Below are 72,027 nucleotides of genomic sequence, written 5' to 3'. Positions count from 1 at the left end.
AATTATTTGCTCAGATACATAGTATGTAGACTAGGTATATTAGGTAAGTGAACATCTGTCTAGGGATCTCAGTCTGGCTAAGTTCTACAATTCATTTTATATGTCTTCTTTCTTGATATATATGTTGGCTTCCCTGCAATTGTGGCTAGGACTCCCTAGAATAGAGAATTTCCTTGATGATGTGAAAAGCTATGAATTTTATCCATGCTTGTAGTTACAAAATAGTTATGTGGAGTATATACAAGTAAATGATGCATTTATAATGAGAATATGCAAGGAACTCCAAGGCTATCTGGAGCAGAGATTCAGTCCAAAAGCAATGGCGATCATTATCAATTTGGTAGTTATTTCATTCAATTCTCATCTTTTTCTTATTTGTGTCTTGCAGTGTTTGATGGATTTCCTCTGAAGCTACCTAGATACACTAATGACATGATTATACTCATTGAGATTTTGAGGCACGTGATTTAGGTGAACATGTTGAGCACTAGTTTGAGGAAGAAGGGGTATGAATTCCCCATTAAAGTTGGGGCCTATAGCTGTGAGTCTTCATTTGATGCTAAGAACATACTCAAGGCATTCAAGAACAAATGTAGACTTGAAGAATATGAAGTGGTAAGGCCCATGTTTGATCCTAAAGGATATGCTAGTGATGTGCTTCAAATTGGAAGTGTAATCAAACACATAACTACCATAGAAGATTATTGGGTAGATTGTAAAGATGAGTTGGAGAGCCGAGATCAAGCTTTTGATAGATTGATAGTTTATCAAATAAAGACATATGGCATTAACTTAGATGTGGAATGGCTAGAAGATGATGGAAAAAATATGTATAGCAATGCATATTTGACTAAACTAAGGAATACCCCTATCACTTCTAATCCCTATGTGGATATAGAGGAAGATTTTGATGTTATGATGGCTTGGATCATCAAGAGGATTGGGAAATGGGTTGAGTGGACAAAAAAAAAGGGCCAGAGTTAGAGTAAGAGTACTCAAGCCTCTCTAGCCACTGCTACTCCTACTTCTTCTCAAAGTGCTACACCCAGTGTTACAACTATGGCTGCTCAAGGACCTACTCAATTTGTAGGAGGAGTTGATCAAGGATTGAAGAGCTAAAAGATGGTGTTATTTCTCTAGTCTCACTTCCTCATGCTGCTCTAGTCTCATCTCCTAATGTTGCTCTAGTCTCACTTCCTCACATTACTCCAACTCCATCTCCTCATCATATCCCTAGTCCATCTAAAAGCACTCCTCTTTTGAAGCCAACTAGTTCCCCTATTTAGATAGTAGAGATTGGGGATAAAAAGAGCTGTAGCAGTGAGTTCACTAAATTTGATGAAGCTATGAAGAAAACTCAAGAGGAAGAGAGAGCCTTGAGTTCATATAGGCTTCTTTTTCAAGATCTAAAGAATCCTTTTTCTACAAATACAGTGGTAGTGACTCCATTGAAGAAGAAAATGTTTAATATCGAGTCACTTGGGGCTGCTTGTTAAGTGATTAATACAAAGTCCTGGCTGGAAGACACCTTAGAAAGGAAGAGAAAGAGAAAAGAGGAGACTATCCCTACAAAAGATACTGTGTCTCAAGAAGTTTGCTCTGGGTTTGCAATAGTGAAAGCTAAGAAGTAGAAGACTCTATCAATACTTGGGCAAGATCTAGAAATAGGACACTTAACCATGGAGATAGCAAAGACAAACAAAGAAGAGAGAATTGAAGACATGACACTTGAAGATTTCACTCTACATTCAATTGATCTTGGAGAGGCTATACATGATACAAAGGTGGACCTATGGAGATCAAGTAATGAGGTAATAGAAGAACAACTGGAAAGCCTCAAATTGTCAAAAATCAAGATGAAGGCCAAGATAGAAGAATTGAAAAAAATTATTAGGTAGTTAGTTGTTCCATTGGCTACCATTATTGGTGTGCCTACTACTAATAACCCTATAGTAGAAGTGCAAGCTTTTGTCTCACAGCTTATCACCATATTGAAAAAGAATGGATTAAGAAACTCAATGCAGATGGAGTTTCTCTAATCGAACAAATTGGAAATGTTATCCTTTGATTGGAAATTGAGAAGGATAATATCATATCTAATCACAACACTTTGGTTGCAGATAAGGAAAGATGTGATGAGTGCATTTTCCTCCTAAAAATGATCATCCAGATGAAGGCAAAGGAGGTAGTTGAATCAAATTTTTTGAAGAAAGGAATTGAGCCTATATTTGAATGGATTTAGGGTATGCAATTCAAGCTAGAGATGATTCAAGAAGCTAAAGAAAGACTCAAGGAAATAGGAGATAAAGTGAAGAGAACTCAAGATAGGGCATTTGAATTGATGAAAGGATTATGCATGGATCCACAAACTAGTGGTCAAGGGAAAGCTCTTATTGGAGTGGAAGTAATGAAGAACAACTTCTCCATGTACTTGAGTAACCTGTCAAGAATGGCATCAAGTAGTTAAAATAGAGTGACAGAGCTACAGATGCTTGGTGGATGCATACACATGGCTACTAAAGAATTGACAAGTCAGCTAAATGCAGTAAAGGAGCTAGCTCAAGAGCATTTGAAGTGGCTCTTAAGATTCACTAATGTACATGTGCCTAGTCATGAAGAATTGATTCTAATTATAGTTGCTGCTAAAGCATATAGAGCAAAAACTAAAAAAGGAAAGAAGTCCAAGTGATTCAGCTGATGCCCCCTTTTCATTTTCTATTGTAAATTTTGTAATGCGACAAACTAGCATCTCGCCCTTTTTCATCCTCAGAAGATGAACTGATTAAAATTCTTATTGTAACAGTCATCTCTTAAACTCTATATGTATGAAGTTGAATGATTCATGAGAGGTCAAAATTTTTTTTGGTGTGAAATACTTCTTGTTGTAGAGACAATCGAGAGTATTTTATATTGATTATTTTCTGTTTTAGTTGGCTTTAAGTTTGTATCTTTCTCTTATGGTTTGAATTGGAATGAGGAAGAAATAGAGTTTTGCTTCCCCTATTCGTTATACAATGAATGAACGTGATAAGTATTGTCATTTTTCATTCTGAGAGGAATTTTAAATATTATCAATTTGGTAAATAAGTATAGATTTGAGTTCTTGTAGCTTAGCTCATGAGAAGTTTTGTGAATTCATAAGATGTGTGGATGCATAAAACCAAATAGATTATTAAAAACTTCTATTCACCTGAGTTAGATCTTGCCTAAGTCTAGCTTGGTTATAACTCTATTGTTCTCAGGTTAAGAGAACACCCCCAATTAGATGATAGTAATAAACATAATTCATTGAAAATATATCATAGGGAGTTGTACCTATTAATTCAGAGAAAAGCCCATTCATCTACAGGGGGCTTTTCAACTGTTGTAACTAGATATTGTTTGAAAACTTTGAGTATTTAAGGGTCAAATCCAAAGAAAAAATCTATTTACCAACAAGCTGCACAAAGAGAATGATCTTCTAAGAGGCTACCTACATGGAGTTGTAGGTCCATTGGATCAAGATCACCTAGAGGCCTCTCACTATGGCAAAGCAAAGGAGAGATAATGAGAGTGTCCAAATTGATTAATTTTTGGGAGCATGTTAGCAATGGCGTGATAATTTTGAGTAGAAAGGTGTAGAGATAATATAGGCTAATTGGAACATGTTGCATAAGGTTCACTCTAGTGCAGAGAAAATGGTATCTATAGTAGATCAAGATTTTGGGCTTATGGATGAGGTACATACCTAGGGAAAAGACCTTCAAGCATTGTCAACAATAAAAGGTCAAAGATATCATACACTCATGAAAGTGTATACAATAGATGAGATTGATAAACTTGAGGATTGAATTGAAAAGATAGCTTCCAAAAATAAGGTCATTGAAGAACTTCATAAAAATATTTAGAAGTTAAAAGACTAGTCTCAAGAGAAAATTTTAGATGTAGATAGGTATTATGATGCTATTTCCCTTGAGATTTTTGAAGAAAAGTTGAAGATGAAGCTCAAGTCAATGCAAGTAGTGGTTTTCAAAGAAGATATTAGGCAAGCATTCAAGACTAAAGAGGTATAGTTCAAACGTGATAGTAGAATTGATGACTTTGCAAAAAAATGAATAGATATTAGCAATTATAGGCAAACAATCAGACATAAATGTGAGGATTTAGATTTTATATAAGCTTCCCAAGTAATGGATATTATAGAGATTTTCAAGAGCAAACATCTAGACATTGCTTTTGTATAAAGGGGAAGAAAACCCAAAAGCTAGAAATTTAGTTATGACACTTGTGAAAATTTTGAATTTTTTGAACTTGCCACTAAGGTGTGCTACTCCAAAGTTGTGTTGTAAATTTTGAAGAAGTTAGAGGTGCATTGATAGTTAAATGCTAGTTCCAAATTTAGAGCTTTCCATCCACTAGAAATGCATTCTGATGATAGTTTAACTCTTAGAAAATATTTAGAGAAGACCAAGCTTCCATTTTTAGAGCTTCTAGTTACTCCCTGATCCTCTTACAAATTCCTTCTTCTTATCTACTATTTCTTTCTTTGTTTTAAGATATGTAAAGGTTCACACACCCATTAGTTGATATAAATAAGGGTGTAGTCTTACTTAGCACTATTTAGAGAATCAATTTGTACATAATTATATTTTTTATTAGTTTTAAGTATATATTTGCATGAAGAGATATCTCACTCTCAACACAAATTGAGGAGATGATTTTTTATAAATTCATGAAAGTAACATGTATTCTAGGCTATTATTTTGATGTAATAATATATGCTATTGGTTCTCTCATTTTGAGTGGAGTTATTCTTTCTAGAGTGTGTTATTTTTGTGGATTCTTCTTCATGATAATAATAGAGCCAAATGTTTTGTTGTGTTGATTTAATTGTGTGATATTTTATTTTTGGTGTTTTCCACATGTTGACAAATTCTACTGATGTATCAAGTTGGAGAGGAGATCACCCTATTGTTCCTACATAGCTTCTTGTCTTGCATGAGCACACTTTCCATGGCCTTATGATATGATAAGAAGTGAAACATCTTTTGTCTTTTACTAAGTTTCCATTGACGATTGCATCAATGGATTTTAGGAAAATTTTCTCGCATTTTGATTGGTTTCCTACCTAATCTTTTCAGTGATTTAACTTGCAGATGTGTTGTTACCATGGTTTATGTCCATTAGGAATTTCCCTTTCATGCTATTTGCTTTCATTTCTCATTACCTTATCTTTGTTATTTTTTTTTTCTAATGCTTGGTTAAATTAGGAATTCATATAGTTGCACTGTTAGATTGCATTCATCTAAAAATATAAAATAGAAAAAAAAATCTCTTTTGTGGTTAATTTGAAATAGCAAGAAAATTGAACATCTTATCCAAAATTGGTTAGAACCAGGAAAGGCCTCCTTGTAAACAAACATATTTATCTTCAACTAAGTGGATTCTGGTAGGTCATAAGATCACTTAAAACCTTGGAGTTGATCCTAGATAAAATTTTCAAGTGAGGATTTTGAAAGGATTCCCATCAATAGACACCATAACATGTTGCAGGGTATGTATTCTCATGACTATGATGTTGTTAAGGTTCTCTTCATTTTAATATTTTCTTATGGATTACATTATGGTTAAATTTTTTGATAGGTGGCTAATGAAGATATGAAATTGTTGTCATTTATGGTAACACATGATGTACATGTTTACAAGAAACCTCAGAAATAAAGATACTTAGCTTTTGGTACTCAAAAATTGTCTAAGTATGAATTTGGTGTACATCAATGTATTATTTTGTTTATAACTTGTTTCTAACATCATATTATGACTAGAAAATTTAGATGGAGATAGTATACATGTTTTTTGATGATGTGTATAACCTTAGAAGTTAGTACAGACTATACAGAAAAGATATATTCATGTTTTAAGGAAAAAAAAACAACAAAATTGAAGGAAGGGAATTCTTTTTTTTACAAAATAATTACTTGTCCAATTAGGGCCAATATCCTAGATGTTTACTTTAAGTTGGAAAAGTGTATTATGGTCTTAGCTTACCTAGCAAAAATTTGTGTAAAGGTGTGGTATTCATGCAAAGGACATTTTGTGATGAAAGATGTAGTTTTTATGTTGAGCAGTTGTATGAAATTTTTTGTGAAAGTGATATATGAAAAGTTTTGTAAAAGCTATTTTGTGATCCAAAATCGAGTTGAAGATCAAAGATTAATCAAGAAAGAAGTTAAAATACCTATATTCAAGAAGTCTAATTACTTGTTTGGGTAGTGAGCTCTTCTTGTAATTAGAAGTGCATGTTTGGGCAGTGGGTTCTATTGGTCTAATTTTTTGCATGACAAAATTTCCTTTGTCCGAGTATAAAAAATCAAATTGTATCCATTAATGGTGAATAGGGTTTCTCATTTAATCATCCATTTGTTAGCCTTTGAATTTTTTTTGTTAAAACCCCTATGGCTCATTCCTTTTAAAACTTGCCGGCACCAAATCTTTTTGAAAAAATAACTTTGGTGAATATTCTATTTTCTTTTAATTTTTATGTGACCTCAAATAGTCTTTCCTCCTATGTTCCTCACCGTTTGATTTTTAAAAGATTTACAGTTCTCTTTATCTTGCTATGGAAATATGTACAGAGGATATGTATAGTGAGGTAGCGAGTACTGATAAATTTAGAAAACAGAACTATAAAATGAAGGTGTGGTGGTCAGAGATTTGGTTACAGCCAAAATTTTAGTCATGTGCCCTTTATCAGTATTATCAGAACAAGTAGGAACCCAGTAGAAGGTAGGAAAAAGAAATGAAATTTCTAGGTGACCATAAAATTTTCCAAGTGGCATGATGAGTAATAACTATTATTTAATAAGGGTTCTAGTGACTTGACTTGCCTTTATTTTATGGCACCGAGTTTTGTTGAGACACCAAAGCTCACTACTTCGCTATTGGAAAATCTAGGCATCTCGTTGTTAGCAACAAAGCAAGTTGCTATGAGATGGCACATGGTGGGACCTAAAGAAATGTGGAAGGCTGATTAGGATTAAAGTATGTTTTTGTTATGCTAGCAATGTAGGATTTCTCACATCATCAATATCCTGGACCCACACCCATTTATAAAACACATGATGTATTCTGATCATCAAATCAAGATGGGATCTATGGCTATCTCTATCTTGCTACGGAAAGATACACAATTTTTACTCTATGTGACATAGAAAATATGGGACCCACCACATAAAAAGAATTACATGTAGTTTCCATGCCATCTAATCAAGTTCAAATCTATGACTGTCGCTACATCGCCATGAAGAATTCATGATGTTTATGTATAGCAAGGTAGAAAATGGGGGCCCCACCTATTTTCTCTTAAGTGTTGTATTGAAATGTCTTCCACACAATCAATACAAGATCAATGGTAGTCAGTAATTCACTATAGTGAGATTCTTGAGAGTTATGTATAGCGAGGTAGTGACTTGATGACACGTGTCCCCAGTCTTCAATGGGTCCAAACTAAAATGCTAGGAGTGAAGGAAAGATATTGGTGGACATGCTTCATTGGTTTGACTTATAGCATGTTAAGAGGAAAGAAAAGTTAGCTTCATTTTTATCCTTGAATCGTAGGATTTTTATAAATCAATAGTGCAAATTCAAAAGGAAAGATGATGCCACATTATTGTTTGCCACTCTGTGCATTTATGAATCTTGAAAGCTTCACGTGTGAAGGAAAGTAGAGTATAATATAGAATATTTTCTCAGGTCTGTCCTACATGAATAAAGATTGCAAAGTTTTTTGAAAAGAAGCCATTACTAAGAAAGTTACGAGCTAAACAAGAATGTGTAAGCAAATTCCAAATGTTCACAAAGACATTATAGAGTTACAGAGAGAAATAAGAAAAGAGTTAGGTAAGTGTTTACACTATAGTCTCTGTAGTATCTTAATTCTACAAATTACAATTCAAAATGCCTCCAAAGAAGGGATTCTTTGGTCAGGTGAATTACTTGTACAGGAATGTCCATGATGATTTACTTGAGTTGCTTCCCATTTCTACCACTAAAATTGTGCAATTTAAAAAGCTTACAACATTAAACCCTAGGTTGAGGATAGCAGATGGATTATACGACAAGGGTAATTGGGTCAGGGATGCCAGTACCACTCAAAATAGTCTAGAATTGTTTAGAAAATGGTTTTCAAAGAGGAACATTTTTGCTCCACATGCCAATATCTAGAACTTTGATCTAGGGAAATTGGTGGTTCCTAGTGTGTTCATGGACTATGATCTTATTGAAACCGTGGCCAAAAATTATGACCAAGCTATTAGCATTGCAAGAAGAACTAATGGCCAAGTCTTAATTACAGTAAACCCAAATGAGATTATGAATTTTTTTGGCTTAGGGCCTAGCACTAATTACCATGTGCCCATTGATTTGGAAGGACTAGAAAAGGAGTACATGTCCAAAAATGACATCATTAGACAAGGTGCAATGAAGGTACATATAGGTAAAATTGGAAATCTACCAGTGATAACAACAACCTCCAAGGAACCCTTCAAAAGGGCATATTTAAATTCCAGGGCTATAGAGATATATAGGACCTTGTGCAGAGTTTTTGGGAGAGATGAAGAAGAATTTATGCCTATGGATTTTATGTATATGGTTGTTTAGATCTCATCTTTTGGTGTGAACATCATTTTTGATTTTGCTTCTTATTTGGCTGAGGAAATTCACAATGGGTTAATTGGGATTGCCAAGAGCAAGATAGAAAAAAACTTTGGTCATTACTCATTGTTGATGCATATGTTTTTGTTCAAGGGAGTTTTGTATTTTGGTAAAGAAATGAAATTAAATAGCGAGGAGAATGGGGAAGCATTGCCAGTCTAGTTGTGGAGTGCAGATATGATGTGGGATACAGAGACTGCTAGTTTTGTTAGGTTTGATAAGTATTTCATTTCCAAGTTGAGATGCCTCTTATTGAGTGACAATCCCAGAATCCCCAAAGCATTGATGAGTCTCATAAGGCCTATGGATACCCCCCATAATTTAAAAGTTTCACATAATTGGAAGGTATTATTCCTTACTCTATTTCTGCTATTTTCAAAATTTATGGTTTTAATGGGAGCCCTCATGTATTGCCCTACCAGGTGCCTTTGAAGGTAGGAGTAGCTAGGTTTTTTATGGCAATTGGGAGGAGTAGAGGAAACATTTTTGCTGAAAAGATCAACAGGGTCAATTTTCCCCACTTGCACAATAACCCATCATTTTGTAATCACAAAATGGGATCAGAGCTCTTTGCACAAAATTTTGGATCCCTATAAGATGGCTATTTTTTACCCACATTTCTATGATTCAGAGGGGTTTTTCAACATGGCCTTGAGGCATAGAATTAAGCTTGGAAAAATTGAACATGAATTTTACTTTCTAGAAGATATAATAAGGAATGAGTACTCTTTGCAAGAGTAGGAGACAAGGAAAGAAAAGTGGAGAGTCTTCTCTAAAATTTTGGATTTCATTCATTAGTTTGACCTAGATTATAGTCCTTTGGATGATGTAATAAAAAATGTAGATAAGATAAGAAAACTTATGAATACTTTTCCTGAAATAATAGAGGTAATGAATGAAAAGAAACAATTTTTTATTATATTTTACATAGATAAGGATAGGAAAGCAATGAGAAGATTGGGTTTTACTCCCAATATAGGGGCAGGTCAATCAACTATCCAGAAAAGGCCAGGGTACACTCTTTTTCAGAATAAAGGGGCCTCTGTAGACAAAGGAAAACAAATAATGGCCTCCACTAGTGCTATTGTGGAGGAGAGGCCTTTTGAAACCTCTCTAAAGAGGAGAAAAATAATAAGGGAAGAGGATCTTAATGTTGAGGAATACTCACCCTCATAGACCCCCTTGAGATTTGAAGAGGAGCAACTCACTGAAGAGAAAATTGAGCAATTGGGATCACAAGGGGAGGTCTTGGTTACACAAGTAGAAATAAATGAAGGAGAATGTCAAGAGCCTCCAATTCCAAGTTTTGAATTAAAAATTGTAGATAAAAAAGGAAGGGAATTGGGCTCTATTTTGGAACAAGCTAGTCGACAATTTTTGTTTGATGAAAGTTTTTTCAAATCTATGGCTTTTCATCAATTTGCATGGAGGGAAAATATGAATTTTTTTGAGGAAAGCTACCAAAAATTGATAGCAAAGCATCCATAAATGGATGAAGCCTTTATACGGAATCAAATAAAGGAACAAATGATGCAAGAGTTCCAGAACATAATCCCTGAAGATGGGAGGCAATTGGTAAAGGCTTCTAATATATTATTGTTGCCTAATTGGGATATGGCAGATGCTTTGATTCTTAATTCTATTTCTAATAAATTGGAATTAAAAGACCCAAATAAAAAGGAGTTTACAGGGACTTAATTTCATGAAGATCAAGCTGCTCTAGTCATATGGTCATTAAGGAGAGGGTCTAGGACTGTTTCATCACAGCTAGATGAATCTGGGTTAACAGGAAACATCATTGTGAGGAGGGTGGCTAAGACTTCTCATGTATAGGTAGCTCAATGGAATGTGGATTCATCCCAATTTGTTTTGGCCACTACTAAGAAGGAAGAAAAAGCCATGTTTGAATTACAGAGCAACTTTAAAACAATTTTAATGGCCTACAATAAAGAGTTTAAAAAGAGGATTGAGCTTGAAAACAAGCTAATGGGGAGGTCAATAGCACTGAGAATAACATACCCTCATCCCCCAATTGAACCTTTTAAATCCACTCCCCTAATAGAATTACTAGATACACCCCAAATGCTAGAGTATTACATTGCTAAGGACTTTGAAGAAGAAAGGAACAAACTGTGGGCCTTACATGCATAGTTGAATGTGAAATATGAAGATAAATTAAGAAACGCTCTCACATATTTGGGGGATAAAATTGAATGGACACTAGTTTATGATCAGTTGGCTATGGTGATCAATATCTTGGATGAAATGAAAGCAAGTGATGAGGCTTTGAAGCCTATCATGAATAAGTGGGTAACACTAGTACATTTGACCCCAATTTTTGACCATCTATTAAAATGTTTTAGATTGGTCGAAATATGCAAGGAAAAATATCTTTTTTTAAAAATCCATGCTCGTGTTGGTCGAAGTTTTGACCAACACGGGCTTCATATGTTAAATTTTTTTAAAAAGTGGGAAAAACTCATTGTTGCTGAGGACAAAAATGGAGGAAGGGTTTCACAGGCTAGAGGAGGCAAAAGGTGAAGGTTTTTGAGAAAGGGGCATCTATGTATAGGGGGTGCATGGAGATGGGTGTGGCAGCAATGGTGTTAATGAAATCCTTGCGATCAATGTTGTCATCTGCTAATGAGGAGGCCAAGTTAGGGCTGAAGATGAGAGTGTCGGTGTTGGTTAATGAGGATGGAGTGTTTTGATAATGCAGGATCTGTTAATTGCTGGTTTCAACATCACTAGTGCAACAATAGAATGGGAAATGGTAAAACTCATTCATAATCTAGATAAAATGGAAAAAGTCCAAGGGGAGTTAGAGGAGGTTGTAGGTCATAGTAGAAGAGTGGAGGAATCTGATATTGATCATCTACCTTACCTTCATGCAATGGTGAAAGAAGTGCTTTGACTGTATCCTCCTGGTCCTCTTTTGATCCCTCATAAAGCATCAAGATCTTGTGAAATAGGGGGTTTGTGATCCCCAAAGACACACAAGTATGAATTAATGTGTGGGCGATTGCGAGGGATCCTGTTGTGTTGGAAGGAGCCTTCCAAATTTATGCGAGAGAGGTTTTTGGAGGGAGAGGGAGCTACTGTGGACTTTAAGGGACAAGATTTTGAGTTTATACCATTTGGAGTAGGGAGAAGAATATTCCTAGGGATTCCTTTGGCTGATAAGATGCTTCATTTAATTTTGGCTTCGCTAGTTCACTCCTTCGACTGGAGTCTTCCTAATGGAATGACCACAAAGGAACTAGACATGAACTATATATTTAGAGTGGTATTATCGAAGAGTCAGAATTTGGAAGCAATCCCACTACACCTGCAACATCACTTGTATTAATTCTTCAATATTAAGGTAATTTCTTCAATACGTTGGATCACAAAGTCTAATATGATAATGCTGTTTAGAATGGAGGTGTCATAATAGATTTAGTAAGTTGACTGACTTTCCCTACAATAATTTTATTAGTGTCTAAGACTCTGAAGTATCAAGAAAAGTGACATCTGTGTACACAACATAGTGAACGAGGGCTACCATTTCTTTCTTAGGTGTCACACCTCTATATCAAGAGAGACATACCCATACAACGTAGACCCTTCCCGCACTCTACATGGCACTACTTCTGTGCATATCAATGAATTTGAATGCAATATTATAAATAATTTCTGCATGCAACTTCTTACCATTATATACTTATTTTTGTTTAAATTAATATGATCATAAACGAGTTTGAAATTTGTATTAGAAAGACTTTGATATTTTTATATGGTTTTTGTAATGTAATATGGGTCTTATTCAATGTTATACCACTTCTCTAAGTGTGTTTCATATTGTTTCAAGGAAATTCAAGGAAATTTGGATTTATTTGTAGCTACGGGTTCTTGTGCTTTGTCTTGATAATAAAACATGTAATTGGCACTGGATGGACATTCTAGATTATCTACTTTGAAATGTAAATTTGTTGACATATGGGGTGAAAACCTCTAATGTATCCTTGGCATGCACTGATAATAAATGGCATATTGTTATCCTGATGTCCAAGCCCACAAGTTATGTGGAGTAACAATGGTTGAATATTGAAGTCTCTGAGAGAACCTTGGAGACATTACGACTTATTTATTGGATCTTTATTACTAACTCCTGCTTAAGATCCATGTGGAAGGGTTTGGGTTTATCACTAGTCCATAAATATTGTCATGCATAAATGTTAAAATGCCAGTATCATTACTATTAACGAAATATATTTCCACCAGGTTTATAAAACTCTTTATAGAGTCATTTACCAAAAGCTCTCTATTAATAGGCTCTGAAAATACTCTATTAATAGACTTTAAAAATACTACATTTTCAATAATAAGCATTTATAACTGATATAGTACAAGGCTAAAAAATCCATTTATTTAGATTCTTTTTTTTTTTAACGCTGCTAACTCTTCAGAGCCTTTTATTAATCTAGCTCAATTGCAAATGTTTTTCTCTAGAGCACAAACATTTACGTGCTTTAATTCAATGGAGAGTGTTGTATGGGGGCATTTTTGAATTTATTCAGGTCAATTACAAATCAACAGCTCTGTGTCAGTCTCCAGCTGCAGCATCTACAGGAAAGATGGCTTTGATTTCATTCATGTCATCTGCTATCAATTTTACCGAGAGAGAAGATATTATCATCCAGGTTCTTCATCTTGGTGGTTCTAGGAATGGGCACAACATCATTTCCCTGGTCTTGAACCCATGCAAGAGCAACTTGGCTTGGGCTGCACCCTTTTCTTAAATTGATCTTACTTAGCTTTAGTAATAGATCTTGGTTCCGCTCAAGATTCTCACCTTAAAACCTCGGATTCCCCTGTTTAACAGATCAATTATTATGATATGAAACAATCAACAATGACAAAATCAAATCAAATTAATTTTCACCTTTATTGTCAGTCTTGTCATGTAGATTTTTGTTTAGATTTTACTTTGTTGTTCAGTCTCAATGTTTGGACTCAACATCAGATCATCTTTAAAATGGTACAATTATTAAATGGAAAAAAAAAATCCTATCGTTTACCTTACGAAGTAATTATCTGTCACACTTTGAAGAAGTTTTCCTTTTGTGCTAAAGAAACCCATGCGTAAAGGACTGTATGGAACAATCCCAATCCCCAACTCCCTATGAATGGAATAAAATGAAATAAAATAAATATAAGTAAGCTTGTATTCCTTATCTAAGTTCAAATGGAACAAAGTTCAAAAAAAAATCTTATTAAAAACTTCAACTTTTGGTATATACTGTGAACCCAATTCACAAATATTTATTATCAGTTCTCTACTATCTATAAAGTAAACATCGAATCATTGACTATTGAGGTATTATATCATCACAACATTTACCTAGAGGTGGGAATAATTTGGGCCTCAGAATCCCTACTCCAGAGAGACCATTCAAGTTGCACAATAGTGATTGGATGCACTTCATGGGCCCTACGGATTTTTGAAGCAGAGGCTTCAAACAGACCCACATATTTTATATTTCCCTCTTCTACCAACTTCTTCAGTTCACCCATTTGTATAAAAGGAAAACTGATTTGCTTGTTATCAGATTTCTTATGTTTTGCTAGGCGTCGGTAAAGAGCCAGAGGGATAAAATCTTACCCTCCAAAGCCATACAACCTTGATTATTAGACACATATTTTCTAGTGAAATTAGAGGTTTGAAATTTTGATTTTTTTGTTTTTGAGACAAATTCATTGACTCATGTTACATTAGCTTCATAAGAACTCATCTCTCATGACAATAAGTTGGAGTAGTATTGCACTTAGTGACCTTTTGGAAAGGCTTAATGCTTCACCTTATGAGCATCATCTAAATGTAATGAGTACTACGTGTTCCATTCATTCTTATGAAAAATGAGTTCTTCTGAACCACTATTAAAATAACTTGTGTCAATGCATTTCACTAGAAAACCACATAGTTGAATCCTTGTAGTAAAATCACAATTTGACTTGCTGTAGAAAATATTTCATACTTACCAATCTCAAGAATTGATATGTAAAATATATTTCTCACATCAAATCAAATTCAAGATTCAACTATGTAGTTTTTGGAGAAAAACCATTGCCCAAAATTTTATAAATAAGATTAAAATAAAAAACTTGTCATAGTAGTACAAATTTTGAATCTTAAAACTTATAGCGCCATGATAAAATAGTATTTTGGTGCAAGGTTAAGGGTTTGGAATCCAAAGACTTATAGTAGCTTCTATGGGTACAGTAATATCCACCATGTGCTGGTAATAAAGATCAATGTAGTCTATATCAAGCCTCTTGAGGCTTGCTTCACAGGCAGCCCTGACATATGTAGGATCCCCCTTCACACCAAATTCTCCATTACTCCAAGTCAATCCAAACTTAGTTACAATATGCACCTTCTCTCTGATACCTTTTAGAGCCTATTTAGGAAGGAACAATAAAAGCATTATGCATGGTGTTAGAACAATCAAGCTCAGAGAATTAATAGATTAAGAAATGGAAACAGTACAAGCTGGAAACAAGATGTGCATCTTTTGATCAATCAATGGTTTTAAAAATGCATCTTTTGAGTAATATTGATCACTTTTCAGTGATGGGTTATATAGTTTTCAGCTATGTAAGGATTTGGTACAGTTGATGCTTCCGCAACTCATAATTATGTTATAATGTTGAATTACTTTTTAGAAGAGTCTTCTAGTGTAGGCTGGAAAAGAAACATTAGAACTTAAGTATAAACACACAAGAGAGCTTGTTAGGTTTGTTTACATGAATGATCCAATGTTTTCCAAGATGACACAAAATAAAATAGCATGTATGGTAGAACCATTTTTTAAATTGTAAAGTGAAGCTTCTCGACACCTAACATATAGAAACTGTTATCCAAATTTGCTCATCTACATCACCACTTATCAGTTACAGTAGTAATCTTAAACTATATCATAGCAGTAACTGGGAGCCAGGTATGCTTAGATCAACATGTATGGTAGTCACAATCAAACATGGATTTCAAGAATTTTTAAGGAAATGAAAGCATTTCATTTTATTCATGCTGCCTATCCAAGAACCTTGAATGGCACAAAGAAATCTTACTCCTTTTGTCATATATTCTATTTTGGCTATATTTATAAGATGTGTTTGTATAATCTTTTGTCTAACATGAGAATTCATACAAAATATTTGGAAATACCTTCATCTGTGAGTTACAAGGCATAGAATCATGCTAAATTGCTTTAATCCACCTTAGGTTTAGATTTCTTGATTATGCTTTGCAAATATTGATACACTGTTATCCTCTTTTGTAAATCCAATTTGACATTATTTGATTGGTAGTTTCTCTGTATTATGCATTAATGGTAGTCCATGTTCAAAGAATGTAATCTCATCTTTGTTATATGAATAGAGTTTGCATAAGAGATGTTGGTATTTTTTTTATAAAGCAGGTTAACAACTCTATCTTCTAAATTCTTTCTTATAAATGGACATTTGGATATGGTGATAGTAATGAAGGGTCTATATTGGTCAATATGATTATGTTGGAATAGACAAACAAAGGAAGTAATCAAAGCAATTAAGAAACGCGTTGCCAATAAGAATCCTAAGATCCAAATTCTTTCTCTGATGGTTAGTATTGAATAATATTATAAATTTCTATATACATTTTGATTTATTTTAAGTTATCATTACTGAGATATTTGGTTGAATTCTAAGTGCAAAAAATTTACTATAGTAAGAATTCATTTATGATTGACTTTGATGGATAACTTTGATTTAATATTTGCCTAGTTATTTTTGCAGCTATTAGAGAGACTTACAAAAAATTGTGGTGATACTGTTCACTTGCAAAGGATGAAGTAGCCTACCTTTTGAGGGGCAAAGAGACTGCCAAGATGCTCCTCCTCAGGTTCAAGGATGCCCGTGCTAGAAACAAGACTACCAACTCTAATTCAAGTCCCAATTTTCTCTCTGATTCTGAGCCAAATTGTCTCAGGAATCATTTCATACAGTCAAAAGTCAAGCTGGGAACATAGTATCTCAGCTCTAATGCCCATGTCCAAAATGCTGAACTTACCTTCAGAGAAGTCCTCTTGCATTGGAAGTAGGATTTCTAGCCTGACAAATGTGCACATTACTCCAAGTAAGTCCATGGGTTAGGGGAATTTTGAAGGTAAAGACAATGACTCAACTGTGGAGATGATATGCAAAACCTTAGTTTGAATGTGAGATGGACAAACAGATTCCCCTTTAGTCTGACCTATGGAACTATTGTCAATTATCAACCATACAAATCTTTTTATCTCTTAGTTGCTACCTTTTAGAAGGAATTCAACTTAGGTAATGAAGGTCACTGAGTTTGAATCTGAGATGAGACATAGACTCATGTACTATTAGGAATATCCATTCATATGGAGCTCACATGACTTTTCAACAATGTGCCAATTTATTTCTCATAGTTTCTTTACAATAAAATTGTAGTAGCTCTATGCTTTACAATCTGCATTCTTAAAAAAAACTTATGTAATGTCGTAAAAAACATTTGTGCTAGTTTTCTATTAATTATTTAATGAAAATGCTAGGAATGGTTTTTTCCTTCTGTAAGGTTGATTTATCATGATGCATCTTAATTTATCTAACAAGACACAAATTAAATATTGAGGCAAAGCTAATGTTCAGTTTATTCATGTTCTTTGTAATTAGGATACAATGGCCAAGTGACCAGTTGATCCAAAGGAGGAGTTGAGGTTGATGTCTTAGGAAGTATGTGGCTATGTGGAAGCTGTTCTGAATAGTCTTGCTGCAAATGTACCCAAAGTAAGAACCTTAGAAAATCCTTGCATTAAAGCACTATAGAAATAGGCATTCTTTTGTATGTTTCTCATGAGTATTAACTTGTACTTCAATGATTGACAGGCTGTGGTGCTCTGCCAAGTTGAGAAAGCTAAAGAGGAAATGCTGACTCAACTTTATAGCTCTGTCAGGTGAAGGTTAATTACATGTGGCTAATATGGCCATGGTACTAGTTATATTTTTTTTCTGTGTTCCTCATATATTATTTTTCAATTCTACTTCAAACAGCTCTCAGAGTACAACAAAGATTGAAGAACTTCTCCAAGAAGATCAGAATGCAAAAAGGAAATGTGAGAGATTCAAAAAATAGGCATCTTTATTGTCAAGACTTACTCATCAATTAAGTATCCATGATGTTCAAGAAACAAGTGATAATTTTTCTTCAAATGGAGGTACTTGATATATTAGTTTTTGTTAAGTGAAATGTTTCTTTTCATAGTAATAAGTTAATACTTTTAATAGAGTATAATTTATCGTAGGTTTCAGCCCCATTGTCATCCCTTGTCCCCTCCTAACATGGTTTCCATGATATACTAGAATCTTTTTTGAATCACTAGAACATGATATTAGATCTTACTGGGCTCTCGTGTCAAATGATTTTCTTTTGGATGAGGCCACTACTATTTTTGAGGCTATTGTGATATGTAATGATATAATTAGAGATAATAAGAAGACTTCTATCATTTTTAGTAACTCTCATCCTTAGACATTTGATGTGTGCCAGATAAGGGTAGGTTGGTTGGGGTTGAATGTCATGAAATCTGATCTAAAGTACTTTGATTATAGTTCCAAGGATGTTTGTGGGGTGCTTGTTCAGCACCCTAGGATAGAGAGGGAAGTTATTGATTACTCTTATTTTGTTAAGAATGTTCATGCTAATGGTGTGAAGGTTGTCATGGCCTCTGATTTTTCTACGCTAACAATACTGAAGTCTCCTAAGGAATTTGGGGTGGATATCATCTTTGGGTCTTCTCAAAGATTTTGTGTCCCCCTGGACTATGGGGGCCCCTCATTTATATTGCTTGGTTACATCTTAAGAGTAAAAATGAATGATGCCTGGTAGGATTATTGGAGTTAATGTGGATTCCCATAGGAATCCTATGCTAAGGATGGAAATGTAGACAAGGGAGCAACACATCAGGCAAGATAATGCCACTAGAAATATCTACATGATACATGAATTAATTACAATATATCTTCTATGTATGCAATCTATCATGGTCTGGCAGGATTGAAAAAAAATGTAGAATGTGTACATGGTTTGGTGGGAGCATTTATTAGTGGATTAAAGAAATTAGGAACTATTAATGTTGAGGATGCTCCATTCCTTTATATTGTAAAGGTTATATGCTTATCATTAAGCAAGGGGAGATGGGCATCAAAACTTCTATCATTACTGTCTCAACTCATGGAATGAATCCTACAAGTGCTACAATGTGTGGAATGAAAATTGTTGTTGTTTGAACTGTTGCTAAATAAAATCAAGGATTTAGAGGAAAATAAGGAAACCTTGTAGCACTTATGATTACCTATCCTTCAATGCATGGTGTGTATGAGGAGGGTATTAAATAAGATATGTTAAATCATTCATGACAATGATAGTCAAGTGTACATGGATGGTGCAAACATGAATGTGAGGGTTAGACTAACTAGCTCGAGTTTAATTGGAGTGGATGTATGCCATCTCAATCTTTAGAAGAAATTCTACATTCTACACTCTGGTATGGGGCCTATAGGAGTAAAGAAGCATATGGCACCATTTTTACCATCACAACCTCTGGTACTAATAAATGGAATTACTACTCCTGAAGGGAATCCACAACCACTTGATATGATATCAACAACACCATGGGGCTCAACCATGATTCTACCAATATCAATAAAAAGGGAGATTACGAAAATTGAGAATGGGAAAATGGACATTAAACATACTAGTTTGATGGTAGATAATGTGTATAGAGAAAAAATTATTAATCCTTATGTTTTGGAATGACAAGCAAGGTAGATAGAGTTGAATGAAGGCTCTGACAGGAATAAAAAGAAACACAAGGCAATCAATAGTTGTAGATAGTTCAAGAATTGACTTATTCCTAATATAGAAAACAGTGCAAAACTCAAAGAGAGATTAAAATTTATCAAGTGGATTTGATCATCTCAGGGTCAGATAAACTTCTATTAGTCAGGAATAAAATAGAAGATACAACTCCATTGTAAAATAAACAAATTGTAAGACAATATTATCAGACCCAGATTCTTGAGTAAATTAGGAACCAAATGCTGACAAAATATCCTCACAACCCTATTCAAGAGAAAATTTTGACTAACAACCATTGATATGATCCCACAACTTAATTTTGGAGTTACCTACAGATATTTCAAATGTACTGTCAGGGGAGCTTCCACAAATTAGAGTGGACAATCCATTTCATGTCTATCCATTTCTTTTATTGGAAAATATCTAGAATCATAGAATGACTTGTCTGTCTTGGGTTTAACTATAGCACTAATTATATTTTTATTAAAAAAATAATTTTTTCTTTCAAATGATTTCATCCCTTTGACTTGAATAAAATAACAGCCTAGTTCCAAACACTACATGGTTTTCTTAGCCTTTTATTAGTAGTTGCTGATGCACAATGAATTATGGAAAACAAATGTCTGACACTAACCACAATTTCATTATGAAAAGTGAAAATTATTAGTTGGGCCTGTATAATAAAGTTTCTTGTTTGTTCATTTACTCTCTTATTTTTGATTAATAACTTACTCATTAAAAATTATGCAGATCTTTTACCTCCACATTTTAGCCCTCTTATGATTTGTGTCTTGCAAAAGTGCCTTCGAGTTGTCGAGTCAAGTTCCAAAAGTTAGAAGCTTGCTCACCGGACAATGATTTCATTCTATGTGGCTAGTGTGATGAACTTTCTTTTGCAAGCTTAGGTGTGTATCTGTTCTTCCTCATATATTTCATTCTGAGTTTGAAGGTAGATCTTTATGTTGACAAGTGGATATTTCCTCTCACAGGCTAATTCAAGGTCATTATCTTTCACAATTGTGACTACTTTGCTTCCAAAAATCAATCAAGTATATCAATCCGATCATGGTTCAGAAGATTTTCTTTGTGAATGGAGTCCATTGAGAAGTTTGCTTCATTTTTCCCAAGGCATATTATCCAAAGAGAAAGTGAGATCTAGTTTGGAATCAATAGATACTCACTTTTTGGGAAAAGGCAATCCTACTATTCAACGATCTCTTTCCCAAGTGCTGTCACTTATAGAGAATATAGATTGTGAGAGGAAATCTGGTGTAGCAACTGCATTTGCATCCTCCATAATATCTGCAATGCTAGAGGAAATAGTGGAAAACTTTCCTTCCCTTGTTACATTATGCCATAAAGTGTTTGGAAATAACTTTTCTATCTTGTTGGATTTGTTGTGTGTGCATAGAGATCTTTTCGATAGAATTGCTGAGGCCTGGGATGATTATTTCTTATTGGGTCTGAAGCTTGCTAGATATTTTTATCAGACAAGTAGAGATAATGGTAATCTCCAAGTACATCATGTTGATAAGCAAGACTCTTCTTTTGATGATGGGTTCAAATTTTATCAAATTTTATTAAATTTAGAGAAATAGATCAAGACTTGCTCCAGATATTATTTAATCATTTGTGCTTGGTGAATGCATTTTATGCCTAGCCTGAAATTAAAATGGAATTTATCCTTGGCTTAGACTGTGTGAGTTTTCCTTTTTCACATATATGCCAAAATGATTTTTTTTCGTTAATTGTCATTTTAATTCTATGAACCTTCTCTTCTTTTCCCTTCAAGATCTTGTGTCTTATTGTCTGATTTTTCTAAATAGTGGGCATATTATTATGCATCTTTCCTATGTTTGTGGCAGCAGTAATGCTATAAACAGAAAAATTGTCATTGATTTTGGAGCTGTAGTTTTATTTTAGACTTGAAGAACCTCTTCATCTAGAAGTAGAACATCCCTGATCCAAACTTGGCAGAAAGTGTACGTTTCATTTTACACGTGTTCTAGAAGGTTACTTTTCAAACAATTTTATCTCAAGTTGCACTTTGCTTAATGGATAGAATGCACTATGAACCTTTTAAATTGGTAGTTTCATGAATCTTGATTTTTTTAAAAAATAGGATAACAATTCAGTGGATGTCTTGTTTGAGATTAAAATGGTGGGTATATGTTTAATCTAGTTCTGTACCGTATTGCCTACCATCTTTCTTTAGCACACTGAAAAAGTTCTTTAAATGGCATTCTCTACTTTTTGTTTTCTACATGTTTTGAGTTTTTTTGTTTTTGGTGAATTGCTGTGAAAGGAGATTCCTCCCATTATATTGAAAGAAAGTAATTTGATTACAATGAATTCCTATAATTTGGCTAAGATCATGATGCGAATGCCTTGAGTGATGTCTTGCAGTCTTTTGATCTGATCAGGAGAAAATAGATTTCATTAAAGTTTATAAAATAAGCATATGTTTTCATGTTATTCGTTGCCAGTCTTTTCATCAGAGTGATGCATGCATTATGTCTTCACTCTTGCTTGCTATTGAAATGCATCCTCAACCAGGCCTCCTTTTGAATCTCTTCTCAAACCAGCAAGTGCTGTCAATGCCACAAACCTGTAGACTCGATTCACTGTGTTGTTGATCACTCTTCTACCACATTCAAATTTGTTGAGTGATTTGTATTTTGTTTAGTAGATGTATTCCTATTTTAAGCTGTAGACAACAAATCAGAAATAGACTTGGTGAGCATACTTCAATTGTCAACTTGGTGAGCTAACTTGGGGAGCCGGCCTGGTGATCTAACATGGTGAGTGGGCTTAAAGTGGCAACTTGGTGGGGCAAGTTGGCGAGCTGACTTAGCGAGGCCACTTAGAGACGTGACATGGTGAGCTAACTTTGTGAGCAAGCTTGATGAGCAGACCTAAAGACTGACCTTGATGAGGCACTTTGGTAGGGTGACTTGATGACCAAACTCAAAGAGTCAACTTGGCGAGCATACTTGCACTAGTGCATTTGGGTTCATTTTTTGACCTTCATTGATCAAATTTTTGACCCAATTTTCGACCAAATTTGACCAACCCATTGGTCAAAATTTATCTAGTCAAAATTTTGACCAACTCACTGGTACATGATTTGTCTCAATCATATAACTAATTATATATTTTTCATATTAGTTACTATTAGTGTTTTTCAGGCATTCTATAAAATAGTTCACATGCCTTGCGTATGATATGACATTTTGCATGCATCCTACACTCTCTCTCATCCGGCTAATGATGGATTATGTAGAGTGATCTGAAACCATGATGCTAAAAAACACACAATCAAATCCAAAATGAACTTGCACTACAAATGGATTGTGGAAATCTGATATTGGTAAAATTGCATGCATGTCTACCAGGACAATCACAACTTAAACATATATTTGTCCTAGTATACATGCATGCAAAATTAACAATATCAGGTTTCCACAATCCGTTTGTAATGCAAGTTCGTTTTGGATTTGATTGTGTGTGTTTTTTAGCATCATGGTTTCAGATCACTCTCTGTAATCCATCATCAGCTGGATGAGAGAGTACAGGATGCATGCAAAATGTCATATCATATGCAAGGCATGTGACTGTTTTATAGAATGCCTGAAAAAAATTTTACACCTACCTATTGGTAGAAATTTCTACCTTCATTGGTCGAAATTTCTACCTTCATTGGTCAAAATTTTTGACCTTCATTGGTTGAAATTTCTACCTTCATTGGTCAAAATTTTAGACCTTCATTGGTCAAAATTTCTACCTTTATTGGTCAAAATTTTTGACCTTCATTAGTCAAAATTTCTACCTTTATTGGTCAAAATTTTTGACCTTCATTGGTCAAAATTTTGACCAATTCTTGGCAGAACTTGCACCATGGCTATGGAGGTTTTTTGACCAACATATTGGTCAAAATTTTGACCAACCAGAAGGTTGGTCAAAATTTCAACCAAAAAAATTCTGACCAATGGGTTGGTTGAAGTTGGTCGAAGTTTGGTTGAAAATTGGGTCGAATTTTTGACCAATAATGGTCAAAAAATGGTCTCAAATGTACTAGTGTAAGAAGGAGGAAGGAGATAACATTTTTATGTTATTCTATTATAAAAACCTCCTATGATCAAATTGAGAAAGCTTTTGATATCATTTCTGATCTTACTAACTTTGACAATAAGAGAACTCATTTGCAAAGAATAATAGTTGGCTACTTAGATAAGTGCAAGCGCCAAAATTTTAGTTTGTTTCCTTGTACCCTAGATAAGAAGAATAATTTGAAAAACAAAGATGAATGGGCTAAGGAGCTTGATGATTTATTTTTCTTAAGAATGAATGAAGTTATCAATGAAATAGGGCATGCATAGTGGGCCACAACAACTGAAGAAATAGTGAAAGCCAAAATATTCTTTGATTCTTTGAAACAAAATTTTGCTACTATCGATAATGAGGCTGAGTATTTGCTCAAAAGACAGAAGGATATTTTGCAATTTAATTGGCCAAATGACACCTTGTTTGACAAATGAATGGTAGAAATAGCTCCTAATGAATAGCTTGAGGAAAGTGAAATTGACAGTGATGAGGTGTAGGGTGATGAGATCCAAATCATTGACACCATCACTACACAAAGCCAATAGGAAGAAGAAGACAAGAATGATTAGTCACTTTCAGTTGCAGGCCCAGGCCCATAGAATGCTGACACAACCAAAGAAGAGGGAAAAGTAGAAGTTACTCCCATAGTACAGGATGGAGATGGTGAAAACCCATGGATGGAGATTAACCTACAATCATCAAAAAAAATTTCATCATTGGCTAGCTTGGCAGTTGCATACATGAAGAAATTAGAATAGCGGCCAAATCAACAACATTAGAAGATGTGACAAAAGAAAACCCACCAAAAGGAATGTTTAATTTTGAAATCTTCTGTTACTCACATTTTTGTCATTTTGTGATAGGTGTATGTAAATATCTCTTGTAAAAGACACCTATCAATTTCCCTTAGCCTGAAGCTTGTTGCATCTCACATTATATAAGCGCGATTTCAGGGGTAGAGGAGGGTCCAATTTCTAAAGGCTGTCTGTCATACTTAGTTTGTTTTTGGTCCAAATAATTTGAACAAGCTTTATGATGTGTTTTCTCTGTTAGTTTATGGGAATAAATTAATACAAAATGGTCTCTATGTTTCTTCCTATGGCAATTCTGAGTTTACTGCAAAATGTATACAATTTTCAAAGAAAATGAATACAAATTATGAGTTGTCCCCATATCAGTTCTTTTTGAATTTTGTCTCCTTTTGGTTACTTAGTTATCTTGATGTTGTATGAGTAAAAAAATTGTGCAATTGAATGCAATCCTTTAGGTTGTATATCTTTTCATCATTGCTATTAATTCAATGAATTAAGTAAATGCTTTGTTGAATTTGATAAGATTGCTATAGTAATGAGAAGGATATTTTGAATGATAGATTCTAGTAAGAACTACTAATAATATTCGTGTAATGGAAAAAATTAGATCTATAGATTTGTAGTAGAATCTAAACCCTACTAGATTAGGAACTGGTCAAATTGATTTAGCTGAAAGAGAAATAGATCATAAATGGGTATCAAATGCAAAATTTCAATCAATTTTACTTTTATTTCTTGAAGATCTTCAAGGTTGGTCAATACTTCTTTGCATGAATTATTCTAGCCATAGGTAGCCACTATTGGAAAGAATATTGCAGATCTAGAGAAGACTTTATGACCAAATCTATTATAGGGGATGTATTCTATCTAAAAAGTTACAATTAGTTGTGTGTTTATGAATTGAGGATGAAAATTAGAATGAAACTAAGATATTTTGCATACAACAATAGTCAGATTGAGTCATCCATTAGGTATACCCACCTTTGTTTTGCAGAGCCTAAAGAGAAGAAAACCATTCCTGGTTTTGTTAATGTTGGATCCAATTGGTTTGCATGTGTAATTTAATATAGGAAATAGATAATCCTTAGGTTGCATAAGTATTTTCCTTTTGGTATTGAGGCTCTCTATTGCTTAGTAGTTTTACAACTCCAACAGGTTCATCTTGCATCTATTGTACCACAACTCCTAACAAGGTTGGTACAACTCCTAACAAGGTTGGGATATCTTAACAAGGACTCAAAGTCTCCTAATAGAGACTCCTTATGCTTTATTTTCTCATTAACTCCTAACAGGGTCCATCCTTTAACAAGGAACTTATATATCAATATATTACTAGTGGATATCATCCCCACTGCATTTTCCCTTTGCTAGGGTTTCCCTAGTTAACAAAATATGGTGTTATGAATTATTTTTGTGCATGGCTATTGTTACTATTCAACATTACTTTATTACTTTTTTAATGTATGGTTTAAAGTAAGAAACAATATCCAATTGGCGACCAAAGTTTGTAGATTACTAATTCACCCCCCTCTTAGTAATTCCTATTTCTAACAAAATTTAGCTCCTATAGCTTCTCATGGAAAAAAATTCTACTTATTTGTGTATTTAGTTTCTTAAAATCATGCCAATACTTTTAGGTAATGAGGGGCCCCTAAGGTTAGAGTAGGGGATATGAGTTTGTGGCTTTTTTTTCTCTAGAAGAAATCATGCGTGCTATAAGATGTTATTTATTATCATGTTAGATGTTTTGTTTGAATTCATAGTATCTAACTAGACTTCCTTATTTCTATCCATTGGAGCATGACATGGTTTTAAATGTGATGTATTTTTCATGAATTGTAGGTTGTTAGGATGAGTGGAAAGATGGTTGAAAGAAAACCTCTTTATGTTGCATTGGCTCAATAAAAACTAGACAAAAGGGCGATACTACAGGTATGCGGAGTTCTTATGGTAGAAAATTCAAGATGTCCATATTAATTTTCTAGATGCAAAAAATATTCAAGTGCTTGAAAATAATGCAAAAGCTTGATTTTTTGTCATGTCAGGCTTAATTTTCTAAGATGAGAATTCCTATTAGAGTTACTCTAGCAATACCAACTAGTTTATCACCATATCATCTTTGTGTTCCAAGGCTCACTCCACAACAAATTTTCTATGCTCAGGGTCCTCATGGCCTAATTCCTCCACAAGTTAGTAAATAGGATGGGTAGTACTTTAATTTTGATTCACATAGGGAGTTACTTTGGCTGAATATTATAATTCCTTACAATCTATAGGTTTTGGCTATCAACAACAATTGCTACCTGGCATTCACCCTAGAATGACACATATGCAAAATTTTATGCTACCATTTCAATTACAGAGGCAAAGCCAACAAGGAAAAAGAATGGGTGGAAGGAGGGGTGGTGCACAAAAAATTCAACAACAACAACAATAGGTACTTGATGTATTTATGTTTCCTAGACTTGATAAAGTATTAATAACTCATGCTACTTTGTTTTCTAATCATGTGGGGAATGCAACATGGACAACTTAGAATACCCTCAAGGCTTAGAAGCTTTACCTAAGAAACCAAACTTTATCAGGACTCACTACCATCCGGCCTTTACTGGTGTAGCTACTCTATTGCAAATTCACCATATTTTGAAGCAAGGCCAATACATCTTGAGCTCATCATCAACATAGAAATTGCTTTGCTACACTACTAGATCATTTTTTGACTGGCTAGGTAATTTCTATTCTTATGTGATGTTTTATTGGGACTTATTTGTATATTTTTTAGTAAACACTTATCGACTCAAGTTTTTGGATAATGTTTTATAAGAAGTTTTCTTTTGGGATTAAAAGACATAGTTTGAGATTTTTTTCCTTGTCCAACTCCAAACTATTTGTTTTTGTAGACTTTATAGAGCCTAATACTTTTTTTTGTGAATGATCTCAGCTAATTTTGAAGAAGTTGGTGCACTGAGAACATCATTATTTTACATTATTTGGTGTTGTATAAATAGTCTCACTATATTTTAGTGTTACATTTAAGTTTTTAGAAATTGTTATTTGTGTGCACTAAAAATATTATTCAATTACATTATTTACTATAGTGCAAATATTTTCATTTTATTATTAGTGTTAAGTATAAGTTTGTAAAAATTGTTAGAGGTGGCTAGCCACAAAAATGAGGTAGAAGAAAACATTCTTGTATTGATAGGTACATGTATGGTATGGATTATGAAGAGTTTAGTGTGTTCTTTTTCTGGCTTGTCTGTTTATGATTGGTGGCTTTTTATCTATTAGTGGAGTGCCATGCCAATGGCTAGTGTAGAGTGTCATTAAGGAAATGACACTATAAGCTAGTCATGTAACTACAAATTAAGACATACAAAAACTTACCCAATTGAGAACTATAGAAGGATTAGAAAAATTTCTAGCTTTCGTAAAGTTTCCCATAGCCACATTATTTATGACATTATTTTATTTTGTATCAATGTTTGTTTCCAATCATGACATATTTTCTAATTTCTACTTTAGAGAAATGTAAATTAGACATTATTTTATTTTGTATTATGTATGTTTCTAATTCTAACATATCTTCCACTAGTTGCTTTAGAGAAATGAAAATCACACATTATTTTATTTTGTATTAATGTTTATTTATGATCTTGATATATATTTTAACAACTTCTTTAGAGAAATGAAATCCACGATCTTTGTTATATGCACAACACACAAAATGGAATAGATCCTTCCATGATGCCCCAGAGTCTAATGAGTGTAATGGTACCAATGCCCCTCAAAGTTTTTGTCATTCTAGTGGGTAACACATAGACTGCCAGACCACAACCTTTGCCAATTACAACACTTGCTTCTACCTTGGCTTCTACAAATCCACAACAATAGAGAGTAGTATGATAAAGAACATGATTACATAAAATTTAGAATATGAAAATTAAACATTGGAATTGTTACATCTTATAGTGTCTTTCTAAGTGTAGAAGTTTGTTATTTTCTTTCTAGATTCTTGGAGAAAATCTATTTCCTCTAATGAATCAACTGGAACATGATCACGATGGTAAAGTAACAAGAATGCTCTTGGAGATGGATCAAACATAAGTACTACATCTTATTGAATCTCTCAATGCATTAAAAGAAAAAGTTCAAGAGGCAATGGACACACTTCATTTGGATCAAGCTACAACTATTGCAAATCAGGTTGATTAACTTGGTTCACTCTCATTGAATGAGCCTCTTGTTTTATGAAGCCAATATATTCTCTAGGGGAGAATAAAATTTTTCTTGATGAAATGAGTGAGGTTTACTTGAGCCAGAATTATTTTTATTATGGTCTTCTATTGTGGTAGTTTTGTACATTTTAATGTTTTGTTTCAGTCCACCTAACTAGCCCATTGTTTTGTTTTGCACATTTTGATTTATACTAATAATTCTCATAATAAAAAAAAGTAATGATGGTTTTTATTTTTATAATTTTTTCATGCTCATAAAATGAATTGATTTGAATTAGTTAAAAAAATTCTTTCTTGATCATCATTGGATTTTACATAAAAACTCCCAAATTTACATTTGCTTTGTAAGTGTGGCTAATGCTAATTCTTGCCTCCACATTTGCAATTTAGGTGTTTATTAGAGATGGTCCAAAAATTATTCAAGATACATTTCAACTTGAAAAAGAGAAAGCTCCTTGTGCCATCTTTATAGACAAGTTTGATGTGATTGGAACCAAACATTTTGATAAGTATTGGGATTTTTAATTTTCATTCTTGTTGGTAAGCTGACAATGGTAAATAGTCTAAATAGTAAAATTTAATTAATTTTTAAGATTAAATACTACAAGGAATTTTCTTATTGTGTATTAGTTTGTAACATTTACAAATTAATATACTTTATGGTCTGAGCACTTTAAGATCATGTGTGTATGACCTCAAGATTGTACAAAAGAAATGTACTCAATAATAGAAAGTTTGCATTCATTCCGAGATTGATGACTTGTACACAAAATCATTTTTTAAAACATATTTTTTGGAAAGTATGTAGAGTTTATGGTTTATCATTTTTTATGTCAAGGTCTATCTTACATTTTTTCCCAACTTGCCAAAATTTATGAAAACAACAAAGATATGATAACTTTGCAAAACCATACTTCAATCTATAAATGCATAACATAGTTTTCACAAGTTTATGAACTAAACTTGATAGCCAACATACTTCTATCATGAGTCTCTTTTGTTATGCTAGGTCAATTCTGAACAACCTACAACAACCCTCATCAAACATGATAATCTAGAAATTGTCTTGTAGTTATTTGCAACAAGTCCTACCCTAGCAAATAAGGCATACAATCTATAATATATGTTGTCTAAAATAAACAACAATTTTTTTCAATAGTCTAAACTCTAAAGCACTAGTAATTGCACTCTTTAACTTATGCTTCATTCTAAGAATATCAAGGAAAATTTCCCTCATAAACAACAACAACAAGCAAGGTCAACTAGAGACTAAGAGATTGGTACCAATATTGGTATGACTAATTTTTGTCCCTACTATTCTAAGGGTCAATAGTTGCTTGTAGGGAAAGGAGATGGTGGCTATAGGGCTAGAATGAACCTATAGATATCTATCTAGCTTCTCTCAACATCAACTAGGGAGAGGGAGGAGTGGATCCCCCCTCAACATAAATAGAGGGGTCATATAATATAGGAGACAAGATACATGGAGATTGGTACCAATATTGGTATGACTTTTTTTAAATATAGGAGACAAGGTAATTGAAGAGATATTTATTTTTAAGAATATAATTTAATAATTTCCAAGAAATATAAAAACATGAAACATTGAAAATAATCAACTAGGACTTTGAACATCTATGCTTCTAGTTGTGAAAAGTGATGTATAATTTTATTTGTCTTAACATGCCTTTTTCACCTAGAGACATGTGGGAGACACCATAGAGTCTTTGAGATGCATATGAGAGGGGTTAAGACCTCTAGAAAACTATCCTCCAACATCAAGCTCAAACTTTCTACATTTTTTACTTTGTGTGGGAGTCCTTTTGATGTAGTAATGAAATGTAGGGATTTAAATAGATAATAGCAAAGATAAGTGCGATATAGGATAACTACAAGAAGGAGAATAAGGATTAACCCTAGTATGATACCACATGATTTTAAAATTTAAAAAGGCTCAATCCCATCTTTTCATGGAAGGAGGCCCAAAAACATCACCTCTAGACATGTTGCTCATTCTATTGTATAATTTGCTAAATGTAGTAAGTATTTAGCACATTACATTGTTTGTTTTTTACTTATGGAGATTTCTATTATGCATTTTGTAGTTCAATTAATTTCCCTTGTTGTGGATGCTTCCACTATTGATTTTCCTTAACCAATTTTCCAATCCCTAAAGATAATTGCCTACTAAGATTACTCTTCTCAATAACATCATCATCTGATATCGTAAAATTTCCTCTATTGCCAAAGGAGACCCCCATGAGGGATAATTTTTTAAGAAGCTCTCACCCAAGGGATCCTACACCAACCAAAAAAAACTTTAGCATCCTCCAACTTTTTTTTCATATCTCTTCAAAATATAGACATTTGGGCATCATAATTATAGTTTAAAAGTACTACATGCTCGGCATGAAGTGGGTCAACTATAAGGGATTGGAATAAATCAAAATAGAAGAATGACAAGACAATCTAGGTCATGTGAGAAAATAATTTTCTATTTAATTTAAAAGATCAAAATCTATTGCTAACTAGAATCATGCTAATCATAATTTAATAGTTTAGAATACACACCTTAAAAAGTGGGTAAAACTTTCCACAAAATGCTTTGACAACCTTTAGACCAATGATTCAAAAAAACATAGATTCCATTGGATTCAAAATTACTTGTGAACCACTAACAAAATGCTTCAAAAAAATTTCATCAATAGAATCCAACTTCTCATCAACAAGAGATACTTCATTAAGAGTCTTCACCATCTCAACAAAAATACCTTCATGTTCTTCAGAAGAAGCATATGAAAAATGACCAAAGTCCTTAAAAAATTAATCAAGCACTTGGAAAGCCAAAAGTAGAAGTGGACGATGATAAAATGTGGAAAAATATCTTAAAATAAGTTCCTTAGGATATTTTAGTGCCTCTCCTAGTGGCTTAAAGTTTAACAATTCCTTTGGCTTAAACTATGTAACAATGCCTCTACTAGTATATGCCCCATAATTAGTTATTCTTCATCCAACATGAAAGAATATTGATATGTGATTTTTATCTTTCTTTGCTATCAATTAATGGTCTATGATATATATTTTGGCCATGCTAATCAATGCTCCAAACTCACTCCAAAAATATCAAACTATCAACCTTGATCGGGATTCTATTTGCTTATCACACTCCAATGATTTTTTATCTTCAAAAGGCTCCATGACTTAACTATTTACATACAGTACTAGAATCATCCAATGATAGTCTTCACAAATAGGATCACTCTCTAATCTATCATACTCACTATTTTCTAATTGCCAACCTTGATCAAGCCAAGTGTTGATCATCCTTCAATTTGATCACAACTTTGATATTTATTTATTCTATCCATTGGGTATACACCATTCCTAAGACTACATTAAATATATGATCATTCATTAGGATCATACACTCATATTGATTCTATCAAGACACTATTTCTCCATTCATGGGACTTATACCATGCCCAAACCCCTTTGTCCTTATACTATCTCTGTCAACACTTTGATAACATCATGTGACTATCTTCCTATATTAGTTCCTTTATGCAAAGTCTATTTGCATGCTTGAGTCCTCACTTCTCTTAGTATGAGAGGGATCTACTTATGTGAACCTAACACTCCACAAACCCAACTAACCTTTTATTTACCCAATTGCATCCCATTGTTCTAATCTATATCCTACTATGATAATCATTCTTCATCTATAGAGATAGTCACAAACTAGACTCAAAAAAGATGTCCCTTATTGATGTAATATCTATGGAAACTTTCAAAAACATTGTTCTAGGAATCTTGGAAGGTCTACTGGGTCTATTTTACCATCACTCAAACCCTATTCAACATTCTTTGTTCAACTTTGAAAGGAGATCATACATAACACCAAAGTTTCCTCTTTTCCCCGACATGGTTCCTAGGTGTTTTTTTGCTTGAAATTTCCCTTAGATTTGAAATACCTTAGAGGATATCAAATAATGTTTTTACAACTTGATTTGGATCACAATGATCAACTAGAATAATCCCAAACTCCTATTCTTACCCAATTTCTAAGATTGGTCGTTGCTCCTACTAGCCCTTGGAATTAGTCATCCAAACAAAGTTTTTTGACTTTAACTCACACACTTCCTTAAAATTATACCAATATAACTTCCATTCAAGATGCTCATTTGGATGGTTCCAGTTTTTAACCCTATCCATACAACAAGAAGTAAAAAATGGAGGGTTTTGAAGCCATTCTTGGCTGTATACACTAAAAGGTTTTGTAATTCTCTTTAAAGGATTGATATAAGCTTCCATTTTTCATAAAATAATATTTGAACATTTCTCTTCCCCCTGTACAAGAATTTTTTTCAAAATTTTGCTCCTTGAACATTTGCTTGGCACATTTCTTCAATGCTTTCTAATTAGATTTATACTAAACCCACCTAGGGCTTGTTGAAAAAATTCACAAACTAATTTTCACTACTTCCAACCTTTTTCATCTTAATTTATAGAGAGCCTAATCTTTTTTCACAAGGTCTCATGATTTTTTAGTTGTGGAAAAAAGAGAAAAACTCCATTTACTCAAAACTATCTAGTTATACAATAAAATGACAATACTTAGCAAATTTGATGAAATATGTACAAAAACCTATTAAAGATAATCAGACTCAATACAAAAACAATATTAATTGATAGATATAGCTCATAATTACAAAAAAATATTTGAAATAACAATGGAAAAGTAAGTCCTGGGGGGGTGGGGGGGATGAATCAAAATTTGAAACTTTAACCTCAAAAACATATCACCAACATCCATCTCATAACTTAATATATAAACTATAATAGCTTAACATGCATCACATCCATAGAATAAAGTAAATAACACATATAAAAAATAATTTGGTTACCCAGAAACCCTCCAGTGAGAAGATAAAACTGGGGTGGGCATGCCACCCACAAATCTTCATTACTATAATTGTAAAGTGTGGCCAATTATGGCTACAATGTTTTGATCATAAGATATGATCTACCCTATGAAAGGTCTACCCTATTAAATTCTTACAATGACTATTAGGTTTCACATTGCTAGAGGATTTCAAATTACAATAATTTAATCACTTAGTTAAGAGATTTACAATAGCCTATTAGGACTACTCAGTTAAGAGATTTACTCTGCATCACCTGCTAGAATGATTCAACACCTAATCTTTGGTTAGTACCTTTCTACTTTATCTTTATTGGTTGTATCTTGATCCTTGTAATTAGATCTATCCTTTATAATCCTCTTACTACTTTTCTCTAATCCTCTAAACTAATTTTGCTTTGGATATCTATGTCATAACCATCATAGCCACCATTAATGCCCCTAAACCCTTAGTATTCATCTCCTCATGAATTTTAAAAACTTTTAGGATATAATAAAAAACATTGGTGGTGATGGATTACATAAGAACCAATAACTGTGTTTGATCCTTATTGCCACCTAATGATTTGCTTCATCTAATTAATTGCATGATTTACATAGGATTCATAATATGACTCCATACTTATCTCTTATAATTAAAATTATGATTATGTCAGCTAAAAATGGTTTAAGTAGAAATTTTTTCCAATACAAACATCTATGAAATAAAATATTCACTTGACATCCAAAGGATCCGATCCTTGACATTCACTGTGCTCTTAATACTAATACTCAGCTCTTGAATAGCTCAAAACACTTTGTTTTTTCAGTACCAAAATTTCTAGACACACACTAGATGCTTGAAACCTACTAGTTATTGGCACATACTATCATATTACTCAACATCTATTATCTGGACACTTATGCTTGACATGCTTTGATCACTTAGCTTGTACTAATTGTTCAACTCACTCTGATCACTCACCATGCACTCTAAACTCAACTTGTACTATTCTTTGCTGAATAATGACCAAGTTTTTTCACTACTTTTTCAAAACTAATATGAGATTAACAATCACTCCCTTTTAAATGAGTGGAAAAAACACTTTGTCATGTCATATACATCCTTATCAAATGCATAAGTCAAATAATGTATCTTCGTTGCTCAACTTCAATATAAAACTTCAAAATTTTAAAATTTACAAAATTGTTTTCTATATTCCATAACTTATTACTCCCCTTGAGTAAATACTTCATTTTCTTTTTTCATTCATTACTCCCACTGAGTAAATATTTTCCTTGACACTTTCTTCAAAATTAACAAAATGTCATATCCACCTTTTTTAACACTTATGTCATTTGGGTTGTACACTTATACTATGTTTTTCTAGGAATGATTGATGTAGCTCCATTATTATCTTTAATGCTACATTCTAGTTATCACATGCTACATGTAATGAATGAATCTTTATTTCAAGATTAGCAGCTAGATCAACTAAGCCTTTATGTGTAGAAAGATGAGAATCTTTCTTCATCATTAGTTTTGCATAAGCTAGTTCCTTGTGTAATACATCTATGTGAGGTGTCAACATGGACTAGATACTCATTAGAGTAGATCTAGTACTAGCATGTTTTGCTTGTAGCTTTGCAAGCCTACTTTAAGTCATCAGGAGCCTCTAAAAATGTATTTGACTATTACTAGGAGATAGTTTCAGCATGTTACCTGTAAGTTGTAGATCTCCTTGCAATTGGTCAATAGAATATTGATTTTCCTTAGTGAATAGATCAACATTGTATAGCTTGGTATATATAGAGAAAATTTTTTCTAACACCTTCTTGAAATTTTCAATCTTGGTTGCTAGATCAGCCTGTCTAAGTGTAATGACACTAGAAATATTTTCCAAAACCTTTGTATGAAAGTTTCTTTTAGACAATTCTAATAATTTGACATTAGATTCTAGGTCTTCATCTTTTATCTTTTCCACTATATTGACAATTTTCTCTATAATAGGTTTATCCTCATTCATTTCTGGGAGGCTGAAAACATTAATGAATATCTCTTTGATTTCATGCAAGACTTGCTTTTTATATGCTCCCTTTGTAAGATTTCTTGCTTCTTCTTCATTTGTAGATTGTCTTGAAGAATGCTCATTTCTTCAATTGTGATTGTGTTCAAATCAAACTTTGGTAGCTCAATCACCTCATCTAACCTTATATCCCAAAATGATGTAACTCTGACACTCTTAGGTGTGTTGGGACTCAACCTTGATATTTTCAATGGTGAGTCATGTGTACTTAGCCTATGAAGAGTGTGACTACTGAGAGGAGTTCTAGATATAGGTAAAGTTACCAATATATGTATGGAAATTTTCTCCTCTAGTGAAATAGTCAACTTGGTCTCTTTAGTCTTTTCTTCCTCTTGCTAAAATTCACCCAATGATGGTAGAAGTGGTTCAAGACTTACATCTTGACCCTTGTTCTCTTTTATGCCATCCTTGTCAACAATCACTATGGCTAGTAAACATGAACTATGTAGGCTTGGCATTGATATACCTATAGGTTGTGCTTTTGCCTTTTTCATCTAAAAGAAAAATGTTGGCACTGCAGATGGTGTCTTTGTTGTAACATCTTCTTGTTCAATGTTTACACTTTGATTTGTATGTAGATCCTATAATTCCTTATTCTTTTCCCTTGTAATTATTTGGGGTACATCTGGTGCAACTTGTTGCTCCTCCCCTACAGATGTAACTTTTTCCTTTTGAATCTCATCCACTCATCAATATTGGATTACTACATAGAATTGTTGCATTGGTAGAGTCTTGTCGAAGCTTCCTTAAATCATCCTTAGTTAAAGGATTTACATTCTATCATGTATTTTCTAGAACATCTTTAATACTTACTAAGTCCTATTGACTCTCTTGGCTCCCATGTGTGGGATCGACACTCAACATCTGTACATCCTATTGCTCTTCTCTACTTGGGGCTTCCTCTTTTATTCTTTCAATTCCCTCCATAATACCTTCCTTGACTAGGTTCTCTTTTTCTATATTAGCTACTTCTTGCCCATATTTCTTTGTTATTATTTTAGTGGGAAACCCATAAATAGATTTCCAAATTGATGTACTCTTGGTTACCACATCTACTATTTGCTTCTTTAAGATATGGAATGCTCAGTATTTGTGAGAAAATTTCCCTTTGTGCTTCTCCATTTCCTTAACAATCATATACTATCCAATTTAGGCATCATTTGGGCTAAAGTAGTTTCCCTTATTTGTCTTTTAGTATTCAAACTAAACTACCACTTTTTCTCAACTCTTTCATATAAACTCTTTGGTTTTGAGTTGGCAATATCTAGACGAGTGGTCTTAAAAGTTACCATCATGTCATATATGGCCTCCTCTATATTATTTTTCTCTACACTTCCTAAATTATCAAAGTCAACATGTATGAAACCTAACAAATCTACATTGGTCTTTAGTCAGTCAAGGTTAGGATACCTTGCGACTCTATGCACAATCCTCTTAGAAATTTTGATTGGTCCATCCTCTAATTAAATTTGGCTGTCATGTATACAACTCAATTTTTTTTTAATCCACTTAGTTTTGAAAACGCAAGGAAAGTCGAGGGCACGTGTCAACCTTTTCTTCTCAATGATTTTATTTTCCTCCTTCAAAACTCCATTGATAGATAACTTTCTACAAATTTCTCTAGTCTCCATGTCTCCTACCTATCCTATATTGCAAGTGTAGAAAAATTGTACATTCTGAATCATTAGGACCTTTGGTGGTAACATGGAAAATGCACCAGATGGGTCTCCCTTGTATGTGATCTTAAGAATTGCACAGAATGAGGACTATCTAATATTATTTCTAATTAACTAAACATTAAAAATTTCTTTCCCCTCTTTCCTAACTATTGTAGAAGAGCTAGCTACCATTTTGATTTCCTAGGGTTTATAAAAAAAAAAATAGCGTAAATCAACACAAGATAAATACCTCTGAAATATGATGAATTATGTTGAGTAGTGGTTGAATCTAGTTTATAAACACCTAAATCTCTTTTTTCTAATCACCTTTGTACTCTTCAAACTCTGGTAAGTGCTAATGAGTCAAAAATCATCCATATAACCCTTCAAATTCATCATTAATGCTTAGTGCTTATACAACTATAAGCTTGACTAACATAGGATTTTCAACATGCTCAGCAAAAATAGTGAGCTTGGCTCATACTAGCCTTTCACCATCACTCAACAATAACTATAATTCCTTTCAAACTTGGCAAAAACTATGATTTCTTCCATGCTTGGCAACAACATAGAAAACAATATATCTATAGAATAACTCTTACTTCTAACTTCTTTATTGCATCTTAATTCATGCATATATATTGTTTTTAGATCTTAGGGTAAAAGTACAAAGTTGTGTCACCTTTTAGGTTGACTTATCTAAAGGACTAAATTTGAGTATTTCTATCTAAAAATCAAATATTCTCAAACAAAAGACTAGATAAATTCATTCTAGCTAAGCTATATATGGTCTCACACTTTTCCAATTTGTAATGTTTATTAAATGCATGTTTTATACTAGTTTATATCCAATTACTAAAGAAATAAAATTATTTCAAAAAAGTGGCATTTCAATAACTCTTATTACTTTATATGATTTTTTAAATAAAATATAAACATTATTTATAGAGCTTAGAGTCAAGAATATTCTCATATAGAGTTTATAGTGTTTTAATTATATATAGTATCTAATAATTAAAAAGACTACAAGAGCATATTTTAACACTTGAAAAAATGTTGGTTTTGAGAAAGAAAAAAAATTAACTCATATCAAAAAATTAAAAAAATTAAATGACATTCTAGAGGAGAAAGTCCTCTTCTAGAATGTATAATTTTTCTCCTGGGTAGAATATATTTGTTTTGAAAAATATGGTGGGAGATGAAAACTATTGATTTCATGTGAATTGAAATTTGAATCATTATAAAAGAGAAATTATATATCTGAAGCCATTTTTATTTTTTTATTTTTGTAGATATATATGTTATCTATAACATAGTTTGAGACCAAAGGGAAACAAGTTTATTTCACTAGTACAAAAACAATAATATATTACTAAATAAACTACTAAAAATTGTAGATATGTGACTAATTTTGATCACATGACCAACGGTAGTTAATTGACAAACATTTATCTCCTAACCAAATTAATGACTAAACTATTTTAATCATTGATTTAGTCATTTATTGTTGTTACTAGGTAGTTTATATGGTAATTTTGGCAGTTTATTTGGTAGTATATTTGGTAGTTTTTTAGGTAGTATATATGGTAGTGTATTTGGTACTTTATTTGGTAGTATATATGGTAGTATATTTGTTAATATTTGGTAGTTCATTTAATCATTAATTTAGTCATATTAGAGCACGATGGAATTGAACCACCATCCTCCTACTTATAAAGTAGGCACTCTTCCATTGAGCTAGTACCCTTTAAAGAATAATGCAAAAAATTAACAAATTTGTCTTCCAAACATTAGATGTACCATGATCATGGTCACTTTAACATGATATAATATTCTCAAAGAACAAAATTTTTAGTTATAATGAAAAACAATAATCTAATTTGGAACACTTTGGACACACATGAGTATTGTTTCTTGTGCTAACTTCTCAAAAAAATATAAAAAATGATAATGCAATTTGTGTCAAAAAAATAGACCTTTGCATTAAATAAAAACATCAAACCCCATTAAAAAATCACATCAAGTTAGCTATTTTTTCTTTTCATAGTCTCTACAATAATTGAGACTAGCTTGTGTGCATTGAAAAAATAGAGTCACTTGGTATAACATCATATTTACACTCTATATGAACAAAATCTTAAATTCTATTTAGCATAGTTAGAAGATGTAATAGGGTATATTAAAAAAATAAATGAAAAAAAGGTTCAAGAAATGTAAGATTTTCCAAGACAAAATTCAAAACCTTAGTTAAATCATTATTAGCCTAATAAGAATATTAGGGACCATTAAAAAAGTCTGAACTTGAACATCTTGTAGTACCAACAACTCCTTATCCCTCCATGCTATCGCAACTGAAAAATCCAGAGAAAGAACAATAGTATGAATAATTCTTTAGTAAACCCATGAATCTTGAGGTATGAAAATTGACAAGAAATACATACTTCAGAATGAAAGATGATATCTTACCTTTTCAAGTGATGACTTTACCAACAATTTCTACAAGAGACAGAGGAACTTTTTCATCTCTACTTTGAAAATTCTTACTAAAAGAATCAATTTCTATTCCACTCTCTATCTCCATTCTCCAAAAAAAAAAAAGAAGAAATATTTTTGCTTCTCTTCTATTCACTTAACCTTAAAATATTTTCTTTATTAATATTCTAAGCCCTTGGACATAAAATATCTAATCAATATGTTGAATGGAGATAAAGCATAGAAGAAAAAGAAGGATAATAATCCACTAATATTTCTCTTTAGCAATCAAATATCCATATCAAACCAATCAAAATTCAAGAGGAAAATAACATCAAGTTAGATCCATTTAACTTACAATAGTGCACTAAAAACATTGTCATAGCACCACCTAAATAAGAAACTCTTATCATGAACAAAAAGGATTGCAAGTCATGTACTAGAAAATAAAATAAGTCTACAAAATCAATCTTAAGTTAACAATCAAGTGAAAATAAACAATAAATTGACTAATAATAAATAAAAAAGGTAATTAGAGTCATTAACAAACATAGAAAGGTGCAATCAAGGAAAATGAATAGGTAACTAAAGCACAAGGCCTTACAATTGTAGAGGAAATAATTTAAAAGACTAAAATGATATTTAAAAAATTATCTAGGTAACTAATTGACTAGCACACCTAATTCAACATTTGATATGACCTTTAAGTAAGTTGATCTAACATATGTTGTCCCTTTGTAGGGGACTTCAACAAAATGAACAAAATTGAGCAATGTTTGATCTAGATCTAACACTAAATAGAGTTTCTTTTTTGGTAATAACTTCTTCAAATCATTATCACATAACCATGCAACTTCTATATTTGTGAGCTTAAAATCCTAAAAATTATTTACATAAGAATTTTTTTTATTTACATAAACATATAATTGAATTTTATTCATTAAAAGATCAAAGTAGGGAATTATACAAGGAAAATTTAAGACTATTTGTATTGTCTACAGATAATCAATTTGTAAAAGAATTTAGGAAAAGGTTAATTGAGTCACAACTCAAGGAAATCAAACAAATAATTAAATTAGATAATTCACTTTCATAAAATGGATACCTTATGAATATATTTAAGAGCAACTCCAGTTTGATCATTTGAATCTAAATTTAGTTTCATCATGTCACATCAGATGAAAACTCCCCACATTAATCCTTAATGGGGAGGGCATTTTGGACTGCTATTATATTTGGCATATTGACTGTAGGAATTTAGAAAAAAAATGAAAATGTTGATCCTTCTTCCCACTAACTACTGCTATATCTAATAAATTACAAACATGAAACAATAATAAAGATGGAAATGTGTACCAAATATAGGAGTAAAAATATATCTTTATTAAATTATTTTCTCATGAATTTATTGCAAAGATAAATATTGGAGATGGTAAGCCTAGGATTACAATTCATTTGACTATCTCATACTACATTTCTTGATGATGCACAACATATTAAAGGACCCAATGGTTGCCAAAAGTAACATAGTTGTCAACCAACTGACACATAACTACCCAAGAGTGGTAATCAAATTAGTATGGATAATTAATACATTGCTGAATCACCAATGTTATCAACCATAACAATAGAAATTATATGCTGACAATATCCAAAACTCAAAAGGATTTCCTTCCTATGAAGACTTGACAAATATGATTGTAAAAAATGCCAAACATGGCTATTTTTCACATGCCTTGTCTTTGATATTTCACTATAATGTTTCATACTTTATTTTTATTTTTATTTTGGTTTATGTTACCTAATTTGGTTTGTTTGTATTTGTAACATGGGACTGCATCTACTCTACATCTACAAGAAGGATCATGGAAAAGTCAACATAGAAGATGCATAAAGAGTTTAGTTTTGGACCATTCTATATGCAGGGCCATAAGACTCCATGTAGTGAGATACAATAGAGAATGAGTTATCAAAATTAAGTTCAAAGTAGTGAATTTTGCTATGTGTCAAGAATTTCTTAAATGGTTTATGCAAAGTCATGTGGCCTTAAATATAGAGCCTATTTTAATATACCTAAATTTTTCAAAACATAAGAATTTAAATACCTTAATAAACATGTAAACTTTTTCAAAATAGAATAATAGAATCTCATTAAAAGAAAACTAAATTGCATATAACAAAGTCCAAGATATGAAAAGCAAAAAAATAGAACATTGGTCATAAAATAGAGTTGCATACACTAGAAGTGTGTATTCTTTCGCATCTTGTTAAAATGTGTTGTTTGGGAATTGAGAATAAAATATAGAGCTTAACTACACTCTTGAAACCATGGCCACCATGAAAAATCTAGAAGTCCTTTGATTGGAAAAAAATTATAGTGCTGGGTTGGATTTGTAGTTTTGTAAACCTAATGAAATTAAGGTTACTTTGGTGTGAAGTGATTGTCCAAAATTGTAAGAAATACCCAATTTAGATAAATTATGCCCTACCATCATTTTGACCTTAGTAGTCTGAATTTTTATATTAGTAAGAAAATGGTACAAAATTAGTTCACTAGTATTTGCAAAAATGGGTTGAACCCAATAATTTTTAGATAGGAATAAGGAAACCCACTTGGAAAAAAATTGTAATATTGTTATATATAAACTCATCCATGATAATAGATGGAGAAAAAACATGACTACTAAGCTACTAAAAGGTTTATGGAGTAGATTTGTAGATACACAGGTTGTCTTAAAAAAAGAATGCCCAATTTAGAGAAATTAGTTTTTAATAGAGGGGAATTCTATCAAACACAATAGAAGGTGCACAAAATCTTCAAGGGAATTTGGGAAATCTAGAGAATTTTACAGTATTTAGTCTTTTGATTTGGTCATATAAATATATAAAAAAAAAAAATACATTTTTCAGTTAAAGAAGCCTAACAAACATAAAAAGAAGAAGAATATTAAAAGCATTTTGACAAATTTATATACTACAATGAGAGGATTTTGGGTTCTTGATTTCAGCTACACAGTAATTAGGTTAGTACCTATGTCTATTGAAAACTTAAGACCTCTAGGAGTTTAGATTTTAAGGGAAATAGGGATAGATGACTATTGAAAAATGAAACACAAAGTCCTATGGGGAGGGAATGAATGATAATTTTTGTAAAAGGATAAGGACCTATAGAAGCATGCAAATAAAAAAATTCTAGCCCTCAAAAGTAATAAAATGTAAGGAAAAATTACATGACTTAACATAGGTTACAATAGCATGGTTTCACTTTGTAATCCACAATCAAGGCATTTCTAAAAACCTTTCTATTTTCCATTATACAAGAAAAAATGACTATAGTAATAGAGAAAAATAGAAAAAATGATTTTAGTCTTGTAACACTTGAAATATAGTTTAACAATTGAAATTCCTTTTACAATAAAACTTTTCATTCTTCTACAATCAAACAAACAAAAATTTAGAGTACATTACCTAATGTAAATGTTACACTTGCAAACACAAAAGTTGAGCCTCAGACATGTCTAAGTTGTAGAGTACTCACTCTCATGGAGATCTAGTGTACATCTTAGCTATGGTTTACTAGAAGCCCCTACCCCAGGTGGAGTGCAAATTACAATTAAATGATTTTTTATTGAAGAGGGAAAGGATTCTTGGTGTGATTGAAATGGTCTCTATAGTTATAGGCTTTAGGATCTAACAATTCATGTACTCATGGTTTTAGAAACAAATGACACCTTTTGACATGCTTTCTTTTATATGATTGGTCTACCTCACAATAGGTGTATCATAGTAATGCTCTAGGCCATGCTTAGGGATAATATATTCAAAATAAGGACTATTTTTCCCACTATGAGGTGCATTTAATCTTGTCAACCCAGGGACACGTACTTGAAATGGTCGGCATAGTATGTGCACTAGGTCTCTTAATGAGTCACTAAGATTAAGTTGTAGGAAAGTAAAATGCAAGGAAAAGAACTTACACTATTACTATGGGAAACTAACACACTTAACTCTATGAATAATGGAAATATAATAAAAGGCTAACAAATATTCCAACTTAGTTCATCCACTACAACTATTCCCACATATGTTGCAAGAATATTCACAAAGTGTGATGCTACAAGAAGGAACTTACAACTTCTACTTACAGTACTAAGAATGCTTGAAAAATAAATCTATACTAACCTAATCTAATCCACCTTTCAAGTGGGCCCCCTTGGTTAGATTCAACAAAACTACTAACAAAAGATAGAAGCCAAAAACTTATTTCATTGTATTTCAAAAATTCATTACATAACACATAGAACTATAAAAACACAACTCACTAGAAAAGTTAATAGTTTGTTCTCATAAACTCTTTCTTCTAACTGGCTAAACTAACACACTTGGGCTGATTCCTATATATAGGAGATCAAAACTTATTTCCATAACTAAAAATTACATAACCTAGCTTTAAATCTACATGAGAGAAAGAAGGAAAATAACAACTCAAGATGGGAAGAAGAGATAATAGTTTAAGGTAGGAATAATAAAGTCTAAACATCTACTCACCATAAGAATAAATTTAGAGAATACAATAAGTTTAGAAAGCTCCTCCATACTTCCCACTATGTCCTTTGGAACTATTATAACTTTCCTCCATCATGGCTACACCTTAGCATTCTATTCTCCTTGAATGTTGTTGGTGCTCATCTTTGAATTCTTCCAATCATCTTTTAGCTTCATTGCTAATAGGTAGTTATAATACAAAAAAAATTTCAAATAAGCATTTTCAAATTAAATTCAAATATAAGAACACACATTTTGATAATTATATGAAATACTAAATAATATATATAATACTAGAAAAAGATGGCATAGTATCTACCCATAGGTTTATCATAGGTTTTGGTAAACATAGGTCCACAAATGTTTTGACAAAGATAAAATAGATTATCAACAAGGTATTTAAAAACTATCATGAAATAAAGGCAATATTTGGCCTCATCATCTACCTCCTACTAAACTAATGCTTGTCCTCAAGAATTACACTTTCTTGTTAATGACCTGAACTCTCCAATCTCAATCCTTCCTTTCCTGCACTCTTGAAGGTATAGTAAAATCCTCTTTTTCTTTCCCACACTTCCCTTCTATGATCTTTCTACCGCTTGTTGAGTCTATCGACATTTAATATCATATAAAGGCCATAGGAGAATTGAAGGTTGCATGGTTAGGGGATACCACAATTTTGGTCTAGCCTACTTCCCTAACTCTAGATACTTTGGAACCCTATGAAGTGCTGCCTCCAAGTTGATGGGACTATGTGGTTCTAACTTTTTAAATATTCAGGCAATCTAGCCCATCTACTCTTAGCACCAGTCATAGCTCTCTAGGAAGAAAAGTAGGTAAAATTATCCTAATCAGCATAAGCCTTAGCTCTAGCAACAAAGATCCTATCCCTTACTTTTGAAATCTTTTTTCTATAAGTTAATGTGAACCAATTCCTGAGAACTTTGTCTAGCTTTCTATTCTTGGCTTTTAAAGGCACATGTTCTATCCTTTCCTCATCCCTGTAATTATTCAACTACCTATCATAGTTTACTTCATTGGACATTCAAGACATGAGGGATCTTAAATGTATATCCCCTATATAGAGCAAGGGATTCTGTTGAGTCTCTAAAGGGATAACAAAATTATGAACATATAATTCACAAAGAAAATTCAACTATTAGGGTAGTAGAGTCTGAAATAATCCATAAAATTCTTGTGCTAATTTGAACTCTGCATTAATATCCTTAAGAGTTAACATTAGTTGGAAAAAAAGAAATCATTCTTTCAAATAGAGAGCATAAACTCTTGGCTGTGGTCTACAAGCAAGTGCTTGATCAACCAACTTGAGGGCATGAACCATCCATTTCTTTTGACTTGCTGATTGTTCCTTTAAAGTTATGATTTCTTCACCTTGAGATGCTATGACTTTATTCATCTTTTTCCTCTCTTCTTCCCATAAGGCCTCAACAAACATATGCTATCCAAACAATTGAAAAAGGAGTTTCTGCAGTATAATAGAACCACTATCTTCTTCATGATTTCTTTTCCTCTTCTTTGTTCCTTCCATAAATATTCTACAAAATCAATAAACTATGTTAATTTATGGGGAAATAAGGTAGTGTTTGGATCAACTTTCTTAGGAACTATTTCATCCCTATAGCTCAAAGTACCTGGTTGGTCTGCTAGGATATCATTTGGATTTTCTTTGATTTCATCCCTATATTCCTCATTAAGATTTTTTGGGAATGCTTGTAATTCTAGGATGGGGAGGAGAGTGATCAGAGACAATTTGCATAGGGGATTCCTTAGTAGATGTTTTGGACAAAGTAGAATCTTTAAACACTTGCCCTCTTATCTTAGGGCTTCTCCTTATGGGGGTTTCTTCTTGTATCACAACCTTTTGTCTACCTTTCCCTTTGGGTATCTCTACTACAAGAGTAGTTGTTGTAGGGCTTTTCTTAGTTCTCTTTTGTCTCACAACTATAGGGTTAGGCTCTTCCCTTTCTTGAATAAAGATTTCTTCTTGTAGTTTTTGTTTCCTCTTTGCTCTACTAGAAGTAGGTTTTAGGGTTTCTTGCATAGGTAAAGGTATAGTCTCTTGAATAGGGATGGTTTCTCGCACATTTTCTTGGGTATTTTATTTAGTAGGCTCATTAGTGGGGACTACATTTTCCTCACTAGACTATTCACTAGAGGTAACTTAGGGTTGTAGAGTTTTCTATCAGTAATTTAATTAGGGCATGATGGGTAACAAAATTATCTTTTCCTTTCTGAGTTTCTTCTACATTAATACAAAGCATATTATAAAAGAAATTTGGAATGTTTACTGAAATATTATGCCTTATACAACTAAGTAATTTGAAATGATGTGCATGTATGTATGAGAATCACCCTTTGTATGTAGGGTACCTGATAATATGCATGGCTAATTCATTGTATGGTAGCAACAATGACATTCTCTTGCAACCTTGCTTTGTAATGTTCATTTGAGGATCAATCGGTCTAGTAAATTGAGCTCTTGCTGACCTCACATCATCTATGCTGGGATAATGTTCTCTAATTGCAGGCAAACTAGTTACTTCAGCAATGCATTCCTTTATTGCAATCACCATCAAACCCCAAATGGAAGCTTCCCCTTCATCAAACATCCTTGTGAATTTTGCGGCTGCCTCCTCATCAAATGCAGTCAAACTGAGGAAATACCCTAACCATTCACATGTATTAAACCTTCTTACAACCTCTACATCTAAGAGCAACATAGTATGTTCCACTGGTTCCCTCCTCTACAATTGTCCACTTATTTTTTGAACACTTTCTCTATCTGCTCTATTTGCCCCTTTTGAATTCAAGTTGCTTTGTTGTTTTATAGACTCAACTCACATTTCTTTGTTGTAACAAGAAATTAATGTTATAACAAATTTTTATGCACAATAATATGGCTTTAATGAAGGTAAGTCATGAATATGTGTGAGAATCATTCAAAAATGAGGTTCAAATCACATAAAATTTAAACACGAGTCACATCATAGCTTGACAATAAAATCATTCAAAAATAAGGGGTATGACACCTCACTTATGTACTTATGGCAATTAAATTCCATCAATGAGGGAAATAAAAAGCTTTGGAAAATATCTACAAATAAATAGAAATTCCATTAGATATTAGTGACTTTCCTACCCCCTACTAATTATGGATAAGTGTCCACACTTGTTAGACCTAGTACGGGTAAGGGACTGGCATAATGCTACCGTCATATAAAGAATGTAGTATTAAATATAATTAACAAAATTTGCATACTATAAGTGAATTATAATATGAAAACCTTATAACTATTAAGTGATCATCACACATACCAAAAAAAGGTGGCAAAAGTGATATCAGTGACAACATCCCTCAGCATCTCACAAAGTTTATTAAAAACATGAGAAATTGATGACGTGAAAAGTGGGTGGATGGAAGGTAAAGAAATGAGATGAGGTGGATGGGTGGAAGTTAAAGAGATGAGATGGAATGAGAAAGTGAATGATAAAGTGAATTGTATGTGGACATAAAGTCTTTATTATGAACATGCACAAATAAATTAATGTTGAAGAGTGGTAGACAGAAGGTTGACACCTTCAGCTATAGGAAGAGTTACCTTATTTGTATTTGAATTAGACCCTTGGAACTACTATAGGAAGTCTTATTTTATTTGAAGCCATTTATATAATTTGAGTCTATGACCATTGACTAATAATTTGAAAGGTATTGGATCAATGGTAGTTAATTAAATAGCTCCATTATCAAAGACATGAATAATTTCATATGGTCCTAGCCATCTTGTCTGTAACCTTCCTAGAATATATTTAAATTTGGAATCATATAGTAGTTCGCAACCACAAACTTGAAATTACTTACTGATAATATGGGAGTCATGCCATTGTTTCCTTTGTTTCTGTATAAGTTTAGTGTGTTCTAAAGTAGATTTGTGCATTTTATCCAGAGAGTTAAGATGTAGAAGACATTCTCTTTATGCTACAGGAAGTGCAATATCCAATGCCAATGTTGTCCTTAGAGTTTTATGTTCAAATTCAATTGGAAGCATTGCTACCTTTCCATACAAGAGCTCAAATGGTGTGAATTTTTTAGTAGTCTTCTAGGTTGTTCTATAAGCCCAAATAGCTTCTTGTAATTTGCCAGTCCAATCCCTATGAAGTAGATGAACTATTTTTGTTAGGATGTTCTCTAGTTCATAGTTTGCAACTTTCCATTAGCTTTAGGGTGATAAAGATTAGATTTATGATGCCTGATGTTATACTATTTCATCAACTCTGAGATAAAATTAGAGGTAAATTGTGCACCATGGTTAGTGACTAGCTCTTTGGGTACACCATAGTGAGTAAAACTTTCTTCATTCAAAAATTTAGCAACTTTTTCATCATAAGCATGTTTTATGGCCTTGACTTCAACCCATTTTGTTAGGTAATTAGTGCACACAAGAATATAGAATTTCCCATTAGATGGGGGATCAATTGGACCAATGAAGTCCATGCCACATTTGTCAAATGGTGTTAACACCATTTGAGGATTAAGAGACATTTCATCTATTTTTGTTTGTTAGCCCATCCTTTGACACTTGTCACACTTCCATGTATAGTTGGCTACATCTTTGTGAAGTGTAGGCCAATAATAACCAATTGTCAAGATTTTCAAGGCTATTCCTTTTGTTGCAAAGTATCCTCTACATGGTTCATTATGAAATGCATGTAGAATATCATATGTCTCATCCTCCCTCACACATCTTCTCATAACTTGATCAGGTCTAGTGTAAAACAAGAGATTATCTATCTAGGAGAAACATAAGCTTTTCTCTACAAACAACTTCTTTTCCTTATAAGAAAAGTGTGCTGGTATTTTATTAACTACAATGTAGTTAGAAATGTCTGCATACCATGGAGTTTGAATAGCAATATGAAATAAATGCTCATCCAAAAATGCATCATCTACCAAAGTAGTGTCAGTATCATCATGATGGATTCTTGATAAATAATCAGCTACAACATTGGCTTTTCAATGCTTATCAATAATAGTTATATCAAATTCTTGCAACAACAGTAACCATCTTGCTAATCTACCAGTTACAACAGGTTTATTCATGAGATATTTAATTACTGCATGATCAATATGAACAAATATGGAATAGCCAATTATGTAATGTTGAAATTTGTTCAGGGCATAAACTACTACTAGCAGTTCTTTTTCTGTCACTGTGTAGTTTAATTCTGGTCCATGAAGGCTCTTGCTAATATAATAGATTGCATTTTCAAGATTTTGGGATTGCTGTGCTAGGACTGCACTTGTGGCATAATCAAATGCATCTATATATATGTGAAAAGGTAAATTACAATCAAGGCCTTGTAAGACTGGGGCTGTAGTCAAAAGCTTCTTAAGCTACAAGAAGGCTTCATCATATTTAGATGTCCAACTAAATTCAACTTCTTTTGCGAGTAACTTATACAAGGGACTAGCTATTTTGCTGAAATCTTTTATGAAACATCTATAATATCAAACATGGCCTAGAAAATATCTTACATCTATTGATTTTGTAGGTATGGGCAATGTTTGAATTACCTCTATCTTAGCTTGATCCACTTGTACTCCTACAACTGATATGAAATGATCAAGTATCGTGCCTTCCTGCATAAGGATGAACCACTTTTCACTATTAAGTGCCAAATTATGTTCTTGACACCTTACCAAAACCTTTTCAAGATTCATCATTTCTTCCTCAAAAGTGACTCCAAATGTTGTGAAGTCATCCATGTATATTTTCATACAATCATGTGATATATCAGAAAAAATGCTAATAAATGCTTGTTGGAATGTTGTAGGAGCATTACATAGACCAAATGTTAAAATAGAGTATGCAAAAGTACCCCATGGACATGTAAATGTAGTTTTGTCTTGATCTTCAAGAGCAATAATAATTTGATTATAACTACTATACCCATCTAGAAAAGAAAAATACTTCTTTCCAGCTAGAGTGTCTAGAACTTGGTCTATAAATGGCAAAGGAAAGTGATCCTTTTTGGTGGCCATTTTCAATTCTTTGTAATCTACAAAAATTCTCCATTTTCCTTCCCTTTTAGGGACTATGAATAGGGGTGACACCCATCTACTATTAGATATAGGATAAATAAAACTAACATCAAGCAATTTTTGCAATTCAGTTTTAACAATCTCTCTAAGGCTTGGATTTATCCTTCTTTGGGGTTGACGAAGTGGTAGAAAAACTTCACTGATGTATATCCTATGGGTACATAGTGTAGGACTCAACCCTTTCATATCACTATAGTCCCATGCAAAGGTCCTTTCATGTCTTTGAAGAAATTCTTTTAACTATTCCATTTGTGTGGGTGCTAATTTGGGATTAACATGGAGATTATGACTCAATAGTGGTGGAATCTATCATAGTAGCTTTAGAGATTAGAATTGCTTCTAATTCACATGATAAGAGTGGATGAATAATATCAGGTTCTTTGAGAAAAGTACAATTCTTATCACATTCTTCATATGTGATTAATTCCAACTCAGAACTTTTAGATACATCTTTTTCTACCAAACAACTGTTAGTAAGGATATTCTAAAGTATTAAATCTTCCTCTTGAAGTTTAAGAAAAGATTGTCTATGCAACATCATGAGCTATACTTAGAATTTAACTCTTCTTCTTCATTCCCTAAATCTTTCTAAACAAATGTGCTCAAATCTAGTAATGGTTGGGCTGGACGATATAAATCAAATTTCTTTGTTGCTTGGCCATTTGATATGGTCATATTCCTTGATCTACAAATTATATTTGCATTAGCTGTGGCTAACCATGGTTGACCTAGGATGATAAGGTAACTAGATAAATTAAGTTTTGGGGATAAAATCATGAATTCTACAGGATATTCTAGAGAATCTAAGGTTACAACTATGTTTTCTATCATCCCATTAGGGGTGATAGTAGAACTATTTGCAAGTTGAAAAATTGTTGGGGTAGCCTTTAGTCCTTCTATTTTAAAATTATTCATAGTATTCTTGGTCATGACATTTATAGTATCTCCAAGATCTATTAAAGCATTTTTAACAAACTGACCATTTATACTGACATTCACTACTAGAATTTTTGGATCAAAATATTTTGGTGTGATCAATTTCCTTACCATGATGTCAGCTAATTGTCCCACAACATGGATTGTGGTGGAGTCCTTTTTCTTCCTTCTAGGCTTCTTCATGCAAACATCCCTAATGTCTTTTCCATAAATTGGAACATCCTTAATGGCTTGAAACATGAGTATTTGGACATGTATGTTCTTCAAATGATCGACAATGTCAAAAGTCTATTTCTTTGCTTGTATAGGTTTTCTTTGTATAAATTTTTTTGGAAAAGGAGGTTCCACTGCTAGTTGAGATTAGGTTGACATGGTAACATTGGTTGGGTCAACTATTTTAGCAACTGATAATTTTGATGCTACAAGAGTGTTTGGTATTTCAATTATAAGAGGCATTTTAGGTGCTGGTAAAGTTATACTAGATCTTAGATGTATATCTACAACACCAAAAGTGTAAGCAAGATACTATTGAGCATCATCACTATACATGGGCTACTATGGCTATTGACTATTTAGGTTTGGCTAAGATTGTGTAGGTAACTATGTCTACTTTTGAGGTCTAGGATTTACAAATGGTGGCATTAGAGTAGGTTGTTGAATTGGAGGTGGTAATTGTGGAGTGCCAGTATTTTGGTTAGGCCATTGTTGAGATCCCCTCCATTGGTTTGTAGACTGCCAATTCCCTTGGGGTGGTTGCCATTGGTTCTAGTTCTATTGGTTCTAACATTGTTCACTCTATTGGTTAGGCCAAGGTGGTTGGGAATTCTAAGGTCATTAGGATTATTGTGGTTGTTTTGCCCAACATTGTTCCAATTAGGTTAATATTATGGAGGACCTTGGGGATTATGGCTTTGCCATTGATTACCATATGAATTTGAATTTTCCAAAGGGTCCTAAGGAATACCTTAATGTTGGACCAATGGTTGATGTTGAGCAACAAAGAATACTTGCTCATCATCTCAATCTGTCTTGATGTACTCAGTTGGAAGATGCTGGTTCTCCATGCTTGCGACCAGTTTACATTGGTAATCCTTTGTTTGCTTTTGGAAATGTGGGTAGTATTTGACTAGTTGTAGCTTATCTTTTGCATACTTATTCTTTGTAGTCATTGTGTTAAGATGTGTAGCAATTTTGTTGATGATGTCTTGTTTGAAATCTGACAATAGGTTAGATATCTTGAGCTTTGAAATACCTTGACTGATTCCCTTAGTTACTGTGGAATGAGGTCCTCAAGATTTCTTCATGGTTTACCTTGAATAGTTCTAATAGATCTTCTTAAGGTCTTCCTAGGAAGCTTGATATACATCACCACTAGCCATTAGGTCTAGTGCTTCTAGAAAATTATTATTCACATCTCTTAGAAAGACTAGATTTTGTGAATCCTTAGACAACACATGCTAAGGGTTCTTCTATAGTGTATATAAGAAATGTGAAACATAGTCTTCCAATGTTTCTTCCTCCTTCTAAGATATCCTAAAGACATCATCTCCTCATGAACCAAATGCTTTGCAATACTCTTTGTACTTATCTAGAAATAAGGTTTGCATTTCATCCCAACTTCCTCCTTGCATTGGCTCCTAAGCCTATGAACCATTGTAGAGATGATTCTTTCAATGTTGCTAGAAATAATTTAAGCTTATGGGCATTAGTGTTGTAGTCAAAAGTATGACAAAGTATATCAAACTCAAACAAGAAAGTATCAAGGTCTTTGATTAAAAGGCCATAGAACTTTGGAAGGGTAGTTGTAGGTATATTCTTGAGATTATCAGTATTTACAAGGTTTGGGAGAAGAAATAAATTGTTCCATGACTAGAGGTATTAGATTATAAGGTTGCTATTGAAAAGGGACATTGGGTACTAGATGATTAACAATTGGTGGATTCAGAGTAGTGTTATTAAGACAACTAGCCAAAACTTCAATAAAAGGTTGAAGACCACTTGTATCTATTGGTTTATCTCGTGATGATGATACTATGGGAAAAATAGGGCTTGTGTCTTCAAAAGGTAACTAAACTTCTTCTTCTTCAATTTCTTCATTCAAATTAATAGACTCTTATGGAAGAAATCTTCCATATTCATCTCGTTGTCTTCCTCTTTGATGCATGCAATTAAACTTTTCACACTAGTGAAAGAAGCTTCAAAACTAGAAATTTCTAAAAAAACTTTATCTAAGAACTATGACTCAAAAATGCTTCTAGCTTGACACCATCCCTGACAATGGCACCAAAAATGGTTTGCCTCACAATAGTTGTATCATAGTCATGCTCTAAGCCATGCTTAGAAATATTATATTCAAACTAAGGACTATTTTTCCCACTATGAGTTGTATTTAATCTTATCAACCTTGAAATAGTTAGCATAGTATGTGCACTAGGTCTCTTAATGAGTCACTAAGCTTATGCTGTAGGAAAGTAAAATGCAAGGAAAAGAACTTACACTATTACTATGAGAAACTAACACACATAACTCTATGAATACTTGAAATACAATGAAAGGCTAATAAATATTCCAACTCAGTTCATCTACTACAATTTTTCTCACATATGCTATAGGAACATTCACGAAGTGCGATGCTATAGGAAGGAACTTATAACTTCTACTTACAATAATAATAATGCTTGGAAATAAATCTATACTAACCTAATCCAATCCACCTTTCAAGTGGCCCCCCTTGGTCAGCTTCAACTAAACTACTAACACATGATAGAAGCCAAAAACTTATTTCATTGCATTTTAGAAATTCATTACATAACACATAGAATTGTAAAAATACAACTCATTGTAAAATTTAAAGGTCTATTCTCATAAAATATTTCTTCTAACTAGCTAAACAAACACACTTAGGTCAATTCTTATATATAGGAGATCAACACTTATTCCCATAATAGAAAAGTAAATAACCTAGCTTTAAATCTACAAAAGAGAAAGAACAAAAATAACAACTTAAGGTAGGAAGAAGAGATAATAGTTTAAGGTGGGAATAATAAAGTTTGAACATTTTCTCACCATAGGAATAAATGCAGAGAATGCAATAAGTCTTGATAGCTCCTCCATACTCACTGCCACATCCTTTGGAATTGTTACAACTTTCCTCCATCATGGTTACACCTTAGCATTCTTTTCTCCTTGAATGATTTTGGTGCTCATCTTTGAATTCTTCCAATCATCTTTTAGCTTCATTGATAACAGGTAGTTATAATGTAGAGACAATCGCAAATAAACATTTTCAAATTAAATTCAAATATAAGAACACACATTTTGATAATTATATGAAATACTACATAATATATATAATACTAGCAACATATGTTATAGTATCTACTCATAGGTTTATCATAGGTTTTGGTAAACATAGGTCCACAAATGTTTTGACAAAGATAAAACAAAGTATCAACAAAGTGTTTAAAAACTATCATGAAATAAAGACAATATTTGGCCTCATGAATGATATTGGAAGAAGGCTTACAAATTTAAATGAAATCTAGAAAACAAGGTAGCTAGATCATTATTTATATATAGGAAATATATTTTAAATTTTCTCTAAATTTAATTTTTGAAAATTAGTTATATTGTATTGATATTAAGCTTTATAAACATCAATATGATTTATCTAGTTTGATTATCATTATGGTATCAAATGAATGTATCTATTTTGCAAATAGTATATTTGAACATGAATCAAAGTTTGCGGTATTATAATCTTTCAAACTCTTAATAGGTCAAGAAATTTTACAGTGAGTGCTGAGAGACTTGTAAACGTGATTGTGATGATCCTATATTTTAAAAAATTTCCACTATTTTTTTGTAAATAGTATAATTGAACATGCATCAAAGTTTGAAGACATCATAATATTTCAACCTCTTTAATAGGTAACAAAATTGTGTGTGAGTACTGAAACTTATAAAAGTGATTCCAATCTCCTACATTTTTCAATATTTCCACTCATCTATTTTGTGGCTAGCATCTTACTTCTATGAAACCATACTACAATCAATAAAACATTTGTAAATCATTTTTTTATGTTTTTCAGGTCATAATGTTAGAGTGGCACTAGTTTCCATCAGTTGTGCAAATGTTATCTGGTCAAACATTCCTTGGTTCAAGACCTTCACTAAACTAGTAGGTTAGCCAAAATTACATACTCTTTCCTCAAGGATAGCTATCAACCCTTTTACAACTTTATGGTGGTTCATATAGTACACTTTTTCATGCATCTAAGTGGAGAAATCTGCTTGTGGCAACTCCAAACCTTTCACCCATTTATGTTTTAGAACCTTTAGAGAAAGGTGTGAAAGGTTTCATTATTGATTTTTTGATGGGTGCCTCTACTACTGTATCCAAAATGGTAGCTACCCTCATTAAATGAGTCAAGTTGTTGATTAAGAATTAGGATGAAATGTGGAAGTTTGGTCATCTCTTTGAGCTATACAAAGGCATTGGAGATTGCTTTGGTTAAACAATATTCAAGGATGAAGGTATCATTCCTTTATGGATTTTTTGTTTTGGTTGGGGATATTCAGAATAACTTTCTTGCAGGTTTTCTTCTTGCTTGAGGTATTACAATTGGTGTTGCTTTTGCTTCATCTCCTATTAACATTGTGCATAGAAAAATGATGATAACATCTAGGGAGGTGGTGAAATAAAAGAGTTCTTTGGATGCTTTTTAGTGGATTTTGAAGAAGAAAGGTGCCAAGTCTCTATTTAAGGGTGCTGGAGTCTTGGTTGGATATGACCTACTTGACTTGGTTCTTCTTGGAAAGAAGTATGACTCAGGTGGAGGCTAGTATTATGACGGTGATGAAAAATTATTTAGACATTGTTTTTTTCTGGTTTGAACCACTTTTCTAGTTCCTTATAATAAAATTATTTTGCTAAAATAATTACAATTTCTAGTGTGCTAGGAGCCAGTGCAAGTTCACTTGAGTTTTCCATCTGAAATTTGTAGATGGGTATTTGATCTATTATCAAGTGTGTAATATTTTCTTATTTGATATTTTGAGAAAAAGAATTCCTTTTATTTTGTCAAAAAAAAGGAATGATCAATTTGAAATAGCCTAGTAGTGGTCAACTACAAACAGATCTTAGGTTTGTCTATAAGATGAACAAAACTACTGCAGCAAAGGTGAAACTTCTAGTGCTTTTAAAACTATCTAGGGGATTATGAAATAAGTGTTTGATGACATCCAATGGTTTATCATAATTGGCCAAGACTAGAATTTGATATAAAACCAAATATACAAGAAGGAATATAAATATATAAAAAAATGTACAAGGATTAAAACCTTGAATTAAGGGAAAAACAAAAGTAATGCTTACTTCAATCAAACTCTCCTTAAAAAATGATGTCTCTACAATCAAACTCTCCATAGACTAGCTCTAGCTGGAGTGGAAAAACTAGCCAATATAGATACATGATATCTCTAATGATGATTACTAGCCACAAAAAGAGGGAAAAATTTTGCACCTCCTGAAAAATAATCAAGAAACTAGAAAAGCATGTACAATACTTAAATTTCAAAAGCTCTAGTAATCAAACTCTATCTTTTCTAAAACTCTACCCTTAAAAACCCCTACTTCTCATCAAGGCATGAGTCAATGTAGTATCCATGACCATGATGATGACCATTAGCTAGAGTGGACAATGGCACAAGAGTAGAATTGAGAGAAGAATTTGGAAAATTGGGTAGGGACCCATTTAGTGGTAATGGAGTGTAGTCATTTTTCATCATTGTTGGCTAAAAAAGAGTTGTAGTAGGGTGCACATTTGTATAAGATGATGATGGTGGAACATGACCTAAAGAAGCCATATAATACCCATTATTTTGATGAGCTACATAATTTGGAAGGAAGTATAGTGAGAAGCTAAATGAGTAGAAGAAAAAGGAAGAGCTACATGAATATGCATATTGCCAATACCATACCTAGATTGAGCTCCACCATTATCATCTTGATCAAAACTAATGTCATAGTAACTTTTCTAGCCTCACTATAACTTCAGTTAGGAAAGAGAATAGATAAGGAAACTCCTTGATAGTGGCTTACTAGTATTTAAGTTGTAATGTCTTACCTTGGAGTTTGGTTTTATTCTTTCCTATTACACCTACTTAAAAGTTTCTATCAACAAATTTATTCTGAGACATCTCTTCAATGTAGATTTTGATAGTGCATCTATGCTTCCACATTTAGAATTCATATCTACCAAGATAGTTACAATTTTAGTGTCTATTAAAAATCCCCTTCCCCTATGCTCTAGTCAATGTCCATACTCTATTCTGTAGCTCTTATGGATGTCCATCTCTATACTAAAGCTCTTAATTTGGAACATGCAAGGAGGATGATAAAAATATTGGGGAATTTGGCTTTACACATGCCAACCACATTTGATTAACAATTTCTCAAGTGAAACTAGTCATATGCTAATGTTGATTTCTTTGATGACAATGATTACTATCTTACAATCTTGATAGTTAATGTGAGGAAAAACTTTTTTATTCATGTGTTATTAAATAGTTCATATTATTTTATGTTAACATTTATATTACCATTCTTGCTTAGGTAAAGCTTGTATAAAATCAAAAGAAGGAATATGGAGAATACATTTGGAATTAAAAATCCCTTGTTGAGGTAAGAAGACTATAATGGAAAGAATAATCGATACAGAGGAACTGAGAATCTCATCTATACCATCCCCTCTGGGACTCTTTCTCTAAGGAAGGGTGCATAAGAAATGAGTATATGTCCCATTATATGCAAGAATCGTCCTTCCATATGGCTATCAATCTCAATTTCTGTAACCATACCCATCAAAAAATAGGGATTATACATATCCCTTATATAGATAGGGCTTCAAGGAGCATTTCTCTAGCAGCACCAATGCACTTGTGAGAGTGCTTTCATTCTGCAGAGGCTAGAAATGCACCTGCCAACATGAATAGGTTAAATTTGGTTAGAGGTAGAGAGACTAAGGCCATGAAATGAGATGTTTTCCAGCAACATGAGATGAAATTGGTGGCCCATGGCCTTAGTGAGAAATGCCTACTCGCTAAAGACATTATACATTAAAGTTTACAAATTTTGTTATTTTACCTAGATTTACAATTAAAGTCATGCAATCCCAAATCTTCATCACAAATAATATGCAACAATGTTGATGGGTATTTCACATTCACATTCACATTTTATTGTGCACAAACCATTAACTTTTTTTTATAGTTGATCATGATTTAGGCTCTCCAAATTAAGATTGGAAATAGCTTTGTTTTAAAGTCTACAAACATATTTGTCACTTCTATTTTTATTACTTTAATTTTAATTTCTTTCAAAAGAAAATTATATATTTTTATTTATATAAAATGAGTTAAGTATATGGTGTTGTTTAAATATCAATGACATAAATAATTAAAAAAAATAGAATAAATAAATAAATAAGTAAATAAATAAATAAATAAATAAATAAATAAATAAATAAATAAATAAATAAATAAATAAATAAATAAATAAATAAATAAATAAATAAATAAATATATATATTAGGGAAATGTATATTAAAAATATAAAAATGATAGGTCATTTTATTATATATAAATGAAACTAAAATATTAAAAAAGGTTGAAGAATATAGACTTTTTCATAGGGGCTAATTGAAGCTGAATTATTTCATGGGCACAAAAGTTTTGAGAATCAATTGAGAAAAACCATGCAATAAATTATGCAATACAATATTTGTTAGTTCAACAAGATTATCAATTGAGCTACAACCACACTATGTACAAAGCTTGGAATATAATGGTGAAGTGGACAAGGGTTTTGTGAAATCATTTCCCTCTTCATTAGATCTCAAATTTATTTACAAAAATCTCTTTTCAAGCTTTGAAATTGTCCTCTTACTTTGTCTTCTACTAAGAAGAAAAAAAAATTTAAGAAGGAAAGAAAAATAAAATTCTATATAGAGAAAAACTATAAAGTAACATAGATTAAAGATGCAATGTTTGTGTCGTATCTATAGGGAAAATTTCCAATATGGAGCAATCTATCTTTTTGAAATATTGTTTTTAATTACTAAGTTTAATTATCAAATGTTATAAGCATAAAATAGATGAATATTTTAATTAATTCATGACTTTAGCTATCAAATGTTATAAGAATAAAGGAGTGGCATTGTCTAGTTAGTGCACTTATTTATGGATCTTTGATGTTGGTGTAGAAGTTTCCAAATTGAAAAAATACTTAAAACAAAAGATGTGCAATGAAAATGTGTCAAATAACCTTGTTTCATCTATATAGGGTGTTAGTGGGGCCTTGTATTTACCCCCATGGGGATCTACTAATCCCAAAAGGAAGCAAAAACCTCAAAGTAATTAAATAATTAATTTTTTTTTGGAAACTCTACGTCCCATCTATCATTTAACGCAAATTTCTACAATTGACATGTTTTATTTGATTTTTTTTTTGTGATAGATCCTGTTAGATATTTTTTACTCAATAATTTGAATTGCATTAACAATCCTTCCATTGTGAGAAGCCTAGAAATGAATACAAATATAATATTTAAAAGAGGGGCTAGCAAAGAGTTTTTTCTTAAGATAACAAAAACTTTAATGGAAAAATCTATATGTATGTTTTTCTAGTATCAATCAATTTAACAATAATAGATAGTTTTTTGTCAATGAGTGATTTCAACTATAACTAACTACTTTTAAGGGCCACCTTCATGCATTTTATGTTCCATGATTCATTTATGTTCTCTTAATTGTTCATAAAAGAATACAGACAAAAAAGTCAACCTTTTTCTCATATCCGACACTTTTTTCACATCCAACACTTTTTTGACAATTGTGGTTCCCATAATTAAAAATATATTAGCTTGATTATTAATAATAAATATGATTTATATCATAATTTATTTTAATTAAATCAATTTATTTCAGGGTTTAATATGTATTAAACCATGTTTCTCACTTTTTACTAAGTACTAAAATATTTAAATGTAATAATTTTAAAATAACCTTATATTTTATAAAGATGGTTATTACATGACACTAATGTGATTAATAGAAATTATATCTTGAGATTATAAAATACCTAATTGATAATTAATCTTTTTTTTATGCATAGATAGACTTGAAGTTTTTTTTTGAGTGCATGGAGTGTCTTTATTTTCTTTAGAAGCATATAGATAGATTTTGAAGAGTTAGAGTGCATATTGAGGTGATTTTGAGTATATTTCTAGTTTAATATCAATTGAGATGACATTTGAGGAGTATTGATAGGACAAAAACTTCATTGGTAAGTAATAAAAGTTATAAAAAAGTTAAAGAAATGTATTAATAGGATAAAAAAATTTATTGATCATTCATTTAGTCCTTTGTTTTGGTGACTAAGTATTAATAACCATATACTTGATCATTTATTTAGTCACTTATCTTTGTCTAACCTTTTGATTTTACCCACTAACCAAATTAATCATTTATTTAGTCACTTAAAAATTATAAAAAATTACTAGAATTTTATCACTTTTAGTCATGTGACTAAAATTTTTAGTGTTGTGACTAAAATTTTTAGTCACATAGTCATTTATTTGCCAAAATTCTACTAGTGTTTCCATATAGTTTTGTGGTGGCAACTAGACCCCTAATTTTTAGTAGATAAAAAATTATCTACAAAAATTAGGAAAATATATCAAATCTTATTCCAAATAATTATTAAAACTATAATCCTAAACTTCATCCATTTCTACACATTTCATTAGTTTACTTCATTTTTAAATTCAAAATAATAATACCAATTTTATGTCATTGAAGGTGAAAAATTATACCTTTTAAAGCCTTTTCCTTTATAAAAGGGTGATATATGTTTGTGCTTTTACCCCTTCGATATTAGGAACCGATGCATAATATTACAATTTGAATATTAGTTCCACATGTACCTTTTATTGCCTAGTTGGGGGTGATGTGATCACCTAATCCATTGGATGAAGTGATCTCATCTAAACTTGGAGTGCTACAATATTCTTTCTTTCTCCATGTCTTTTTCATTTTCAACTTCACTTTTTCAACATCAACCTTTTCTTTACCTTTGCTGAATTCATTGCTCAATGCTGGTGACCTAGTTGGATAGTTTTTGCTGACATGACCAGTCTAAAGACAACTAATGCATGTAATCTCACTCAACCATCTATTGTAGTTTCCTCTAAAATGTGTCCTTATTAATTTTTCAATAACATTTCCATATTCTTGATAATAGTGATGACTATACCTTGTATTGTAATCACAATTGTAAGAATTTTCATGATGTAGGACCTTAATTTTCTTGTTTAATTACCATTTGGGCTTGGATATGCATTAATATTCTTTGTGTCCATAATTTTGAAAATTGTAATAGTAACATTAAAATATCTAAGTGTTCATGGTCTTGGCCCTACATTCATTTGCATGATCTCCTTTTTTATTGTAGTTGTGGCAGTATCTTTTGTATTTCTGCTTGGTGTTTTAATCTGTAGTTTTGTCCCTGAAAACATTTTCTATATGACCCAATTTTCCACAATTGTGACAAGTGGGTTTGTTGATCTTACCTTTTTTTATTCTTTTTATCATCACTTCTAGATGATTCTCCTTCCTTGATATTAGTGTATTCTGATCCAACGGTATCATTATTAGGTCTTGGTGATTCCATCAATTTCTCAAAGTATTTTATGGGTTCACTTAGTTTGTTGAATCCTTCGATGAATTCCTTTTTTTCTCTTAATTCATTTTTTTTTACATCATTCTATGACTTTAGGGTTGTGATCTCAATGTCTTTCCCATTTAATTCATGGTTTGTAAGCATCAACTAATTCATTTTATCTAATTACATGTTGGCAAGCATTTACACATCTAATATCTTCCCTTCAAGTCTAATAGTCAGTGTTCTCTTTTCTTATTCGATCATGAATTTCTCCTTCTTAACTTTATTTTTCATTTCAGTTATCTCACATAGCAATATTGATTGCACTTATTGTTCTCTTTTGAGATTCCTAACTTATTTAGTTAGGGCACCATTCTTTTCCATCAAATTTGCAATAGTTAAATCAAATTCATTTGAGTTTCCATCCTCAAATAATCTAGTAGTATCTTCTTCTTGGTATTGAGTGTCATTTTTTTGAATACCCAATTCCTTTCTTCTCTTTAATGAATGTTACAATTCATTTCTTGCCTCCTTGAGCTGATGTAGGGAAAGCTATATTTCAATCTTCTAGTTGTCAATATTCTTTCCCAATTTGTATTATTCCATCTTAAAGATCTTACCTCTAAAGATGTCAAACTTTCCTTCAAGAGAACAAAGATTTGATACTAATTATTGTAAATAATGATGGGAAAGTAAGTTCTGAGAAGGGGGGTGAATCAACACTTAAAACTTTAACCTCAAAAACATATTAGAAACATCCATCTCATAACTTAAGATAAAAGCTAAAATAACTTAACATGTATCAAATCCATAGCATAAAGTAAATAATACATTAAATTTTTTTGATTACCTCGAAACCCTCCAATGAGAAGGTAAAATTGGGGTGGGGTTGACACCCATAAATCTTCACTACTGTAGTTGTAAAGTGTGGCCAATTATGGCTACAATATTTTGATCATAAGTTATGATCTACCCTATGAAATGTCTTCCTTGTTAAAGGCTTACAAAGACTATTAGGTCTCACCTTGTTAGAGGATTTCAACTTACAATAAAGTAAGTACTCAATTAAGAGATTTTCAATAGCTAGTTAGGATTACTCGGTTAAGATATTTACTTTGCATCACCTATTAAAATGATTCAATAGTTGATCTTTACTTATCACCTCTCTTCTTGATATTAGATCTCCTCTTTACTAATTCTATCTTGATCCTTCTGATTAGATCTATCCTTTATAATTTTCTTACTGCTTGTCTCTGATTCTCTAGAATGATTCTGCATTGCATATCTCTATCATAGCCATCATAGCCACCATTAATGCCCTCTAAACCCTTAGCATTCATCTCCTCATGCATCCATAAACATTTTAGGGTTTTCCTTTCTTAAATAAATATTGGTAGTTATGGATTAGGTAAGAATTAATGGTTGTGGTTAATCCTTATTGCTTCCTAATGCTTCCCTTCATATGATTGGTTGCATGTATTGCATAGGGATTTGTAAAATGAATCCATACTTATCTCTTCTAATTTAAATTATGATTATGTTGGCCCAAAAGTGGTTTACATAGAAGTTTATTCCATTACTAACATCTATGACATAAAATGTTCACTCGGTATCCAAAGGGTTTGATACTCGACTCCTAAATAACTTAACACACTCTATTTGCTTAGAACCAAAATGAATTGATATGCACTAACTACTTGAAACCTACTAGTTCTTGGCACACACTTTCATATTACTCAACATGTATTATCTGAACACTTATGCTCAACATGCTTTGACCACTTGACTCATACTGATTGTTCGACTCACTCTGATCACTTGAAATGCACTCTACACTCGAATTGCACTATTATTTTTGGAATAATGACTAAGCATTTTCTCACTAATTTTTTAAAAACAATTTGAGATTAATAAGAACTTGTGCCATCAATCAATAAAAATATGAACAATAGGCAACACTACAACAAATTACTAGTGAAACTTAGTCTTCTTGAATTCAGATTGCAACAACCTCATTCTCTCTCATAAAAATTCCTTTGAAAAGGATTAAATATGCATTTTAGATTATTTGTCACTTAAGGAAGCTCAAAAATAATTCATATTTCAAGCATCCTACCCATTTCCTTAAGTTCCACAAAGTTGCAATGTGGCAGTTTTGTCAATTTCTGAAAACTTGATAATTTCAATACAACTCTTGGCTTCTTTATCAGCAATGAAGGAATAAATGAAGTTGTATGATGTTTCAAGACTCATCACATCTCACTTCACCTTATTGCATTCCTAGTGACCATGTTGTGGCTGTTTGACCACCATTGACTACCCAGGATGCTTAGGAGTGTTTTAACCAAGAAAATGCTTTTAAGAAGTAATAAAAACCAATCACCAATGTAAAACCACACATTTACATTATTAAGAACCTATATTCTATAATTTTTTATTATTTTAAATGAAAACCACCCTCTATGGGCATTTCTATGCCTAATATGTGATGGAATCGACATTTTCTCCATTTACGCTCTTTCTAGATCTAGGTAGATGGTCCATTTTTGTTCTACTACTAAATCCTCTCTAATAATTTTATTTACTAATTCTTGATTTTACCTAAAAAAATTCACTCTTGTTAGGTCCCAAAGGGGAAAATTTGGATGGCCTAGTTGTGGATGACACTTTATGTTGTGTTACTAATTTTTTTGAAGTTGTTGTAGTGTGTATTATAGATAGGTGCATTAGAACCTCTCCACTATCAATTGTTCTCATTTGTCATGATACATTTGGAAAATTTTTTGGTGCTTTGATTTTAATTACCTTTGTTTGTCTTGTATTATCATTAGCAACTCTCTAAACAACCCTTGTTTTCCTTTCATTTCTAATGTCAACATTACCATCTATTGGCGCTAAAATTTGCATGGTCAATTTTGAACCCTGTTGAGAAAAATTAGCCCTATAAATGCTTTTAAATGAGATTGTACCCGGTTGTTAGTCTGAGGCCTAAGAGGTGTTTAATGTTTCTAACACCTTTCATTTAGTGCATCTATGTGTTCTATGAAGTTAAACTGACATTTCGAACCATTCTGTGAAGTCCCATTTTGAGCTAGTGTCAAAATTTGCAATTCTGCCCAAGTGTCAAATAGCGATCAGAGGCCCAGTTTGCATCTGAATATCTTTTACCCAGGACTGTGTCATGACTAGTCACTTTGGGGATGTTTAGTGTCCATAATAGAGAACCTATGTTTCAATTTTCAAGTCATTTCGAATCCGTTTGACTAGGTTTTGCACCCCACAAAGTTGGTCATTCATTGCTTTGTGCATTTAACTAGTTGTTCACAATTCTGGGAAGCCCTGTTCGACCAATCATATCTTTGACCCAGTTGACCCAAATGAAAAAATTCTTTTTGCATTGTGTTCTAGGGGTAAGAAACTTCATACATTCCAATTTTGAGATCATGTCAAATCCATTTGATCAGTTTGCTAACATGATCAAAAACCCAGTTTGCATTGTTTTGTTACGGCTAAGGTATCCAGATTGATCCGTACCCCTGTTCGGCATGTTATAACTTTGATCCTGTGATTGGCTAGCCTAAATGGATTGTACCATTGTGTTGTGTCCTAGAAATCCTTGAATTATGCCAATTCTTAAGTCATGATGAATCCATTTGCATACTTTCTTATGTTCGTACATTTGCCAAAAATCACTTTTTGACACATTTGCCAGTTAAAATTTCCAAGTGCCTATTTTCGGAAATTCGCCAAATGTGCCCGGTGATTCGTCAAGAGCCCAAACTATAGAATTCCATTCTCCTCATGGCAAAGAACCTATATCCCAATTTTCAGAAGCCCAAGTGATCAATAACCTAGTTTATGATGCCGAATCCGAGCCCAGTTTATGTTTTTTAACATTGTCTGCCTGCAGGATATTTGAAGTATGGATGTTCGGCAATTAAAATCTTTTGACTGGAAATTCTTCATGGGCTAAAAATTTGCAGTGTGGTAAAGTATACAGGATTGAACACTCATGCCAATTTTTACAACCTGGTTACTTGATTAAGTTAGCTTTTACAGCCACCTGGCAGGCCTCCTGACACAATTTCCACAATGGTGCGGAAATGATTTAAGAAGGAGTTTTAAAGTAATGTTCTTGTGATTTTTTAATTCCAGTCATTGCAATGGAGTCATGGGATCAATTGGCCGAATCAATTGTTTGGAAACGAAATTTTTTAGCCAGACCCACTTGAGGCCCGACTCAATCTACTAGGATTGATAAAGCTCAAGGGAACTTAAAGATATCTCAGAGGAGAGATTGTAATAATGTTAATCACTGAAATGCATTTCATATGTTTATCATATTGTCTAAAAGGAATAAGGAGAAAGCTCACATTGCAAAGGGATCCTACGCATAATGGAGAGGTAAAGAAATAAGAAAAAACAATTATGTTATTGCCCACAATGACCGGACAAAAGAGAAAACAATTTTATACTTCTGTTGAAGACAATAAAATAAATATCCGGGTCATATGGAGGTGAGGTAAAGGGGATCTCAGATTGAAGGATCTCCCAGTTCAACATTCAAGAATAGAACTCAAACAGCAAAATCATACTAAGATGCCAATATTTTTTTGATGGAGCCAAGAGAAACCAAGCAGATAATATGCAACATAGAGCATGTCTAATGACAAGGAACAGCTGAAATAATGAAATGGCAACACTTCCACATCTACACTCCTACAGAACAAAGTTGCTCATGAAAAGGAGACATCCATAAATAAACAAAATGCAGCCAGAGGAAGGAGCAGTCCACGTTTTTAATAAAATGTACAGATTTGCTAGTGAAACAAAGCTCAAGGAAGCATGTATCCACGTTTTTGAAGCCCATGGCTTCCTCCAGCAACAGTATCACGTTTTTTAGAAGGGGGGAGCTTCATTTTAAGTGCCCATGAGCTTAAAAACGACCAGCACTATGGGGAGTCTGCAGATTCATGGCAAAAATGACCAAAGAAGGGAGATCCATGTTTTGCAGGTGAAGAACTTCATATGGGACAGCAAGTTAACACCCAGGTTTTGAAATAAACATTCACAATGGGCAATGAAATGCTCTACACAGCAGATATGCAAAGCCATAGCACAAGAAGAGCATCTACAGGTGTGTTGATCTAATATTCATTAAGTTTCATTTGTCCCACATTGGAGCTGTGGGGAGTTAAAATAATGTTTAAATACATTTGCAGTCCAATGCTTAGTGTCAATAAGACAATGGCTTTTGAAGCCAAGTGCATGTGTAGGTGGGTCCAGTTGGCCAGTTAGGCAATGACATAATAAATTTTAAATAAAAATGCATGCCCAAATGATGACGTCAGCAGTTTAATCCGGCCGGAAAAGTCAAAAATCCGGCAGGTCGCTATGTCGCTTGCCGAAAAATCTCAAAAATCCGGCTAGCGATATAGCGAGGTTGCCGGAAAACTCAAGAATCCGGCAAGAGTCAAATCAGCGAATCAGCACGTGACACATGGCGATATGGTCAAACCAAGTTTGACCCGAGTGAAACATATGGTGGAATTTTCAAAGGTTTAAAAAAAAAAAATTTTAATTTTTTTTTCTAAAAGATCATGTGGGGTAGATTTTTTTAAATAAATTTTCACTTATCATATAGTTTGAAACTATATAAAAGTTGAAATTTTTGCAAAACTACATGGAAGTCATGAACAAGACTGAGATTTTCAAAAGGCAATATCTGGGGCAATTTTTAACCAAATTGGGCACTCCAATATACCATCGGAACCGGGAAGATCTGAATTTTCCAAATTTGAGGTTGGTTCTTGTACAGGTGCTCACCAGTTCGAGTTATAGGTCAATTTGTGTTTCTTGGGCCATTAGCGACAGAATGAGCAAACTTGATTCTAGAGCATCAAAATTGGTTAGAGGGCAATTTTTAAAAGCTTGTCGGGATCTGAATATGGAGAAAAATCAACTCTCAACAATTTTCTTGCATTTTGGAGGTCACTGTGAACTGATTTTCACTTTTTACATTGAGTTCTTTTTTTTATCAAAATCAGTTACATTATTTCATCATTAGGTTGCTGAGATATTTGATGCTCTTGAGAGGTAAAATGAAAAGATTTGATTCACCAGTTGAGGGGAAAGATTAAAGAGTTGTTTTAACCTGTTAAGAAGGTTTTTCAGATAGACAAGTGTCAATTGCAAATCAAATCCGGGAATTGCCTTCTCCATACATATTCTGTCTTCTTCCCTGAAAAAAGGTTGTTGGTTGGTTTTCTATTTCCAGTTCTTGGAGCTCTGCTCAGGCTGTGAAAGCCACACACCCAGCATTTCTCTTTTGTATTGAGAAGCATTCATGTTTTATGCAGATAGTTCTAGTCTGTTAGGTGATTTATGAGTTGTTTCCTGTACATTTCATGTATTTGGTTTCAAGGAAAGCAAATAAAGAGCAGCAAAGGTTTGAAGTTTAGTCTGAATATTGTCTCCTGATTATGGCTTTGTTAATTCTTCTAATTTGTGATCAAAGAGCATGAATTAGGTTGCATTTCGTTTTGAAATGTATGGGGTTAAAATGTCTTGCTTATGGAACAAAGAACCATGTAATTGCTTGATATTTGTCACAGGGTTTGCAGATTTCATGATAGGATGTTCTGAGTATGAGATTCATTCTGTAGCAGATGTCTATTCACAAGGTGAAAGATAGATCAAGGATCTTGATGTAGAGATACATCTGAGGTTTCCAGGAGATGTATGGTTATGATTCATTTAATTGCCCAATAAATAAGGCACTGGTCAGAGATAGGATCATTAAGTTCTGTTGTTCATACTTGGGTCTTGCTGTTATCAACATATTAAATCAATTTTTCCTTTTATGTTGAAAGATATTCAATGTTAACCCGCACTTAGCTTGCCAGTTTCATGAGTTATGTTCTTAGCTTTTTCATGCTTATGATTCCTGGTTGAGTATAGAAGATTTAGGGGTTTTTATCTGCTTCATATTAGATTCAGTGTATGCTTTGACAACTGGTACCATATAAAGAATCTATAGGTCCACCCGCCTAGGTTTTGCAGAGCCTGAAGTGCAGAAGGAGTATAGCCTTATAGTTGGCCTGGTGTCTGAATGGATGTGTTGATAATGGGAGTTAGCTGCCCCTAGATGCATCTTGTTCTCATCAGGGTAATTGGAAATAGGTAACATTTTCAAACACCAACAAAATGGCGACTCTGCTGGGGAAATAAGATGGCAATCCATTTTGTTGAAAGAACAGGAGCCTTTGATGTGAAACAGATTGGATATATCATATCAATAGCAAGATGTGTTCCTTTTCCTTGCTGAAGTTTCATGTTCCTCAGTTAAGCTTTATTCATTATCAGCAGTATGTTGAAACTGGATGAAAATTGTGTTCTATGACTGTCATAGGTCTATCTTCAATCAGTTCAGTTTTTGCAAATACTGTAGAAAAAGTTTCAGAGTCAAGAATTCATTTATAAAGTATATTTTCTTTTCAAGATGTCAGTGATCTGCAAGTTTCTCCTACATTGAAGGTCTGGTTCAGATTTGTCAAGTGACAAATTATGTTTTATTTCTCACCAAGTGTGAGTGGCGACTCTCAAATCTCTGTACCAGTTTGTTCCTAGTTGATTTCATTGCAAAATTTGGAAGGACTTTCAGTTGTATGGGCAGATCTGAAGCTTTTGGTAGTTTCTTGAAAAGGAGTTTCAAATTCTTGATAAGTTTTTAAGTGCTGGTTGCAATCTACTGTTATAAATAATTGAAATATAAAAATAGATCACAGCAGTGGTTATTTCATTCCTCTTGCAAAGAGGTGGCGACTCTACAAAGTTTGATCAGTGGTGTAAAGGATTTTCAGTTTTGCACCTGTGCCAAATCAGCAGATCCAAGTTCAGTATCAGCACTGGAGGTATTTTGGTTTTCATGTTTTCTTTTCATGGAAGTCAAGTGTTTAAAGAAGTTGCCTCTATTTAGTGATTTTCAGCACTAGAAAGAAGAGGTAGAAAGTTTATTTTATGATGGAGTCAGATCTTAGATCTGAGATTAGCTCCCCGAATTCTGAGAGTTTGAAAATCGTGAATAATAACATTACTATGTTGAATACAATGGTTTACAAAAGGATTGTAAATCTTATAAGAAATGAGGTAGGCATTACTCAAGGTCTAAGTGTCGAACAATGTTATTTAAGGCTTAAGTCAGTAATCAGTAAGATGCCTTTTCATTGTAGACCTGAGGAATCTTCACTACCTAATATTTTCCTTGATGTTCTAGTACCCGATTCAGTCAATTGGCCAGCACCTATAAGATTACAAAAGTTTTTACAAATTGAAAGATTCATTCAGGAGATGGAAGATGATGATTACAGATTTCATATTATGTCTCTTGATGATAATGAGTGTGCTGAAGGCCAAGGTAGTAATGAATACAATGAGTCCGTAGAGCAAGATAATCTATCTTCTGATTGTGAAGAGGCGGATTCAAATGTTAATGAATCAGGTAATAGCAATCAGCATGAAAAAGATGGATATAAAAGAGAAGATAAATTTTGTTACAGTACATATGAAGTTGAAGAAAGTTGTAACAACAGTAGATCTAGTGATTGCCACGATAAGAAAGAATATTGTAATAATGTTGATTTTCCATATTGTTACACTAAGGATCATGTTGTTGTAAGTTCTTCATGTTATCCAGATGAATATAATCACAGCCAGGAGAAGATTTGTGAGGCAATCTTCTTGAGTTCTAATGAAATCTCTATTTTGTTGGCTCGTGAGTTTGAAAAACACGTAAGTATCTCTAAGGATCTTCATATTTTCTCTCATAATACTTTTTCATTCAGTCAAATCAATTCCCCAAAGTTTGATGTGGAAAAAGAGGTAGAATCCGAACAATCTTTGTTAGACTTTGGAGGTGTAGGTGACAGTTCCTCAAATGTCTTTGCACATGATGATTTGTTGAATGCTGATTATGTTAATGAAGGGAAGTTTAATCTATTTCAGATTCTTTCCATGCTGGTTATGCTACAATAAGTTTTGAGTTTTCATATGATGAGGAGGAAAATAGTGAAGGTTGTCAATCAGATTATAGATTTTCTTCATGTGCTGATAAGTCTTGTAAAGATGAGTTCAAGGTGTATTCTGACATTCAGTTTGATGAAGAAAATGATAGTGATCAGCATAGTCTAGATCAACACTTTCAGAATGAATTTTCATATATGGTGACTAATCAATGTTTTGAGTGTGAAGAGGTTTCAACAAAGAATAAATCTGATTCAAAGTGTAACATGGTTGCAAGTAGGCAACGCTTAGATTTCACATACTCTTCATTTATGGAAGCACAAGGTGAGTTACCATCTGATTCATGTAACTCGTTCAATGAAGTAGAATATCAAGCTTTTGTGTTTTCGATTGAAGGAATCCATGACTCAATCAGTAGTGATCAGTTTCACTTTCAGTCTGATGTCAGTTATTATGATCACGATGATTCATATTTTCATAGTGGGCAAGATGAAGAAAGTACATCTGATTTTTATTCGCACTATGAAGATGATGATAGTTTTGTTTTGCCTATTGAGCTGATTGTGAATAATGATGTGTTGGGTAAGACAAGGAAGAATGAGAGTTTCAGTTTTCCTCAGGAGAATGTCAATGAAAATAAGGTGTATGACAGAGGTAAAGAGTTCTGAAACTTTTTGGTGGCTTGGGGCCATCTCTTGTACATAGTTAAGAGTAGTTTTCCTGTTTTCAGTAAGCTGTTCGAGAGAGTTTTGCTGTTCAGTTGTGTGGTCTGCTTCCTCCAGAGATCTGAATCATTGCCATGCCCGCAAGGGACATGCA

The 72,027-nt window shown here is 32.8% G+C and overlaps 1 pseudogene; it reads right to left on the bottom strand.

Annotated features, from left to right (window-relative positions):
- Window positions 1-13,276: 13,276 nt before the first annotated feature.
- LOC149573868 (putative aldo-keto reductase 2) lies at window positions 13,277-47,148 on the bottom strand (annotated as a pseudogene).
- Between the last annotated feature and the right edge of the window lie 24,879 nt (window positions 47,149-72,027).

This window comes from Cupressus sempervirens, chromosome 2 (assembly GCF_028749045.1).
Source record: "Cupressus sempervirens isolate cs-2001-9-10 chromosome 2, ASM2874904v1, whole genome shotgun sequence".
Lineage (NCBI taxonomy): Eukaryota > Viridiplantae > Streptophyta > Pinopsida > Cupressales > Cupressaceae > Cupressus > Cupressus sempervirens.
Note: the sequence above shows the minus strand (reverse complement) of the source record. Positions and strands in the feature narration are given on the sequence as shown.